The sequence below is a fragment of the Carcharodon carcharias genome, chromosome 33 (assembly GCF_017639515.1).
Source record: "Carcharodon carcharias isolate sCarCar2 chromosome 33, sCarCar2.pri, whole genome shotgun sequence".
NCBI classification, from domain to species: domain Eukaryota; kingdom Metazoa; phylum Chordata; class Chondrichthyes; order Lamniformes; family Lamnidae; genus Carcharodon; species Carcharodon carcharias.
The window spans coordinates 10,182,782-10,254,127 of record NC_054499.1 but is presented as its reverse complement, the minus strand read 5'-3'; the positions used below and the strand labels follow the sequence as shown (position 1 = coordinate 10,254,127).

Genomic DNA, 71,346 nt, shown 5'->3' with positions numbered 1-71,346 from the left:
TAAGTAATAAATCCTAGTCAATGAACCCACAAAGCAGGATGAATAATAATAACTGGAGTTGATTGGTCAGGTGCCCATACAAATACACAAGGACATTACAGCTGCTAGATAAATGCAGGTTGCTGAGCAGTGGGCAGCGCTCTCTCTTGCCTCTGGGTCAGAACGTTGTGAATTCATCATCTCACTTAGAGACTTGAGCACAAAGCTCAGCGCTGACACTCCAGTGCAGTGCTGAGGGAGTACTGCACTGTCACGATGCTGTCAGTCAGGCAAGGTGCTAAATCAAAGCCTTTTCAGCTGGAAGTAAAAGATTCCATGGATTTGAAGAAGAGGACAGAAGTTATCCTTGGTATATGGTGTTTATTTATCCCTCAACTAACATCACAAAAATAGATTGTCTGGTCAATATCACAATATCACAAACACAGACTGACACAAATACAAGGAGAGATACACACAAACAGACTGACACAAATACACAGACAGACTCACACAAACACAGACTGACACAAATACACAGAGAGACACACACAAACACAAACTCACAAATACACAGAGAGAGACACATAGACACAAACTGACACAAATACACAGAAAGACACACAAACACAGACTCACAAATACACAGAGAGACTCACACAAACACAAACTCACACAAATACACAAAGACTCACAAACACCCGACTCACACAAATACACAGAGACACACATAAACACAGACTGACACAAATACACAGAGACACACACAAACACAAACTGACACAAATACACAGAGACACACACAAACACAAACTCACAAATACAGAGACACATATGAATACAGACTCACAGAAATACACAGAGAGACACATACAAACACAAACTGACACAAATAAACAGAGAGACACACACAAACACCTGACTCACACAAATACAGAGACAAATACGAATACAGACTCACACGAATACACAGAGAGACACACACAAACACAAACTGACACAAATACACAGAGACACACACAAATACAAACTGACACAAATACACAGAGACTCACACAAACACAAACTCACAAATACACAGAGACACATACAAACACAGACTCACACAAATACACAGCAAGACACACACAAACACAAACTGACACAAATGCACAGAGAGACTCACACAAACACAAACTCACAAATACACAGAGAGACTCACACAAACACAGACTCAAACAAATACACAGAGACACACAAACACAAACTCACACAAATACACAGAGAGACTCACACAAACACAAACTCACACAAATACACAGAGAGACTCACACAAACACAAACTCACACAAATATACAGAGAGACTCACACAAACACAAACTCACACAAATATACAGAGAGACACACACAAACACAAACTCACACAAATACACAGAGTGACTCACACAAACACAGACTCACACAAATATACAGAGAGACACACACAAACACAAACTCACACAAATATACAGAGAGACTCACACAAACACAAACTCACACAAATACACAGAGAGACTCACACAAACACAAACTCACACAAATACACAGAGAGACTCACACAAACACAAACTCACACAAATACACAGCAAGACACACACAAACACAAACTCACACAAATATACAGAGAGACACACACAAACACAAACTCACACAAATACACAGCGAGACACACACAAACACAAACTCACACAAATATACAGAGAGACACACACAAACACAAACTCACACAAATACACAGAGAGACTCACACAAACACAAACTCACACAAATATACAGAGAGACTCACACAAACAGAAACTCACACAAATATACAGCGAGACACACACAAACACAAACTCACACAAATACACAGCAAGACACACACAAACACAAACACACAAATATACAGAGAGACTCACACAAACACAGACTCACACAAATATACAGAGAGACACACACAAACACAAACTCACACAAATACACAGAGAGAGACACATAGACACAAACTGACACAAATACACAGCGAGACACACACAAACACAAACTCACACAAATATACAGAGAGATACACACAAACGCAGACTGACACAAATGCACAGTGACTTTAAACATGCTACATCAATGCAAGTTGTTGTAAGTATTGCTGTATCAGTTTGCATGTATCTTTTTGTGATGTTTCCGCTACAGGTGTCTGGCAATTTGCTTCCCTTAGCCCTAATAAGCAACATTTGTTTGATTTGTCGCAGGTCACCTGTATTGCTGCTAGTCATGATGCCTGCATCCTGTGCCATTCACCTGAAGCAACCTTCCGGAGAATTCTCTTCCCCTAACCACCCTCTGCATTATCCCACTAACAGCAGTGAGACCTGGGACATCTCAGCACCGCAAGGCTACATTGTCAAAATTTACATCCCTTACTTCGACATCGAAAGATCAGAGGGATGTCAAACAAGCCACTTAGAGGTAAAGGCAAAATACTGCGGACGCTGGAAATCTGAAACAAAAACAAAAATCGCTGGAAAAACTCAGCAGGTCTGACAGCATCTGTAGAGAGAGAGATAGAGTTAACGTTTCAAGTCCATATGCCCCTTCCTCAGAGCCACATAGAGGTATTGGGAGCGCAGGGGCACTGGAGGACATGCAAGAAAGATTTGCAAGGGTGGGTCCAAGAACTGAGAGGTTATACAGATCAGAAAAGACCTTGAGAAGAGAAGGTTAAGGCGGGGGGTGGTGGTGACCTGATAGAGGTAATTATGATTGAGAAGAGGTTTGATAGGGTGGATGTGCAGAAGGTGCTTCCACTTGTAGAGGTGGATTAAAACTAGGGAGCCATCAATATTAGATGGACGCTAAGAAATCTACCTGGGGACTCAGGAGAAACTATCTCACCCAGAGAGTGGTGAGAACGTGGGACTCGCTACCATGGGGTTGAGTAGTGTAGATTCATGAAAAGGCTAACTGGATAAATTCATGAGGAAGAAAGGAATAGAAGGATATAGTGTCATTACAGCACAGAAGGAGGCTATTCAGCCCATCAATTCCTTCTGGCCCTCTATAGAGCCCCCAGTCTAACCCCACATCCCTGCAAGTTTATTTCCCTCAAGTGTCACCCAATTCTCTACTGAAATCATTCATCCCCTCCACTTCCACCCCCTTCATGGGCAGCAAGTTCCAGGTCATTACCGCTCGCTGCGTTAAAATAAACACCTTCTGCACGTCCCCCCAGAACATCTTGCCCAAAAACCATCTGTGTCCCTTGGTTCTTGCCCCATCAGGTATTGGGAACAGCTTTTCTGTGTCTACCTTAGCCAAAACCTTTCATAATCTTGCATACCTTTGTCAAGTCTCCCCAAAATCATTGTTAATGGTCCGGCAAAGTGAGGCGGGTAGAGGCTGGTGTGGAGCGTCAACACCAGCATAGATCAGTTGGGCTGAATGGCCTGCTATAGTTCTACAAAGAGTAACCCTATGCACTGTCACGACCTCTGCTGTCGATCTAAGGATCTTGCTTGGGGGCGTGTTACTCTTCCAGAGAGGTATGACTTGCAGCTCAGGGAGCAGATTACAAACGAACTGCAGACCAGAAACACAGGCCAAATGTCCTCAGTGGGCAATACCCTCGGCTCAGAGCCGGTGGGCTTGTGGGTTCGCAAGTCCCACCTCCGAGACCTGAGCATGAAAGGCCAGACCAGTATTGAGGGGGTGCTGCCCTGCCGGAGGTGCCGTGTTTCAGAAGAGAGAAACCAAAACCCCGAGGCCCCTCTCAGGCAGACGTAAGCAACCCTGTGGCCCCTACTTTGTGGTGAATTACTCCCCGCAGAGTTCCCGGCCTCTGGCCTGCCCTCGCGATGGTTACTATTAACACTCCGACTTTAACTGCAGATCTTTTCAGAGGGAAAGCAGTTGGCTAAACTGTGCGGGAGATGGGAAGATGATGGAGGTGACCCAGGACTCCACGAATATTATTCCACCCGGGACTCACTGAGGGTTTCATTCACGTCAAATGGTTTCGAAACCAAGCCGTTCACAGGCTTCCTGGCGCTATATTCCCACGTTGGTAAGTCCCATAGTGAAGTGGTTTCCGCAGGGACATATTGTCCTTGTCAGATTGCAAGGCTGGGTTGTAAATTCTCCGCAAACAGAGCTTTTGCATTCCTTGTCCAGTAGGACCCTATTTCACAGCCAAAGTGATTTGGCACCCGGGAAGGTATTTAGGTTTTCAAGCCTCAGAACCAGGGTGACTTATTTGGAATATTTTTTTACAGATTTTGGGTGTCCCTGAACGGGTCTGCATTTATTGTCCATCCCTAATTGACTGTGAGAAGGTCCAAGTGACATGTCACCTCAAACCTCCGCAGCCCATGTGGTGAAGTTGCTGTCAGAGGGTGAGTTCCGGGATTTCAACCCAGGAACAGGCTAGGTCAGAGGCTGGGAATCCTGCGGCGAGTAACTCATCTCCTGACTCCCCAAAGCCTGTCCACCATCTACAAGGCACAAGTCAGGAGTGTGATGGGAATACTCCCCACTTGCCTGGATGAGTGCAGCTCCCACAACACTCAAGAAGCTCAACACCGTCCAGGACAAAGCAGCCCCGCTTGATTGGCACCCCATCCACAAACATTCACTCCCTCCACCACCGATGCACAGTAGCAGCAGTGTGTGTACCATCTACAAGATGCACTGCAGCGACTCACCAAGCCTCCTCAGACAGCACCTTCCAAACCCACAACCTCTATCATCTAGAAGGACAAGGACAGCAGATAGATGGGAACACCACCACCTGGAAGTTCCCCTCCAAGTCACTCACTATCCTGACTTGAAAATATGTCGGCCGTTCCTTCACTGTCGCTGGGTCAAAATCCTGGAACCCCCTCTCTAACAGCACTGTGGGTGTACCTACACCACATGGACTGCAGCTGTTCAAGAGGATGGTTCATCACCAGCTTCTCAAGGGGCAATTACGATGGGCAGTAAACATCAACCTTGCCAGCGATACCCACATCCTGAAGATAATGTAACAATTGTTCAGAAGGCTTCTCTCACTAAACACAAGGGTAAGAATGCAGTTACAATTTATTTATTTGGTAGTCCAGAACTTGAGTATTGCTAAAAAAGAGACATGTCGAAGGATTTCATCTTGCACTCACGAGGACACTTCACAAGAGCAACAGTACAAGGGGAAACAACAACTCATATTGTATGTGAAGATGGTGCTGATTAATTGGCAAGTGGACTCTGATCGGTAGAGGTGTTGCTATGGAGAATGCACCAGTGTTGATGACTGACCATTATCTTCTATTTTCATCTAGAAACACATATGCAAGAAAGAAATTGAATATAATAATAGAATGAGATGAATTCATGCCTGACAAATTTATTAGGATTCTTTGAGGAGGTAACAAGCAGGATAGACAAAGGGGAACCAATAGATGTAATTTATTTGGATTTTCAAAAGGTGTTTGATAAGGTACCGCACATAAGGCTACTTAATAAGATAAGAGCCCATAGTGTTAGGGGTAGTATATTAGCATGGTTAGAGGATTGGCTAACTAATAGAAGACAGAGAGTTGGGATAAGGGGGGCATTTTTCAGGATGACAACCTGTAACTAGTGGAGTGCCACAGGGATCAGTGCTGGGGCCACAATTATTTATAATTATATATTAATGACTTAGATGAGGAAAGTGAATGTACTTTCGCCAAGTTTGCAGATAACACAAAAATAGGAGGGAAGACAAGTGGTGTGGATGACACAAAGAGTCTACAGAGGGATAGAGACAGGTTAAGTGAGTGGGCAAAAACTTGGCAGATGGAATATAATGTGGGAAAATGTGAAGTTATGCACTTTGGCAGGAAGAATAGAGGAGCTGAATATTATTTAAATGGAAAAAGACTGTGGAAGGCTGCAGCACAGAGGGATTTGGGGGTCCTCGTGCATGAGTCACAAAAAGCTAACATACAAGTTCAGCAGGTAATAGGGAAGGCAAATGGAATGCTGACTTTTATTTCAAAGGGAATGTAGCATAAAAATAGGGAAGTCTTGTTAAAACTATACAAGATGTTAATTAGACCACACCTAGAATACTGTGAACAGTTTTGGTCCCCTTATCAAAGGAAAGATAGTCTGGCATTGGAAGCAGTCCAGAGAAGGTTCACCAGGTTGATCCTGTCATGGGGAGATGTTAATGCCTATAATGTTATTGGAACTTATTTTTAAATTGGACTTGTAGTAGGGTTAGTGTCTATGTGTGTGCGTGAGTGTGCCTTAATTGGATTAAAGCCAGCCAGACTGGGTGCTTTGATGCATAGCAGTTTGAGATGTTAACTAGGTAAACAGTAAGTAAGGATAGAAGGTAAAGAGTATAGTTGCATTTGTTGCATAAACCATTCAAATGAAGGGAGTAAAATCTTACATCTAACTAGGAGACAGCAATGTGTTTATATTACTAATAAAATTGGTGCCATGAACGAGGTTTTATTGTTAGGAGAGATAAAATTAAAAAGTCTAGGATACAATGGAAAATTTACATTCATAGGAAAGTATAAACAGAGAGGAATTTGTTTGTGTAGATCAGAGGCATTTAAGATCTAAGCAGCCTGTAAACCTACAACTGTATCTGCAAAGGAACCAAATTGCATTTTGAATTTGTAAGGTCAAATGTGCTTTGCCCGGTGTCTGTTTAAAGTCTATGGGTTATTGTTGCCTGGGTGAAGATTTACCTGGGAGTGATTAATTTGACGATTTGTTTAAAAGTTATTATGATAGTAATTTGTAGACATGTGCATGTGTTTAATTTGTTGTTAAATTAATAAATGTTCAATTTAGTTTTATATATAAGAATCTCTTGAGGCTCAGTGGTCTTATTCCTGAATTCAGAGCTGCATCTCAAACATACCAATTGAAAATATAGGTTATGACAGTTGTTCAAGTTTCCCTCTGAGTTTGAAACAACTCAGCCTTTACCAACTGCTGTGTCACAACAACCTTGGGTATGGAAGGATTTTCTTATGAGCAGAGGTTGAGTAGGTTAGTCCTGAACTCATTCGGGTTTAGAAGAATGAGAGGTGACCTTATTGAAACATATAAGATTCTTAGGGGGCTTGACAGGGCAGGTGCTGAGTGGTTGTTTCCCCTTGTGGGAGAGTCTAGGACCAGAGGGCATAATCTCAGAGTGAGAGGCCGTCCATTTAAGACAGACATGAGAAATTTCTTCTCTCAGAGGGTAGTCAATCTGTGGAATTCTTTACCGCAGGGAGCTGTAGAGGCTGAGCTATTAAATGCATTCAAGGCTGAGATAGATAGACTTCTAGTCAGTAAGGGAATCAAGGGTTATGGGGAAAAGGCAGGAAAGTGGAGTTGAGGATTATCAGATCAGCCATGATCTCATTGAATGGTGGAGCTTTCAAGGGGCCGAATGGCGCACTTCTACTCCTACGCCTTATGGCCTTATAAGGTGGGAGGAGACTGGCGTGGGGCATAAACACCTGCACAAACCAAATGGGCCAAATGGCCTAGTTCTGTGCTGTAAAACGTTATGTGGTGCTGGGTTACAATTCACTCCTGTGGCGACATGCACTTTTTGACATGCGTGTTGTAGGCTGGAGATATGGGCGATGACAGATAGAGACTCCAATGTCTTTTTCCATCACACGGCTGACCAGGAATCTCTCTCACTCTTACCGCCTGCCATTGGAGTGTGTTGGAAGGATTTGCAGATTGAGAATCAACCTGTTTGGTCGCATTATAAACATACGTTCCTTGACCATCAACACCTGGAGTGGGACTGGATCCCAGAGCTTCTGTTTCAGAGACGCGCTGCACCGCAATACTGCCCCACCACCCCCCCCTCAATGGTTTCACGTAAATCTGCGTAATCAGCAGACCCCCAGCTTTACCTCACCACCAACTCCTCGACTGTTGCTAAGTTATCAGACTGCGTTTCCAACACCCAGCGCTGGATGAGCAGAAATTTCCTCCAATTAACTGTTGCGAAAATTGAAGCCATTGTTTAGGACCGGCGCTCCAAGCTCAGTTCCCTAGCTACGGACTCCCCGGCAACAGTCTGAAATTAAACCAGTGCCTTTGTAAACTTGGTGTCATATTTGATCATGAGGTAAACTCCTGGCCTCATATTTTCACCATGACTAGGAAAGATTGTCTCCGTCTACCTCTGTCACATCACCCACCTTCGCTCCTCTCTCAGCTCATCTGCTAATGAAATCCTTATTCGTGCCTCACTGTCTCTGGACTTGACAGTTCCAACACTCTCCTGGCTGATCTCCCACATTCTCCCCTCCATGACCTTGAGGTCATCCAAAACTCGGCTGCTTTGACTCACAGCGAGACACCCCCCACCCCCCTCCCGTTGCTCGCTGACCTACACGTGCTCCCGGTCAAGCAACGTCTTGATCTTAAAATTCTCATCCTTGTTTTCAAAACGCTCCCCTCTCCCCTCCCCATCTCTCTAAACTCCTCCAGCCCCTACCAACCCTCCGAGGCCTCTGCACTCCTCTAATTTTGGCCTCTTGTTGCATTCCCAACCATGATCGCTCCACCATTGGCAGCCATGCCTTCAGATGCCTGGACCCCAAGCTCTGGAATTCCACCCCCCCTCCCCCCACTCCCCTCAACCTCTCCACCTCTCTACCTCACTATCCTCCTTTAAGGTGCTCCTTAAAAGCAAACTTCTTGACCAAACGTCTGGTCCCCCCGACCTAATACCTCCTCATGTGGCTCTGTGTCCAGCTTTGTCTTGTTACATGAAGGGCGCTATATACATATAGAGCTGTTGTTGTAATCTGGACCTCTGCCCCTCCCCCCCCTACCCCACCGCCTCACTCGGAAGTCGAGCTGATTTTCTCTTCTCTCTTCTCTGTCCAATTTGAATGACCTTCGGCCCAGATGTCAACGAGTGTGAGCTGGATGGACATGGCTGTAGTCATTTCTGTGGGAATACAGTCGGCGGGTATCACTGCTACTGCCCATCTGAGTTCACGATCGAGAGTGACCAGCGGAGCTGCAAAAGTGAGTACTTTTAAGCGTACTTTCTTTATTGGGCTGCCAAACCAAACCGACAACGGTGGCCTGCTTCTAGCTGGTGGGGTCATGTCAAGCGGAGAGCCTTTTGTCACTGCAGGCAGTGCCCGCTGATGGGGTGGCGTTTGAGAGGGATTGCGATATTTGCTGCCTCCTCGCTCCTTCCGAGCTCTGCCCCCAGTCACCCGTTCGCGGACCCCCCCACCCCACCACCCCCCCCCACCCCCCGCCATTGCTGCTGGGGTGAGCTAAGATGGGTGTCAGTTTGAATCACTCCCTGCCTAAGTCGTTCAACAGGAGGAGCCAAAATAAGCCACGTGATAGCGGAGCAATGCCGGTTAGAAGGTCGCAGCAGGTGACAGAGCATTCCTAGCCCAGAAGAGGGCCACTCGGCCCATCTACTCCATGCTGGTGTTGATACCCTGCACCAGACTCCTCCCACCGACACCCTTCTCCCCACCCCCCCACCCCCCTGACCCCTTCATCTCACCCCATCAGCATATCCTCCTATTCCTGTCTCCCTCATGTGTTTGGCCCGCTCCCCCCTTAATTCCCCGAGGCTTTAGACCTCCCCGGGCTGGTGAGTTCCGCTTTCTCGCCCCTCTCCGGGTGAGGAGGTTCCTGCCGACTGAGATTACCGGGGAGGTTGCTAGATATCGGGGTTTAAGGAAGCGGGGGGGTTGTCTTTTCCCACCCCCTATGCCAAGAGCACTCCGGCCACTTCTAACCCCGGCCGCCGAACCGGAAATTAGCCAGCCCATCCTTCCATTGGCTTTTTGACTTTACCCAGGGATCCAGGTCCCTTCCCTTCCCTCCATCCCAGCCCTATCTTGTAGAGTTTGACTGCGGGCAATCGCTATTGTTCCCCTGCACGAAATAGGGTCACGGCGCAGGGCAAGGCCATTCGGCCCACCGACCCGGTACTGCCCCTTCTCTGTAGAGCAATCCAGTCAGGCCCATTCCCCCACACCCCCCGCTCTACACACCACCACCCACGCCCCCCCCCCAACCCCCGCATCCCTGCATCATTTCCCTCGAGCGCCCCTCCACCTTCCTTTCGGAATCATCTGGAACTATCGCACCGCGCTCTGGAAGTTGACGATCCCGGTGATATTATTCTTCCGGCAAAGACTACCCCCCCCCCGCTGTGAATTCCGAGCTGTGTGCGTTCAGGCTCCAATTTCCGCTTCCCGTTAAGCGGCCTTGGCAACAGCAGCAGCCTGGCTTCCCAACATGAACGGGTCGAATTGCTTTAGCCGTTGCTGACGGTGCCTTTTGCCCGCAGGAGTGGAAACGTTTTGCCCCAAGCGCAGCTTGCCGAACAGCCTCCTGGAGCCCTCCTGGCCGAGGTTCAACTTTAGAGACTCGGTAAAGGTGACCTGCGAACGAGGGTACGAAATAGTTCAGGTGAGCACGTCGCTTCGCCCGTTTCCCGGTGGTATGAGGTGCCCCTCGTGGGCTCAGTCCGATCCGAAAGGCGTTTCACGTGAACCCCACGATAGGGCACCAGCCCTGACCTTCGAACTCAATCCTTTCCCATTACACGGGCCAATCAACATGGCCGGTGCCCAATTCTAGACTCCAAAATTTTAGGAAAGGGCGTGGAGGCTTCAGAGAGGGCGCAGAAAAGATTCGCAAGGGCGGTCCCAGTAATAAGGGACTTCGATTAGACAGAACGACTGGAGAGGCTGCGGCTGTTCCCCTTGGAGGCCACGAGGTTAAGGGGAGGTTTGACCGAGGTGTTCAAAAGCGTGAGGGAGTAGACAGGGAGAAACTGTTCCCATTGTTGGGAGGACCAAGAGCCAGAGGACACCGATTTCAATTGATTGGCAAAGGAGCCAACGTTTTTTTTTAAAGATTAGTTTTTACGCAGCGGGTGGTTAGGGTCCGGAATGCACCGCCTGAGAGTGAGGTGGAGGGCAGGTCCAACGGAGACTTCGAAAAGAGAATTGGGGTAATTGTTGTGAGGGAGGAAATTTGGCAGAGCAATGGGAGAGAGTGGTGGAGCGGGACCAGCTGGTCTGCTGTTGTAGATGGTTGGTACAGACCCGATGGGCCAAATGGCCTCATTCTGTGCTGTAACCAGTCCATGATCCTATGATCCCAGGTCACATGGGTTACCAGATCAGACAGAGTACTGTTTCTGTACAATGTGAAATGAGTTATTACAATTCAGATAAAGGATAGGTTCTGGTATGCATAGCACTGTCAACCATGGCCAGGCAGGTACAACATGGGCTGGGCACAGAGTTTAACTCCAATTAATTCCATACTGCACTTCACTTTTTCACGGTGTGTAGGCGTCGCTGGCAAGGCCAGCGTTTGTTGCCCATCCCTAATTGCCCTGGGACTGAGTGACTTGCTCGGCCATTTCAGAGAGGCAGTTTGGAGTCAACCTCGTCGCTGTGTGGGTCTGGAGTCACGTGTGGGCCCAGACCAGGTAAGGACATCAGATTAAAAGGGGCATTAGTGAACCAGCTGTGGTTTTTGGGGCAACCGCTGATGGTTTCATGGTCACCGTGACTGAGACTAGCTACCAACTCCAGATTTATTAACTGAAGCTAAATTCCACCAGCAGCTGTGGTGGGATTTGAACCCCTGTTTCTCCCGCCAAGCATTAGTCTCAGCCTTTGGATTGCTGGTCCAGTGACATCACCACTAAGCCACCATCACCTCAAAGCCTCCCTTATTTTCCTGTGAAGTGTTGCCTTTCTGTTCCTACTGCCGTGCGCTATCTTTCCTTCTTCATTATCATTCCACGTTCCCCCTTTTTCTCTCCGTTTCTGCTTTTCACGTTACTTTCTTCCCTCCTTCACGCTGTTAATCCTGTCATTCATCCCACCGCCTCGCAAGCTTGGGAAAATCCACCAAGGAAACCCTCAGCGACAAACAAGACCAAAGGACCTCAATCGCAGAGCAGAGAACTTACTAAAGACAAAACTAAGAGAGCGGCAAATATGCTTGTCCCACTCAACAACTCGAACAAACCGCCTCATCACAATTCTGAAAGGTTAATTAGGTTCTGATCGGAAGCTGACGGTAACAGCAAACTGCATTTATATAGCAGATTGAATGTGGCAAAGCCATCCCAAGGCGCTTCCCAGGAGCCCTTGTCAGACAGGATTTGACACCGAGTCCTACGTACCGACATGAGGGCGGGTTCTCAGTCGAAGGAGCGCCTTGAAGTTGGTGGGGTGGGGGCGGGGAGAGAGAAAGGTGGAGAAGTTTAGGGAGGGATTTCCGAAGCTTAGGGCCCAGACAGCTGAAGGTGCGGCTGCCGACAGTGGAGCGACGATGATCAGTAACGTGCAAGAGGCTGGAGTCCCAGGAATGCAGAGATCTCAGAGGGATAAGGGCCTGGTGGAGGGTAAAGAGAGAGGGAGGGGGCATGGGGGGGTTTGGGGGGGGGGTGGGGTGGCTGGAGGGATTTTTCTTTCATTCGCTTATGGGGTGAGGGGGCATCACTAGGTCATCCAGCATTTATCCCTCATCCCCCATTTCCCTTGACAACTGATTGGGCCTGCTGGGCCACTTAAGAGTAAACCCCAGGCCTGGAGTCACATGTAGGCCAGACCAGGTAAGGACAGCAGATTTCCTTCCCTAAAGGAACATTAACGAACCAGTTGGAACAATCTAACAAGAGCTTCATGGTCTTTATTAGACTTCCAACAGCAATTTTTTTTAAACTGCCCAGTCCCCAGAGCATTACCTTGGGTTCCTGGAGTATTAGTCCAGTAACGATACCACCGCACCAACACCTCCCCAAGCAAAGATGCCGTCTAAGTTAATCACTAACACTGTGACTGATTTGTGAAGACGGTTCTAGTGAAAAAAAAACTAACGCTTTTGTTGGAACGTTCCTCTTAGGGCTTTAAGACGATCCCCAATTTTTTTGTGGAATGTCAACAGGATGGGACTTGGAACACTCCCGGGTACAGCTGTCAGCGTAAGTGGTATTCTGCGTGTTTTGGAATTATCTTCTGGATTAATCTACTGAGGTTGGATTACACGTAGCAGGCGCTGGTCTGTGTAAGATCGTCATGGCGTACATCTCACCTTAGTAAGGACGATCATGAAAATATCAGATTGGCGCGAAAACCCTTCTGGTTCACTCATACCCCTTTAGGGAAAACCCCATCTGGTTCACTCATACCCCTTTAGGGAAAAACCCCATCTGGTTCACTCATACCCCTTTAGGGAAAAACCCCATCTGGTTCACTCACTGGGTGGGTTAATTGCAGACCAATTCGTTTAAAGGGATATTTTGAGCCAGGTCACTTGGCAAGATACTAATGGCGCTATCTGAAATAGCAGTTCCACTCCCCAATGACAACTTGCATTCATATAAAAGCAAAATACCGCAGATGCTGGAAATCTGAAATTTTTTTTGAAAAATTGCATTTATATGACTTCTTTGACTCCCCCAGGGCACTTCACGGGAATGTTATTAAAACAAAACCCGAGTCTTGAAGGAGCGAAGGGGATCGGAGAGATTTAGGGAGAGAATTCCCAGAGCTTGGGGCCCAGGCAGCTAAAGGCATGCCCGCCAACGACAGAGCGCTTAAAATCGGTGGGGGGGGGAAAAGAGCGCGAGGTCAGAGCCGGAGGGTGGTGGGGCTGGAGGAGGTTACAGAGATAGGGATGAGGCCAGGCCATGGCGGGATTAGAGCGTTTTTAAAATTCGGGATGGACCAGGAGCCAGTGTAGTTCAGCAAGCCCCAGTGGGGGGGAGGTGACAGTAGATGGAACTCTGTTGAAACATGACCTGCAGTGCCGGATAGCTAACCCGATTGCGAGATGACTCTGTTAATTTTGTGTGCTCTTCTTTAGCTGTAGATTGCTCGTTTCCACCTTTGATTGAGAATGGGCGGATTGCATTTATTACCGAGACCAATGTCACCACCTATAGATCCACAATTCGGTACCAGTGCAATGAACCTTATTACCAACTAGAATCAGACCGTAACCGTAAGTAGGTTATATTAAAGCACAATATATTTTCGGAAGGGAAGCAATATCCTGAATGCCAGAAGGCCATTGGACATCATATTCACTTGTGGTTATTTTGATGTTAGATGTTGCTAAACATTATTATTGCTGCTGAAGAAAGAGAAAGGTCAAAGCTTTTCATCTTGCACTCATCAGGACACTTTACAAGAATACCAGTATAAGGGGGAAAACAACAATTTATACTCTACGTGAAGACAGTGCTGATTGGCTGGCAAGCGGGCTCTGATTGGTAGAGGCGCTGCCATGGAGAATGCACTGGTGATGGTGACTGACAGTTAACTGCCAAGCATTGTTTGAAATTTACGTACAGTCTTGGCCCCAGAGAGAATACGCCAAGTAGTGCCATGGGATCTTTTGTGTCAACATGGGAGAGGGCAGACAGGACCTCGGTTAAACAGCTCAACTGAAAGATAGCTCTTGCAGCCTAGATTTTGGTGTTCAGGGCCTGCAGGGGGACTTGAACCCATGACCTTCTGACTCGGAGGAGAGATATGACATGTAGTTTGAGCATGCGGACTGCACGAAAGTTAAAAAACAAAGTTCCTTTTATTCCACCGGCATCCAAACTGTATAAACTGCCAAGGGAAAGCGTAACTCCAAGAAACAACTGTTTACAGAGAACATTCACCGCTGGTGCTCCAAATCTCTGTCCTAGTTTGGCAAAGCACAGCACAGCACTCATCAGACATCTTCAGACCTGCAGCTCCTGGCTGGAGGCCTCTTCCCCCTTTCTCTCCAAGAGGCTTCTCAGACTCAGGGGTGCGATCGGTCAGTCTGACTGGGTCCCACTTCCTCTTCTTGGCTCTCCAGCCGCCTTGCAAGCTCCCTTCGGCACACCTGCCCCACAGCAGCTCACAGGCCCTGGCTTTGTCCTGGCTGCTTCCTCCCTCGCCTCGCGGCATCTGGCTCCACCCCGCAACTTGTCAAGGACATCCCCACAAGAGCCGACCAGTTCCTCTGCCCGGCGCTCTCTCCCACCAAGGCCACCTGCTGCCTGAGGCCTCGCTACAGTCAGCGTGACCAACTTAGCCACCAGGCAACGCAAACATGTCACAGCCTTGGAACTAAAGCTAAGGGCTGTCAAATTCGGGCAGGAGGCGGGGGACCAGAGTGGGGACGGGGGGGGGGGTTGTAGTGGGGAGGCAACTAAAACTCACAGAACATTACCGGATGTAGTACCCCTCCCCCCACCCCCCCACCTTAGCCTTGTCCCCGCTCAACTGAGAAGTCAGCCATCAGCCTGTCCACCTGAAAGCTGGCTGCCCCGAGATGACATCACGCTGGGAGCAGCCATAATTGTTGGAGAGTTGGGACTTCAGCCATCCGCTCCCCCCCCCCCCACCCCCTCACACCCAAATCTGGGAGGAAGTCCTGCCCCTTGGCAGCCCTGTCACCCCAACAGCGCCAGGATCCAAGTAGTGGCCACAGCTGGGATTGCGGGCAGCGCCCCCCCCCCCCCCCCCCCCCCCCCCCCCACCCCCCACCCCCCCACCCAGAGGAAGGAAGTGCCATGGATCCCCAGATGTAAAGGTGAGTCCGTGACTTTGGACAAGCTGGCAGAGCTCAGCGAGGGTGTGCAGGGGGGGTGGTGGGACAAGCGTACTGGGGGGGGGGGGAGTTGAGGAGAGATCCATAGCTTCTGGTTGAGGTGGCATCTGTTATTTGGTATCAGAGTGAGGTGTGTCTGACCACAGGGTGCCTATTGGTACATGGGTTATGCACTTACTGTGTACATTAGAGTATAAGGTAGCTTTAGTAACTTGTGTTATCCTTCCAAATCTGTATATATCTGTAAAGGTACAGTTGTGGGTGAAGGAGTATTGTAATATAGTTCATCTTTTCTTGTTGAATAAATATTTTATTCTTTTGTTCAAAGGTTATTAGCTGACTCCAGTGAATCTGTTCAGTAGCCGCTCTCTACGTATCTAAACAAACAAATAAAAGTTAGGATCTATCAAGCTGGGTTCCACTCTGGGATCTGGCTTGTCCAGGGGTAACCTCAGCTGGGGACCCTAACAGAAGGTGGTGGGGAGGCCACCCATTTTATTTTACAAACCCCAACACACATCCCCACCCCCCACCCCCCACAAACTCCAGAGGGTTGGGGGGGGGACAGATGTGTAAAATCCTGTCCATGCGCATTATCACATCCAAGGATATTAATTATTGACATCTCCGGATAACCTATTGAACTCTCCTGAAGGCTGTTTAACTCTCTCTTGCTCTAGTCTTTGGCACAATGGACATGACATATAATCAGTTACAGAGGACAGAAATTAGACAGATCTCCAACATTACTGAAATATGTAATAAAAAACAACTGCAAGCCAATAGGCAAAGGGCAGTGAACTGGGACCAACTGGGTGGATCTTTCAGAGACATCACACACACAGTGGGCCAAATGGCCTCCTTTTGTGCTGCATTGTGTTATAGCACAGCCAATGGTAAAGGCGGAGTTGCTCCAATCCCAGAAGGGAAACATGAAACAACTTGTTTTGCAATTTGTATAAATTTCGAGATGCATGCCTTGAATTCGGTAGTAATAAGACCACCGAGTCTTATAGGTTTTTACAAAACTCGACTAAACATTTATTAATAAGAGAAATGATTTTAAGCACATACGTATGTCTCTGAATCACAACTATAATAATTTTTAAATCACCTATTAAATCTGACGCCCAGTCATACTTTCGTTAAGGCAACAGTAAGACACATAGATTATAAAAGACCCAGGCAAAGAAACATGACATCCTGAACCAGTTGAATTCAAAATGAGCTCCCTTAACTTCAGTTCTTTGAAAACAGCAGCTTGAGGCATAAATGCTGAAGACTTTTCACACTTGTTAAACCTTAACAATGTTTACCCTTACACACAGCCTTCACTCCTTTATACATACTTTCCCCTTTGAATTCCCATTGTTTCACTGTGTCTTTGGACTTTACCTTTCTGATAATAAAATCCTTTCATAGTACTAAGTTTATCAGTAATCTTCAGGAAGAATAAACACATTGTTTCTAAACTTCACCTGGCTAGATGACATATTTCACTCCCTCTTTTGAAAACAATCTAGTTTTGTTTATTTAAGAATGCAAATATCCTTTTACACCTTACATTTTAAACTTCTCTCATATATACCATGTTTACATAAAAGCCTTCAGACCAGCTGCCTTTAATCCAATTAGGTCTAACACGCACAAACACACACACACACACACACACACACACACACACACACACACACACACACACACACACACACACACACAGCCAAACACATACACAGACATAGGTACTATTGTTTTACAATAAATTCCACTAACATTATGAGAATTATTATATCTTCTTGACTATCTTGTTCTATGATCTCATGACTAATAAGCCACAGACCTTCCTTTAACAGCACCTCCCAAACCCATGTCCCCTACCGGCTAGACAATAAGGGCAGCAGATACATGGAAGCACTATCACCTACAAATTCCCCTCAAAGCCACTCACCATCCTGACTTGGAAATATATCGGCCGTTCCTTCACTGTCGCTGGGTCAAAATCCTGGAACTCCCTCCCTAACAGCACTGTGGGTGTACCTACACCACTTGGGCTGCAGCCGTTCAAGAAGGTGACTCACCACCACCTTCTCAAGACGCACTTAGGGATGGGCAATAAATGCTGTCCTGGCCAGCGACGCCCATATCCTGAAAACAAATATTTTTGTATAAAGGGACACCCCGTATGAAGTCTTGTAAATGACTCGTAAGATATATTGAATAAGAGTGAAAGTAAAACCAAAAATGGCAGAAATAGTGGACCCTGGTCCTGGGTCAGTCAGCAAGTAGATAGGGAAGGCTTTGCGGGAGAGATGATCAAGGTTGAAATGAGTGCGAGACAGGAAGGAGTTTAACACGGTCACTGGAACAGTCCAAGGGAAAAAAATCCTGGGTTGGAATTTTGAATGTTGACACGTCAGAGCACAGATTAAACTGAATTGGTTTTATGATTGAGTGAATGCCTCTATTGACAAATGTACTGTGTTCTCTTGACAGAAGAATTTGTCTGCACTGCTGATGCAACATGGGAGAATAATGGGACAGGACAAGTCCTGCCAAAGTGCACTCCAGGTATACGTAGTAATGGTTATTGACAAAATGCAGTCATTATTAATAACCGTTGCTTCATAGCACAGAACTTGAATCTTGCTGGAAAGTGAGTCATGTTGCCGAATCTTTTAGTCTCACACTCACCGGGACAAATGCAAGAATGCCAAATTTCAAACAATCACTGCAATTTATGCTACAGGAGAAAAGTGTGCTGACTGGTTGGCAAGTCTCTGATGAGCCAAGGTAGTGCCATGGAGGAAGGGAGCAGGAGCTAAAAGGTTCCCCAAGCTCCTGGCTAGTTCAAAAAAGGCACAAAGCTTGAACATATTCTTTTTGTTTGCAGAGAACAGGTCCTTGCATGTGAATGCACGTTGCTTCTAGCAAGCATAAATGAGCCACGTTATGAACTCAACTGATTATCACAAATTGGTTGTTTGTGTAGCTATTAAAGCACTCGGGATTGTTCAACAAGTGCTGCCCCAATCACAAAAATCACATCTAACAGTAGAGATTTTGTGTTGGCCGAACTTGTAATGTGGCTCCCGTTAAGCTTTGCACAGTTTTTTTTTTTAATTACCGGGGAGCTTGAGGACCCTACAGCTCCCTATTATTTTCTCCATGGCAACGCCTCAGCCAATCAAAGTTGACTTGGCAGGCAATCAGCAGCCATTGCTCCTGCAGTTTATACTCAATGCAGTTGTGCTCATTGGAAATTTGGCATTCTTGCACTTGTCCTGATGAGTGTAAGAGGAAAAGTTTCTCTCCTTTCAGCAATTAAGAGCACACTGATTAATAAAAAAAGTGTCGGGACCGGAAGCAAGTATGTTTTTTTTTAAAAGCTGCTTAGATGGGGTAATTTTAATCAACCAGCCAACAATGATGTAACCCAATGCTTTAAGCGGTGCCCAATTTTATTCTCCAAGTTACCCCCTCCCTCAACACCCACCCCCACCTCCCCCCCCACCCCACCCCCTCACCACAACCATTTCCCACCAGGCCATGGGAGTGCATATTCACCCCAATTTCCAGAGGGCCAGGCAGGTCTTATCATTGTTGAGTAAACACCCGTGACAAAGGCCGAGTCGCGAGTCGTCCTCCAGTGAGGCGCTTGAGTTATTCTCCCCGTTCACACTGGGAGCGGAGAGACAGGGAGAAGCAACCGCTCTTGCCGCAGGTTCATGCCCTTTCCATCCAGCCATTTTTTTAACGGAGGTGGGGGGTGGGGGGAGTGGGATGAGTGCCCTGCAGCCAATTTTGCCAATGACCAAACTCATGCATGGCAGGGTGTAGGAATTTGTCTTGGAGTTGGAGTTAGGGAGTGCCTACATTATTCAGCTTCACCACCCTGATGCTGGTTCAGCTCATATAAATGCCCCTGCTCACCGTGGATGGGCCTGTCAGTCTTTTATGCAATTTTGATTACACCCAAAGTAGCAAAGCATCAAGTGGGGCATAAACCAGCATGGACATGATGGGCTGAATAACCCCCTCCTATGCTAATGGAATGTTGTCTCCTGTTATGAGAGGAATTGAACCAAAAATTAAGGATGTTATACATCACATTGGTGAGGCCACACCTCGAATACTGTGTGCAGTTTTGATCTCCTTATATAAGGAAGGATGTAAATACATTGGAGGCGGTTCAGAGAGGGTTTACTAGATTGATACCTGGAATGAGTGGGTTGTCTTACAAGGAAAGGTCGGACAGACTGGGTTTGTTTCCACTGGAGTTTAGAAGAGTGAGGGGTGATTTGTAGAGTTTAGAAGAGTGAGGGGTGATCTGATTGAAGTTCACAAGATCCTAAACGTCCTTGACAAGGTGGATGTGGAAAGGATGTTTCCTCTTGTGGGTGAGTCCGGGACGAGGGGGCACTGGTTTAAAATTAGGGGTTGCCCTTTTAGGACAGAGATGAGGAGAATTTTTCTCTCTCAGAGGGTTGTGCAACTTTGGAAGTCTCTGCCTCAGAAGGCGGTGGGGGCAGGGTCACTGAATATTTTTAAGGCGGAGGTAGATAGATTCTTGTTAGGCAAGGGGGTAGATGGGAACATGAAACTCAAAACACAAACAGATGAGCCGTGGCCTCATTGAATGGCGGAGCAGGCTTGAGGGGCTGAATGGCCTCCTCCTGCACCCGTTTCATACGTCTGTAACCATTCTATGTCTCTGTTGGCTGTAACTCAAGTTAGAATTCATGCTTCAGCTAGACCAAGCCCTGGTTAGACCACGTCTGGAGTTCCTGTGAGCAGTTCTGGGTACCACACCTTAGGAAGGACATATTGGCCTTGAGTGCAGTGTAGAGGTCCCGGAATGATACCTGGACTCTAGCGGTTATTAGCTATGGGAGGAGATTAAAAGCACAATCGTTCAGTAGCACAGGCCTTGCTGAATATGCTGCAAAGGAAGAAAAGCTGCTGAAACTTTAAGCCTTACACTCATCAGGTAAAACACAAGAATATTGCTCAGAAAGCAGACATTTTCTTTTATTGGATCTTGGGATGTGGGCATTGCTGTTGAGGCCTGTATTTATTACCCTTCTTCAGAGGGCATTTACTTTAAAGAGTCAAACAAGTTGCTGAGGGTCTGGAATCACATGTAGACCAGCAGATTTCCTTCCCCAAAGGGCATTAGTGAACCAGAGGAGCTTTTAATGACAACCAACAATGGTTAGACAGATCATTAGACTTTTAACTCCAGGTTTTGGCTGAATTCAAATTCCACCGTCTGCCATGGTGGGATTTGAACCCAGGCCCCCCAAACTCTGGGTCACTAGATTACTGGCCCAGTGACAATACCACCATGTCACCACCTTTTGTCAAAGATTTCACAGAATCACAGGATTGTTATGGTGCAGGAGGCCATTCGGCCCATCCTGTCTGCACCGGCTCTCTGAGCATTTTAACTTAGTGCCGATCTCCTGCCTTTTCCCCGTAACCCAGCACATTGTTTCTATTTAAATGATCATCTAATGCCCTCTTCAATGCCCCAATTGAACCTGCCCCCACCACACTCCCAGGCAGCGTATTCCAAATCCTAACCACTCACTGTGTGAAAAAGTTTTTCTCACCTCGCATTTGCTCCTTTTGCAAAATGCTTTAAAGCTCTGCCCTCTGGTTCTCGATCCATTTACGAAGGGGAACAGTTTCTCCCTGTCTACTCTATGCAGACCCTCATGGTTTTGAATACTTCTATCAAGTCTCCTCTCAGCCTTCTTCTCTCCAGAGAAACAGCCCCAACTTCCCCAATCTTTCCTCATAGCTGAAGTTTCTCATCCCTGGAACCATTCTTGTAAACCACTTCTGCTCTCTCTCCAGTGTGTTCACATCCTTCCTATAGTGTGGTGCCCAGAACACTCCAGCTGAGGTCTAACCAGTGTCTTATATAAATTCAGCATAACCTCCCTGCTCTTGTACTCTATGCCCCTATTAATGAAGCCTAGAATACTGTGTACTTTAGAAACAGTTCTCTCTACCTGTCCTACCACCTTTAATGGCTTATATACATATACACCCAGGTCTCTCTGCTCCTGCACACGCTTTAGAATAGTATCCTTTATTTTATACTGTCTCTCCTTGTTCTTTGTGCCAAAGTGTATCACTTCACCCTTCCCCGCATTGAACTTCATCTGCCAAAACATCATCTTCCTGTCTTGCGCTCATCAGGACAATTCGCAAGAATGCCAAACAGAACAACAATTTACACTGCATGAGAAGAGAGTGCTGAATGGTTGACAAGCGGACTCTGATTGGTAGAGGTGTTGCCATGGAGAATGCACTATTTGGTATTTTTACGCATTGTCCCAGTGAGTGCCAGATGAAAAATCTCCTTTCAGCAACGCTCCAATTCTGCACAACCAAACGAGGACTTACACGCAAGAATGCCAAATTTCAAATGACTGCAACAATTTGTACCACAGGAGAACAGAGTGCTGACTGGCTGGCAAGTCGACTCTGATTGGTAGAGGCGTGGCCATGCAGAAAGCAGCAGGGAACTATAGGCTCCCGGGTATTCAAGAAAGCCGAAAGGCTCAAACATAGTCAGTTTGTTTGCAGAGAAAGGGTATTCCAGCGTATGAGAACCTCCCACAGCATCTCGCTTTTCAGCAGTGTTGAAGAAGCTATGTTTGTACAGCCTGGAATTCAGGAGTTTAAGGGGCAAATCGATGGAGGCCTCCAAGACATCGAGGGGAACAGAGATAGTTGGACAGGGAGAAAGTATTTTTGCCTAAAAATTCAACCGGGCCTTTCAGAAACGAAGTTGGGAAACACTTCCACACACAAAGGATGATAGAAAGTTTGGAACCCGCTTTCGCAAATGGCCAATGACATGAGATCAATTGTTCATTTTGAAACTGAGATCGCTATCGTTAGCCAAAGGTATTGAAGGATATGGGGCACAGGCTGGTGTATGGAGTTAGTTCACAGATCATGTTGAACGTAGGCGGAACAGGTTCGAGAAGCTGAACGGCCTCCTCCTTTCAGACGTTCTTAGGTAACTGATTTACTCAGTGTCTATAACTGAGCAGCACGCTCTGTCGGGCGTGTTTAGGGTAGGAGACCTGTACCACATTTAGACACTCACCCACTGATTTAGAGCACAATGTGCATTCCATTTCAGAGGGAATTCCTGTGACGTGTTACAGGGTAGGCATGGATTCTCGACTAACAAGGGGGAGAAAGGGTATCCTTCAGGTCAGCCATGACCATATTGAATGGCGGGGCAGGCTCGAGGGGCCGAGTGGCCTACTCCTGCCCCTAACTCATATAGTCATAGGCACTAGTTCTTGATTGTGGCACAGTGCAGGGTCACTCGGTGAAGAGTAACGCTAAGTATGGATGGGAGAAGAAAATCCTGATGGAGTTGAATGTCAGAACAGGTCCGACAGCCTGAATGGCCTCCCAGCGTTCTTCTGTCTCTAGTGAATGGGGACATCAATCTGCATTTGGACATAAGGGATGGAACAGCTTTTTGGAGTCCTATCAGGCACAGAATAACAGAAATGCTACAGCACAGAAGGAGGCCATTCAGCCCATCGTGTCCACACTGTCTCTCCGAAGGAGCAATTCACCCAGCGCCATCCCCCCGCCTTCTCCCTGTAATCCTGCGCACTCTTCCTTTTCAGATAATAATCCAACTCCCCCTCGATGGAACCTGCCTCCACCTCAACCCTCAGGCAGCGCGTCCCAGACCCCAACCACTCGCTGCGTGATAAAGCTTTTCCTCATGTCTCCTTGGCTTCTTTTACCAATGTGCCCTGGCATTCTCAGCTCTCCCACCAATGGGAACTGTTTCTCCCGCTCTGCACTGTCCAGACCCCCTCATGTCTTTGAACACCTCCCATCAAATCCCCTCTCAACCTGCTCTTCTCTGAGGAGGTTTTAAAGGAAGTGGCTGCAGGGATAGTGGAGGCATTGGACTCCAGGAGGGTCCCAGCGAATTGGAACCATTAATGTAACGCCCTTGTCCAAGAAGGGAGGGAGACAAAAAGCATGAAACTATAGGCCAGTCAGCGTAACATCTGTCATTGGGAAAATGCTAGAGTCCATTATGAAGGAAGAAATAGCAGGACATTTAAAAAAGCTTAACACAATCAAACAGAGTCAACATGGTTTTCTGTAAGGGAGATCATGTTTGACAAATTTGCCTGAGTTCTTTGAGGATATAACAAGCAGGGCTGATAAAGGGGAACCAGTAGATGTAGTCTATTTGGATTTCCAGAAGGCATTCGATAGGGCGCCACATAGAAGGTTATTGCACAAGATAGGAGCTCATGGTATTGGGGGTAATGTATTAGCATGGGTTGAGGATTGGTTAACACACAGAAGACAGAGAGTTGGGATTAATGGATCTTCCTCAGGTTGGAAAGATGTAACTAGTGGAGTGCCACAAGGATCAGTCCCAGGGCCTCAATTATTTACTATCGATATTAATGGCTTGGAGGAAGGGGCAGAGTGTAATGTATCCAAATTCACTGACAATACAAAAATAGGTGGGAGAGCATGTTGTGATGAGGACATAAGGAATCTGCAAAGGGATATAGATAGGTTGAGTGAGTGGGCGAGCGAAAACTGGCAGATGGAGTTTAATGTAGGCAAGTGTGAGGTCATGCACTTTGGTAGGAAGAATCAAAAGGCAGACTATTATTTAAATGGAGAGAGACTCCAAAAGAGTGCAGCACAGAGGGATCTGGGTGCTCTTGTGCATGAAACACAAAAAGTTAGCATGGAGGTGCAGCAAGTCATTAAGGCAAATGAAATTTTGGCCTGTATTGCTAGAGGACTGGAGTTTAAAAATAGGGAAGTCTGGTTACAACTGTAACTGGTGTTGGTGAGGCCGTACCTGGAGTACTGTGTGCAGTTTTGGTCCCTGTATTTAAGAAAGGATATACTGGCACTGGAGGCAATTCAAATGAGATTCACTAGGCTGATTCCTGGGATGAAGGGGTTGAATTATCAAGAATGGCTAAATTTATTCATTAGAGGTTAGAAGAATGAGGGGTGATCTTACTGAAACGTACAAGATTCTGAGGGGGGATTGTCAGGGTAGATGTTGAGAAGGTGTTTCCACTAGTGGGGGAATCTCGAACTAGGGGACAAAGTTACAGGATAAGGGGTCACTCATTCAAAACTGAGATGCGAAGGAATTTCTTCTCTCAGAGGGTAATGAATCTCTGGAATTCTCTACCCCAGAGAGATGTGGAGGCTCGATCACTGAAAGTATTTATAGGGGTGGTAGGTTGATTTTTGAAATATCGGGGAGTTGAGGGCTGTGAGGAGTTGGTACAAAAGAGGAGTTGAGGCCTGGGGCCGATCAGCCATGATCTTATTGAATGGGATGGGGGAAAGGGCTGGCAGACTTGAGGGGCCGAATGGCCTACCCTTGCTCCAATTTCTGATGAAAGCAGTCCCAATTTCTCCAGCCTATCCTATCCAATCTCGTCCGTGGACAAACAGGGCAAGTGGCTAGCCTTAGGGTGGGGGGTGGGGTGCAGTCGATGGATGGAGGAGATGGTTGGCAAAGGCTCTAAGCTTTCCCCTTGGGTGTGTTACAGTGTGCGGCAAGCCGAGTAACCCTATCATCTTCCGCGAGAGGGTCCTCAAGGGGTCGGTGGCAAAGAGGGGCAACTTTCCCTGGCAGGTCCTCATCCAGCAGCCAAGTGGTGCCGGGGCGCTTATTTCAGACCAGTGGGTCCTCACTGCAGCCCACGTGGTTCACGAGGTGTCCAGCTTGCCCATGGTAGCGGGGATCACGAATTCGAAGGACCTGAGGCACGGGACCCGGCTCCACCACGACAAAATCTTCATCCACCCCGGTTACGAGCAGCCCACAGGTGAAGGCTACAACTACGACAACGACATCGCCCTGGTTCGGCTCAGGTCCAAGGTCCAGCTGGGCCCCGACCTCTCGCCCGTGTGCCTCCCGGCCAGGGACCCGCAGCACGCGGTGCCCGTCACCAAGGTGGGGCTGGTCTCCGGCTGGGGGATCACCGAGAACCACACGCTGCCCAGCGACCTGATGTTTGCGCGGCTGCCCGTGAAGGACCTGGAGGAGTGCCGCAACCAAACCTCGGGCCACCAGGTCACCATCACCGGCAACATGATCTGTGCTGGCGACGACAGAGGCTCAGACAGTTGCCAGGGCGACAGCGGGGGGGCTTTTGTGTTTGCCCTCCCCAGGCCCAGGCAGAACCAGTTTTTTGTTGGTGGCATTGTCTCCTGGGGTATTAGATGTGGCACTGTCGGCTTCTACACAAAAGTGGTCAACTATCTGGACTGGATTGGGGAAATCATGAGAAATAATTAACCTTCTTGAAAATGCCGAACGCCACCGATTTGGAAAATCTGGATGCTTGCGCGCATGTTTCCAATGAATTAAAACTGAAGCGTTGTTCCCGTGAAATGTATTGTCTCTTGCTGAAATCTAGCAGCGATTTGCACATTCTCCCCTGTCTGCGCACCAACAAAGCCGCTGCGCGGTAGAGCGTTGCTGAAATAAAAAGGCACAGGCTTGAGTCTTGGGCTCGGAGAGTGGCAGAGCGCGGCCGGGAAAGCGACTGGCCGACCACCGTCAGCCCTCGGCCGCAATTCCACCCTGGCTTGGACCACGAGAAATTGGAGGGAGCTGTGCCCGGCTTAATTTCCCTCTTAACTTGGCGGTGGGCGCGCTTCCGAATCTTGCGCGCTGTGCCCGCTGGCCGACATTTCGCACGAGGGCTGGACAACATCGGGACGCTCGCCCGATATCCCGTCACCCGATTTTTGCCCCCCACCAGGTCGGGTGTGCACCCCGCTCCCCCCTGCCGGCGGGATGTAAAATTCTGCCTGTGCTGTCGAAGCCTTTGGTCTGGCAACGATCCGGACAAGTGCAAGAATGCCAAATTTCAAAGGGTCACAACAATTCATACTGATAGGTTGGCAAGTCAATTCTGATTGGTCGGGGCTTGGCCATGCAGAATGTACCAGGGAATGTTTGTCCCCCCCACACTTCTGCCTCATTCAATAAAGGCTCAATGCCTGGGACATGCTCCTTTTGCCAGCAGAGGACAGGTCCCGACATGTGAATAGACGAAGCTTCGAGCAAGGGTAAGTGAGCCGTTTTGTGAAGGAGGGGGAGGGGGCATTGTGAAGGAGGGTGGGGGGAGGAGGGGGCATTGTGAAGGAGGGGGAGGGGAGGAGGGGGCATTGTGAAGGAGGGGGAGGGGAGGAGGGGGCATTGTGAAGGAGGGGGAGGGGAGGAGGGGGCATTGTGAAGGAGGGGGAGGGGAGGAGGGGGCATTGTGAAGGAGGGGGAGGGGAGGAGGGGGCATTGTGAAGGAGGGTGGGGGAAGGAGGGGGCATTGTGAAGGAGGGGGAGGGGAGGAGGGGGCATTGTGAAGGAGGGGGAGGGAGGAGGGGGCATTGTGAAGGAGGGGGAGGGGAGGAGGGGGCATTGTGAAGGATGGGGAGGGGAGGAGGGGGCATTGTGAAGGAGGGGGAGGGGAGGAGGGGGCATTGTGAAGGAGGGGGAGGGGAGGAGGGGGCATTGTGAAGGAGGGGGAGGGGAGGAGGGGGCATTGTGAAGGAGGGGGAGGGGAGGAGGGGGCATTGTGAAGGAGGGGGAGGGGAGGAGGGGGCATTGTGAAGGAGGGGGAGGGGAGGAGGGGGCATTGTGAAGGAGGGGGAGGGGAGGAGGGGGCATTGTGAAGGATGGGGAGGGGAGGAGGGGGCATTGTGAAGGATGGGGAGGGGAGGAGGGGGCATTGTGAAGGAGGGGGAGGGGAGGAGGGGGCATTGTGAAGGAGGCGGAGTGGAGGAGGGGGCATTGTGAAGGAGGTGGAGGGGAGGGGGGGGCATTGTGAAGGAGGGGGAGGGGAGGAGGGGGCATTGTGAAGGAGGGGGAGGGAGGAGGGGGCATTGTGAAGGAGGGGGAGGGGAGGAGGGGGCATTGTGAAGGATGGGGAGGGGAGGAGGGGGCATTGTGAAGGAGGGGGAGGGGAGGAGGGGGCATTGTGAAGGAGGGGAGGGGAGGAGGGGGCATTGTGAAGGAGGGGGAGGGGAGGAGGGGGCATTGTGAAGGAGGGGGAGGGGAGGAGGGGGCATTGTGAAGGAGGGGGAGGGGAGGAGGGGGCATTGTGAAGGAGGGGGAGGGGAGGAGGGGGCATTGTGAAGGAGGCGGAGGGGGCATTGTGAAGGAGGCGGAGGGGAGGAGGGGGCATTGTGAAGGAGGGGGAGGGGAGGAGGGGGCATTGTGAAGGAGGTGGAGGGGAGGAGGGGGCATTGTGAAGGAGGGGGAGGGGAGGAGGGGGCATTGTGAAGGAGGTGGAGGGGAGGAGGGGGCATTGTGAAGGAGGGGGAGGGGAGGAGGGGGCATTGTGAAGGAGGGGGAGGGGAGGAGGGGGCATTGTGAAGGAGGGGGAGGGGAGGAGGGGGCATTGTGAAGGAGGGGAGGGGGGGGCATTGTGAAGGAGGGGAGGGGAGGAGGGGGCATTGTGAAGGAGGGGGAGGGGAGGAGGGGGCATTGTGAAGGAGGGGGAGGGGAGGAGGGGGCATTGTGAAGGAGGGGGAGGGGAGGAGGGGGCATTGTGAAGGATGGGGAGGGGAGGAGGGGGCATTGTGAAGGAGGTGGAGGGGAGGAGGGGGCATTGTGAAGGAGGGGGAGGGGAGGAGGGGGCATTGTGAAGGAGGGGGAGGGGGCACCTTCGGGCTTGTCCATGGTTATGAAACACAAGGCCAGCTCCTTGGAACAGTTCACCGTGCCGGCCTGGTCTCCAGTGAGGAAGCGGGATGAGAGCGGCTGCCTCTCCTGACGTTGAAGAGGCCCGGCCTGCGCGCTCGAAGGCAGCCTGAGCAGCGGGTACTCCCATCTCCGGCCCAACCCTGCAGGAAAGTGAGGGTGGGGAGGGGGGGGGTGGGGGGGTGGGAGGGTGGTGTGGTCCAGGCGAATGAGCTGGGCCGTACGGAGTTGGCCTGCGGAGATGGAGGGCAGCATTGAGCCGAGGCAAGGCCCAGTGGGGTCGGTCACGGGGGTTACAGCAACAGTCAGAGCAACGGACCAACGGCCGGTTAGGGACCTGCAACCAGCAGCCACTGATCTCTCAGGCCACCGACAAGAAGCGGGAGTGTGATCCCACGGCCCTGGAGCCCACGACCATGGCGATGGAAGACCCAGCCGCCAACTGCTCGCAACACGCTGGGCCCGAGCGGGTTCCGGCTGCCCACAGCATCCAGAACGAGGGAGGAGTCGGGCCAAGTAAGCCGATGGTCAGGCGCCTCTCACTCACCTGCTGCGGCTGGCACGGGAATTCCGGCAGGGGCAACCGTGGGGATGTACGCAGAGGTGGGCAATGCCATAGGTTACACGATGGAACTGGCACTCGACGCCATCGTGGAGGCAGGAGCTCACCGAGGCTCCTCCGACGGCCTCACCACCCCGGCCACCTAGAGGGGCAAGAGCAGCAGACACATGGGGAACACCACCTCCTGTAAAGACCCCCCCCACCCCCTCCGAACTGCTCAGCCATCCTGACTTGGAACTAGATCGCCATTCGGCCCATCGTGTGCATGCTGGCTCTGTTCAAGCTGGTCCCACTCCCCTGCCTTTTCTCCGTGGTCCCTGCAAACGTTTTCCCTTCAGATAACGATCCAATTCCCTTTTGAAAGCCGCGATTGAATCTCCCTCCACTACGCTCTCCGGCAGCGCATTCCAGATCCTGAGCGCTCGCTGGGTGAAAAAGATGTTCCTCATGTCGCTGTTGCTTTGCTTGTTAATCACCTTAACCCTGTGTGATTATGACAGGTTCAGATAAGGTCAGTGAGGAAAAGCTGTTCCTATTCGCCGATGGTACAAGGAATAGGAGACACAGGTTTAAGGTCTTGAGCAAGGGGTTCGATGAAGGGGGGGGATATGAGGAAGAACATTTTTTTATGCAGCGAGCAGTAATGACCCAGAACTCGTTGCCCACAATGGGGCAGGGTGGGACGCGGAGACGATGAATGATTTCAAAAGGAAATTGGGTGGGGGCTCCAGGGAAGCGATCTCGCAAAGGGATAGAGAGGGGGGGGGGTGCTTGGCAGGGGAGGAGGATATGGAATGGGGCTGACTGGATTGCTCTACAGAGGGCCGGCATTGACTCGATGGGCCAAAGGGCCTCGTCCTGTTGCTGTTGAGTGACTCTGTGAAGCGATTGGCCTGAATTTGTAAAATGTCGGGCGATTTATTTGAAAACCGCTTCAATCTCCCTGAGGCAGCGCCGTGCCGCCGGGATACCGAAGCACTCTTCCGCTCACATGCGCAAAAGAGCACTCGCCCCCCCCGACTCTCCCCTCACCCCCCCCCCCGCCCACACAGGTGGCGCCGAGCACTGCCGCTCGCAGCTTACACTGGGCCCACCCGCGTAAAATGGCGGCGCGCAGCCAATCACAGGCAGCGTTCAGCTCCGCGTCCGGCCCCCTTCCCCTCACTCCCGCCAAGCCCGCCGGCCCACTGAAACATCCAGGCCCATGACCACAATCCAGTGGCTGGAGGAGTGAACAGCAGAGCCTCTCGTACGCGGTTACGTGCAAGAGATGCAGAGCCAGAGGCCGCCTGCAGTTACTTGGCGCAGCGAGTTGCCATGTGGAGCAAGTGTTACACTGGCAATCCCCCCACGGCGTCAGATTAAAAGTAGCCGCTTGCTTTCCATTCCTGATCGGCACCTAACGCTCCCTGTTACCTCGTACCTCAGAGAATATTGAAAAACAGGCGGCTTTCAAATGCCCGCTATCTCTGCTCCAACTTTGAACGCCAAGGCTCTGAGCTCCAGGGGAGTAATGTTAACAGAGTGATCGCAGTAAAGGGGTACAATCTACTTACCTCAGCGGAGGGGCCAGAAACCTGAGGAGGTCGGGGAGGGGTGGGGGGGCACAGGTTTAAAGCGATTAGTGGAAGGGTCAGAGGGGAGATGAGGTGCCGATTTTTACACCCAACAGGTGGCACGGACCTTGAGGCTCACGGCCTGAATGGGTGACCAAGGCTGAAACTCGCTCGTTTCAACAAGCACTTGAATGTCTGTTTGAAGAGATGCGTGACCTGTGACCTGCAGATTGACAGGCCCTGTGCAGGCGAGTGGGGGGAGGGTTAGGCTGGGTCGCTCTTCGTTGAGCGGCACAGACGCGACAGGCTGAGTGGCCTCTTTTCCCCGTCACAGGTTTCCTCCGATTATCGTCACGTTTAAATGATTTCAGAGTCACGGGGGGTGGGTCCGGGATTTAACACGTGGCGTGAGCGGGCAGAGAAGGGAGGGGGGGTGGTTGGGGGGGGAGGTTGCGATCGGCTCTGCACCGCGATTTCACACTGGCCGGTCAATCGAGGCCTGTCCTGCATGGATCGCGAGCGGCAGCGCTGAGCGCTTACCTGGACGGGCGGTGGGGGGGTTGGGGGGGTGGGGGGTGGGGGGTAGGTATGAGGGAGAGTGGAGACCAGTGCGCCAACGAGTGCTTCAATCTCCCAGAGGCACACAGCCGCTTCAGGGAGTCTGAAGCGCTATTTTTTTTAAAAAATAAATAACTGAAGGCAATAAAAATTGAACAAAACGTGTTCCCTCGCGAGACTGTTGTCCCACGAGATGGGGCAGTTTCTATTTTCAAAGGAAAGCTTTTATTCAATTTGTAAAATTTTCGGGGGAAACCTCGCCCCCCGCCTGGTGGGATGAGGTTTCCTAAAAAAAAACACGGCAACGGCCGCTTGGCCTTCTCGCTAGGCCAGACAGGCAGCCTAAGTTTGGAGTTAACTCGCACGTTCGGGGCCTGGTGATGGGCCTCTCCATTGCCAGAGGGAGCGCGGCCACCGAACGAGCGACATATCGCCCGAGTTGGCGATGATGTAGGTAGGGACCCGCGGCCCACGTCATCACCCGCCATTTTACATCCCGGCGTGTCGGGCACCGAGTGTAAAATTCTGCCCGAAAGCATTGAAGGGCAGAAGGAGGCCGTTCAGCCCTTTCTGCCCGTGCCAGCTCTTTGATGGAGCTAAGGGAGACACCCTTCCCGCCCCCCCCCTGCTCTCTCCCCACGGCCCTGCGCTTTGGTTGACTCTCCAAGTAGCTGGCAAACACCATCTGTAAACGTACCGCTCAACCCCCAGCTCGTGCCTCCTTCTCTCGGAGCCGGGTATTCCACCTCATACCGATTGAGGCTGTTTGTCAAATCTCTACATGGCGTTCTTCTTTTTCCTACTCGTCTGTTGATTTAATTGAGGAGACCAATAGGAGGGGCTCTGAATAAAGACGTGTGCAATCCAGGTGGATCCTGTTTTGCTGACCCTGGTTGAACATTAAACCCAGGTCTTCAACTCTGTTCCATCAGCCAGAGTGAGCTGCCCTTATGCTCTGACTGACAGCCGCTCCTCAGGACAAGCTATTCCAACGCCATGGGTGTGGGATTGTTGTCCGTGCGGTGAGTACGATGCTGGGCGTTGACAGGGGTGAGATAATTTCCCGGGGTGAAGATGAAACTGTTCCTTTTGGGAAGCGCGTTGACCTCACTTTGAGGTGAGCCTTTGATCACCTCTAAGCTCCCTTGCTGGGAAAGAATGGATTGCCTAATGTTGCTGTCCACATTGAGGTCCCAGGGTTCTGGCCGTGCTGTTATTGTGAGTCGGCTACGTCGAGGGTGTAATAATTAACTTGGGCATCCCCATGGCAAGGTTGTTGTCAGATCTGTCACGTCTCACTGGGGATAATGTGCTGTAATATCAGCCCCACTGTCCCTAGAACAGTGACAAAAAGTTTGACCAAGTCACCAGGTTACCCCAATTCTCCCCAACTGTTTAATTCAGGTTAACAAGATAGGAGCACCAGGTAAACTTACTAAGTAATAGCGAACAAACTGCTGATAACTAGTGGCAAAAGAAAGAAATATGAACTGCTAACTACTAACACTATAACTTAAACCCTTTGCCCTTCTTAAATCCCTACACACACACACACACAAAACCTGGATTTTAAGGGTGGGATAAAACAGTTCAATAGCACCAATTCCGGAGTATAGGGTTCGATGAGTTGATTTTGATCGATGTCTCCCAAATTTCTTTCAGTCCTTTGTTGATGACACGAGGTGGGCTTTCAGCATTTTCAGCATTTAGTCCACTGGTTGAGAACTTGCCTCTCAATGTCTCTAACAGTAATTTTCCCCCTTTTACTTTTACAGGGGTTTCCTTAGAGAGAGGGAGCAGGTCATAGAAATATGAGGAAAAGAGATTTTAGATGTTTTCTCTTTGCAGGCCAGGAGATTTCAGTCTCTGCTACCATTCAAAACCCTGGTCACCTGGACAACAACCTGCTGTTGTCAGGCATCTCCCTTGGTCCAGGGCTCCTTTCCGGCACCATCCTGTCTTTCATGGCACACTCTGTTCCAGGACAGCAACGCTGTTTATATCTCTCATCCCATTACCCAGTCATTCCTGTTGAAAACTGCCCTGTATGGTTTTAATTGTATCCCTTGCCAAATGGCGACACCAATTATTTTCTTGACGTTTGGTTTATTTACAGAATGCAGCATTACATAAGTCTGTCTTCCAGCTGCTAACCCCAGTTGTCAGGAAGATATAACAATGTCCACAATATTATTGGAATTTATTGAGAAGCAACGTGTCTACATGTGTCAATGTGTCTATGTGGGCAGAATATTAAGTACAGTGGGAGAGCATGGGTCTAACCAGGCTGAACATAAAATCACACGTGCTGACATTGGGCGAGCGTCCCTACATCAACGTGTAGTCCCGCGATATTTCATTCAGCGGGTGTACTGCTGACTCAAGCTGACAATTAAAAGGTCATTAAAAAGTTAATTAAATTCAAATTTATGCTGCCCGTCCATCCTAAAGGGTTGGTGGGGCAGGCGAAAAGGACAAGCTGCCTTTGCACTTTTTTAAGAAACCTCATCCTCGGGGGTGGGGGGGTGCGGGGGGACGAAGTTTCCTAAAGCAAATAAAGATGAAATTGAAATTCCACACTTCGATTACAAAACATGTCCCTGCTCATGTGACAGAGTCACACGAGGGCACATGTTTTGTGACATTTTTATCCAGTTCATTATTTTTTTTTTTAAACAGCGTTTCATCTCCTTGAGGCAGCTCTGTGCCTCAGGAAGTTCGAAGCACTCTTGCGCACCCATGCATGATGTTCACATTAGGCCCACATGTAGTGTCCACCCCACCCCCGACCCCCGCACCCCCCCACCCCCCCACCGCCCCCCCCCCCCCCCCCCGCCCCCCTGCCCGCACAGGTACTGCCACACCTCTGCCCTGTATGTGTGTGTGTGTGTGTGTGTGTGTGTTTGTGTGTGTGAGTGTGTGTGTGTGTTTGTGTGTGAGAGAGAGAGACTTAATTGAATTAGAGGCAGCTAGCCTGGCTTCTTTGATGTAAGAAGGGGGCTTAGGTTTGAATTGTTAATTAGGTAAACAGGGCAAGTTTTAGAATGTGAAATGCAAAGGGGGAAATTTGTATTTTTAAATAAATCAGGCTCGATTGTTTTCAGAGGAGGAGGGAAATGTGTCATCTAGCCAGGTTAAGTTAAGAAACCGTGAGTTTATTTTTCCCAAAGGTTACTGGTCAAACTTAGTGCTATAACAGGTTTTTATTATCAGAGAGATAAAGTCCAAAGGCACAGTGAAATAATGGGAATTTGCAGTGAAAGGGGAAAACATATATAAAGGAGTGAAGGCTGTGTGTAAGAATAGGCACTTTTAAGGTCTAACAAGGGTGAAACAGCTTCAGCCTGTATGTACCAAACTGCTGCCCCTAGGGACTGAAGTTAAGGGAACTCACTTTGAATTCGACTGTTCAGGGCATCGTTTACTCTGCCTGAATATTGAGCAGGCAATATTCTTTTAAAATCTATGACCAGAACTTTTCGGAGAGCAGGCGCATGCCTGAACCACTCGAGCGTAAAATGACACGCGGCATCTTGGTCAGCGGGCGCAGGCGGGAGCTGGCAGTGCGCCCGCCAACAATTACCAGGCCTCCGCGCTCGCCCTCCTCCCACTCCCACCCCGGCAGCACTGAGCGCTGCAGCGCCTGATTTGTGCTGGCCGGCCGTTAATCGGTAAAAGCCCTGCCCTATGCGTCTTACCGTTGCCCGAGTGAAAGTGTAACCGGGAGTTAAATTAAAGGCACTGTGGGCACACCCGCACCGCATGGACTGCAGCGGTTCAACAAGGCCGCTCACCACCACCTTCTCAAGGGGCAACTAGGGATGGGCAATAAATGCTGGCCTAGCCAGCGAAGCCCACATCCTGTGAATAAATTAAAATAAGTGTTACCCCTCCTAACAATAACCTTTTCATTCCGTCAATTTTATTAGTAATATAAACACGATGCATGATGTCTCCTAGCTAGGTGCAAGATTTTACCCATTCTTTTTAATTGTTTATTCAACAAATGCAAACTTACACTATACCTTCTCCTCCTTACATTTACCTAACTAACATCTCAAAACTACTATACACGGAAGCACCCAGACTAGCTGGCTTCAATCCAATTAAGACACACACACTCACACACATAGACACATATCCCACTTTAAAAATAATTTCAAATAACATTATAGACATTAATATCTCTTCATGGCACGGTCCCAGGCAATGACCATCTCTAGCAAGACACCTCCCCTTGATGCTCGACTGCATCGTCACTCCCCATCATCAACGTCCTGGGGGTTGCCACTGACCAGAGACTTAGTTGGACCATACTGGCCGGATACATGCTATGTTGACATGAGCAGGTCAGAGGCTGGGAATCCTGCGGAGGGTAAGTCACCTGCTGACTCCCCAAAGCCTGTCCACCATCTACAAGTCAGGAGTGTGATGGAATACTCCCCACTTGCCTGGGTGAGTGCAGCTCCCACAACACTCAAAGGACTTAACACCACCCAGGACAAAGCAGCCCACTGGAATGGCAACCCATCCACCACCTTAAACATTCACTCCCTCCACCACCGACGCACAGTAGCAGCAGTGTGTGTACCATCTACAAGATGCACTGCAGCAACTCACCAAGGCTCCTTTGTCAGCACCTTGCAAACCCGTTATCAAAATAATCTGATATTGGAGGGAAAGGAGCCGGAGACAAGGGAGAGTTTTTGGGGTGGGAATTTCAGTCGCTGGCTATGGAGATGTGGGAGTTTTAAAATCGGAAGATCAGAAAAGTGAGTACGGCAAGAAATACACAGCAAATCCGATATCAAGCAATTGACACCGGCTCCAGGAATGGTCTTTAACCTCTCGGGCTGTGCTGAAAGGTCAGCATTCTCCGCCTGAATTATTGTGATGTTAATTCAATCACTTTTTCCCTTGTCCTGTCTAGGGCTCTGCTTGTATTATGGGGCTTAATTGCCAGCGCAGTGACTGAATCAACCCATGCTGCTTTATTCGGTGAGATCTACTTGACTAACTACCACCACAGGAAAACCCATAGCTGGGATATCACTGTTCCTCGGGGATTTGCTCTGAAACTCCATTTCCGGCATTTTGATTCCCTGGCGTCTTCGGCCTGTCTGCAGCAGTATGTGGAGGTATCCTTACGTTCTGTTTTATTGAGACTGAAAGCCAGTGCCTGCGGACTCGTAGCCTTTGTGGGGGTCGGGGTTGGGGGGGGCTCCAGTCCGAGATGAGCTCCTGACCACATACCCTGCTCCGCCATTCAGACCGCTGACCCCCACCTACGTAGCTCTGCCCCTGCTTCAGCTCTTCGGCTGCTGAAACCCTCATCCACATCCTCCTTACCTCCAGACCTGGACTATTCCAACGCACTCCTACGAACATCAAACCGGCAAAATGGGAGCAGGAGTGAGGCCATTCAGCCCCTTCAGCCTGCTCCGCCATTCAATAAGATCATGGCCGATCTGACTGTGTTTGGAGTACCACATTCCCATCTACCCCCAATAACCTTTGACCCCCTTGCCTAACAAGAATCGCCCTCCACCTCAAAAATATCCAGTGACCCCGCTCTCCACCACCTTCTGAGGCAGAGAATTCCAAAGTCGCACAACCCTCTGAGAGAAAAAAAATTCTCCTCATCTCTGTCCTAAAAGGGCGACCCCTAATTTTAACAGTCCTGGACTCACCCACAAGAGGAAACATCCTTTCCACATCCACCTTGTCAAGGACGTTCAGGCTCTTGTAAACTTCAATCAAATCCCCCCTCACTCTTCTAAACTCCACTGGGAACAAGCCCAGTCTGTCCGACCTTCCCTCATAAGAGGCTCCTGACTGACCTCCCCACTTTCCACAAACGTCCACGCATCCAAGACTCTGCTGCCCTTATCGTTACCCACCACCCATTGCGCCTGCTGTCTCCCAGTCAAGCAACGCCTCATGCTTGCTTTCAAATCCCTCCACAGCGCTCGTACCTCCCTCACTTTGTAACCTCCTCTGGCCCCACACAACCCTCCGAGATTTCTCTGCTCCTCCACTCTGGACCTCTCCCTCATCCCCGAAGCGGATCACTTCACCATTGGCGGCCGTGCCTTCGGTTGCCTGAACGTCAAGCTCTGGAATCACCTCCCCAGTTCACCCCCCAACAAACATCGAATCATAAAACAGGTTAGAGCACAGAAGGAGGCCATTCAGCCCTTCATTTGTCGGCTGCCTCTCTGCAAGAGCGGCTCAGTTATTCCCACTCCCCCTGCAAAATTTTCTCTTCAGATAATTATCCAATTCCCTTTTGAAAGCCTCAGTTGAGCCTGCCCCCACCATCCTCTCAGGCAGTGCTTTCCAGATCTGAACCACTAACTGCATAAGAGTGATATTCCTCATACCCGCTCTGGTGCTTCTACCCCATCGCCTTAAGTTGGCACCGTCTGGTTTTTGACCCTTCCGCCAATGGGGAACAGTTTCTCTCTAAAGCCGCCCTGTCTGGACCCCCTCGTGATTCTGAACATCCCCGTCAAACCCCCCCTCCGCCCCCCCCACCTCAACCTTCCCTTCTCCGAGTAAACAGTTCCTGCTCCTCCAGTCCAGCCACAGAGCTGAAGTCCCTCATCCCGGGAACCGTTCCCGTGAATCTTTTCCTGCTCCCTCTCTAAAGCCCTCATGTCCCCTCCCTGACGTACGGTGCTCAGGACTGGACGCAGTGCTCCAGCTGAGGTCAAACCGGTTGCTTTAGGAAGCTTGACTGTAAACCCCCCCTTGCTTTTGCGCTCCATAGCCGGAATTTTCTATCCCTTAACGCCGGTGGGATCCTCCAGTCCCGCCGACGCGGACAGAGATTTCCATGGCTTGCCGGCAAACTCCACAGGGGGAAACCCCTGGTGGGCGGAGGGCGGGTGGGGGTTTTGTAGGGGTGGTGGGCGATGGGGTGGGGGGGGGGGGGGGTGCGGTGGGGGGCACCAGCGACGCCCTCGTCCCACAGGAGGTGGGGCGGGGCGGCGGGAAACAGAAACCAGGGCATGTCCGAGGGCTGGCGTAAGTGCCCACTTTCACTCCTCCAGGGGCGGGCTGAAGATTGAGCTGTAGGGTCGATGGTGGGCTGGCTGCTTCATACCCTCCCCCCTTTGCTCAGTTCTGTTCCTTTGCACGTGTTTCACGCCAGGCATTCGCCGAGCGGCAGCGGTTGGGCAAATTTTGCGGCAATAGGACCTCGACCCGAATGCACCACCCAAGCTCCAAGCTAACGGCGTCCGGTAGTCACGTTGTTAAACTGCGTGTGCGCTGCCATTCCTTGGATGAGGAGAGTCGACGGAAATTTTCCCTGTTTTATGAAGCTGTGGGTAAGTTGCTTCCATTGAAGTCACTACTGTCGGGGGTTTTAACATTGCTGTACACCGCCATTCCTTCATTGTGACTGGGTCAGCCCCATAGCCCTTCAGAACGAACGGCGCTGCGCGCGAGCACTTTCACCACAAGGGTGGCGGCGTTCCCGGAAGCAGCCGCCTCGCCCCACACTTCAGGGAGCGCGTGAAGGCGTTGCAGGAAAGATACATGAGAACTGTTCTGGGGGACGCGGGGCTCCAGTTCGTGGAGCGATTGGAGCAGCTGGGGCTGGTCTCCTTGGAGAGGAGAACGTTGAGGGGTCTAGACAGGGCAAATAGGGGAGTGAAGAGCTCCAGGGAAGACTGAGGAAGGAGCATGCAGAATCACGTGCTGTGAAAACATGGATTCCTTTATTTACCCCCCCCCCCCCACCTCTAGACTCCCTCTGCTGGTACATGTGTATGGGAAACTGAAGTGGACGAATTAGCCCAATGCAATTTTGAATACACAACAGGTAGAAACTGTTCCCATTGGCAGATAGGTTGAGAACCCGATGATGCCTGTCAGTTTCAGGGCTGGGAAATCCCGCCCTATGTTTCCAAGATATGTCAATAATATAGCTAAAAGCAAAATACTGAGGAAGCTGGAAATCTGAAACAAAAACAGAAAATGCTGGAAAAACTCAGCAGGTCTAACAGCGTCTGCGGAGCGAGAGAGACAGAGAGACAGAGTTGATGTTTCGAGTCCGTGTAGCTCTGAAGAAGAGTCATCCAGCCTCGAAGTGTTATCTCTGTCTCTCTCTCTCCACCAATGCTGCTAGACCCGCTGAGATTTTCCAGCACCTTCTGTTCTTGTTCCAGAACCTGAGGACGCCGATTTAAGGTGATTGGCAAAAGAACTAGAGGCGGTGTGAAGGGAAACTTTTGAGGCAGCGCGTGTTTAGGATTCTGGAACGCACGGCCTGAGGTTATGGTGGAGGCAGGTTCCATTGTGGTTTTCAGAACGGAAATAAACTGAAGAGAATTTTTTGAAAAATTCTACGGGGAAAGAGGCAGGGGAGCGGGGCTAGCTGAGTGGCTCTTGCAGAGGGCTGGCACAGGCTTGATGGGCTGAATGGCCTCCTTCTGTGCTGCAGCCACTCTATGATTTCCCTCGAAGCTTCTGGAGGACAACGAGGGATGGCTTTGACAATAATGCTCAAATCGGTAGAGATGATTTTTTTTTTAAATAATCACAGCACAAAACACTTGTCCCATTTCATTAACAACCGAGGTAATTTTCCATAACTGCTGTTCTCTAATATTCCACCATCGAATAACAAACTTCAGCCAAAACTCTGGGGTGCCAATGTTCCAAATCCAACGGTCCATGACAATTCAATGTTACCAGTGTAAATTCCCTCACACTGTGTGTGTGGAACACGTGTAACCCAGTTCCTGAAACCTGGGGACAATTATTATTCCTTTTCAATGGTTTTCAGGGGCTCTGAGCTCTGAAAGAAAGTTCCCCCATCCAGGAAATAAGATTCCCAGTTAACCCAGAAAGAGCTGAACAAGTTGTTCAAAACCGTGATGTGGATTTAACAAAGTCAGTGGCGAGTTTAAACTGATTACGCTGGCCCGCGAGTTGGTCTATCGGAGACAGAAATTGAAGGTGATCACTAAAAGAGTCATTACAGCGCAGAGGGAGGCCATTCAGCCCATTGAGTTCATGCCAGCCCTTTGTAGAGCAACCCAGTCAGCCCCATCCTCCCCCGCTCTATCCCCCGTATCCCTTTGAGAGTTTATTTCCCTGGAGCACCCGCCCAATTTCCTTTTGAAATCATTCATCGTCTCCGCATCCACCCCCCTCGTGGACAGCGAGTTCCAAGTCGTTACCGCTCGCTGAGTAAAAAAGTTCTTCCTCACATTGCCCCCCGCTTCCCTTACCCAAAATTTAAATCTGTGTCTCCTTATCCTTTTCCCATCAGCCAATGAGAACAGCTTTTCTTTGTCTACCTTATCTAAACCTGTCATCATCTTGTGCCCATGTATCAGATCCCCCCTCAATCTCCTTCGCCCCAAGGAGAACAATCCCAGCCTCTCCAACCCAACCTCATAGCTAAAACCCCTCAACCCTGGAACCATTCTGGGTAAATCTCCTCTGCACCCTCTCAAGGACCCTCACACCCTCCCCAAAGTGTGGTGACCAGGACTGGACACCTCTAGACTTGGATTATTCTAATGCACTCCTGACTGACCTCCCCCATTGTCCGCCCTCCATGAACTTCAGCACGACTCAAGGCCCTTATCTCCACCCACCGTCCATTGTCCCCCGGTCAAGAAACGTCTCGATTTTAAAATTCTCGTCCTTGCTTTCAAATCCCTCCATGCCCCTCAGACCTCACTAACCCTGTAGCCTCCTCCAGCCCCACAACCCTCCAAGATTTCTGTGCCCCTCCGATTGGGACATCTTCGTCACCCTGGATTTGAATCACTCCACCATTGGCGGCAGTGCCTCCAGCTGCCTGAACGTTAGGGTTAGGGTTGAAGGGTTAGAGGGGAGATGAGGAGAAATCTTTCACCCAGAGGGTGGGTGGGGAACTCACTGCCTGACAGGGTGGGAGAGGCAGAAACCCCCTCTTCACATTTAAAAATGAAACACTTGGGCATGCATTGGAAGGGCTGTAAACTACAGACCAAGAGCTGGGAAGTGAGGATAAGATGGATGGCTCTTTTTCAGCCAGAGCATAAGTGATGGGCCGAATGGCCTTCTGCGCTGTAAATATTTCAATACGTGGGATTTTCCAGCCCCGACACTGGGTGGGTGGGGGGGGGGGTGGGTGGGGGGCAGTGTTGCAGACATACTAAAACATAAACAGAAAATGCTGGAAAGACTCCACAGGTCTGGCAGCCTCTGCAGAGAGTTAACGTTTCGAGTCCATGTGACTCTTCTTAAGAGCCATACCACCATCCCCTCCCCCCACCCCCACCCCCACCCTACCCGGACCATCTGTCACCTGTTCATGTTGCTCTGTCACTTGGTCAAGTTGCTCTTTCCAGAGTGCTTACCCTTGCCCTGCCATTACCACATTCTGCTTTCCAACCCTAATGCTGCCATTAGCACCTCCTTTAGCCAGTGCCACTATCATTAACACCCCCTTTGTCCTCCTGTCCATGACATCTCTGGCAACCTCTCCTTTGCCCCCACCTACCGCTGGCCCTCTATCCAGCTTCACCCGCTCCACCCCTCCTTAAACAGCATCTATTTCAGCACATTTTTTTTACTTCTCTTTAGCTCTGAAGAAGAGTCGTACAGGGCTGGAAACGTTAACTCTGGTTCTCTCTCGCCTCAGGTGCTGCCGGGACCTGCTGAGTTTTCCAGCACTCTCGGCTTTGGTTTCAGTAATTTGGTTAGCTGGTTCCAATTCAGAGCTGCGGCCTAACCGGAGCTTGAGAAAAGTTCAGCCTGACCTCCTTGTGTTTGCACTCGATGCCACTATTTATGAAACACAGGTTCCCCTAGGCTTTGCTATCAGATATTTCAAGGTATCCTGCCATCTTCAAAACATTCATACGCATGAAACCACAGGTCCCTCTCTGAGATAGAAACTCTTTTCTTGGATTACAGAGCCAGTAATACCCGCGGGTATTCTGGTATGAAGAAGACAGAGAGACAATATAAAATAAAGGGCACAATCCTAAAAGGGGGGGTGCAGGAGCAGAGGGACCTAGCTGTATATGCGCCTAGATCATCGAAGGAGGCAGGACAGGTCGAGAGTGCGGATAGTAATTCATACAGCATCTTAGGCTTTATTAATAAGGGCCTGAAGCACACAAGGGCAAGGAGGTTATGTTGAAGAAAAGCAAAATACTGCGGATGCTGGAAATCTGAAGCAAAAACAAAAATGGCTGGAAAAGCTCAGCAGGTCTGACAGCGTCTGTCAGAGAGGAACACAGTTAACGTTTCGAGTTCGTGTGACCCTACACCAGAACAGGTTATGTTGAACGTGTGTAAAACACTGGGTCAGCCTCAGCTGGAGTATTGCACCCAGTTCTGGGAGCCACACTTTAGAAAGGATGGGAAGGCATTAGCGAGGGTGCAGAAAATACTCATGAGAACGGTTTCAGTGATGAGGAACTTCAGTTACACAGATAGATTGAAGAAGTTGGGACTATTGTTCTTGGAGAAGAGAAGGTTGAGTGGGGATTTGGTGGAGGTGTTCAAAACCATGAGGGGTCTGGGCAGAGTAGACAGGGAGAGACCGTTCCCATTGGTGGAAGGGCCGAGAACGAGAGGGCCCAGATCTAATGGGCAAAAGAAGCGATGGAGGCAAGAGGAGAAATTTGTTCAGGCAGTGAGTGGTGGGGACTTGGGATGCAGTGCCTGAGAGCTGGGCGGAGTCGGGTTCAAGCGAGGCTTTCAAGCGAGAACCGGGCTATGATCTGAAAAGGAAAGATGTGCGGAGGTTATGGAGAGAAGGAGTGGGTGTTGGGGGGGAGTGGCACTGGGTGCGCTGGCACAGACGTGATGGGCCAAATAGCCTCATTCTGTGCTGCAACCAGTCAGTAGCTCTGAAATTCGGTGAAATGGATCACTGATGGAGAAATGTGCCTGTCTTTCCCCCTTTTACCAGACATCGACGAATGCGTCCCTCGATTGGAAATGGAGACAGTTTGTGACCATTTTTGTCACAATTATATCGGAGGATATCAGTGCTACTGCCGCAAAGGTTACAGTCTCCAGAGCAACAAGAGGACGTGCAAAGGTACTGGGGGCGAAGGGGAGGGCCCTCCCTTCTATGATGAGGAATTAGCATAAAAAATAAACGTTTTGGGAAGGAACAGGCTAGAGCAGGGTTGGAATAGCCGAGAGGGAGATTCGAACTCTTATTAAAACGGTCATCGCTATAAACCTTCAAATCACAGGGTGAAAGCACTCCCCCCTTGTGGGCTGAGACCTGGCGAATGAGGGCAGGGAGGTTATGCTTGAATTCTGTACCACTCGCACCCCACTGCATTACAGGAAGGATGTGATCGCGCTGGAGAAGGTTCGGAGGAGGTTTATAGGGGCCGATGGCTGGACCGGGGAATCCTAGCGATGAGGGGGAGGCTGGATGGGCTAGGGTGGTTTTCTGTGGAACAGAGGAGGGGAGGTTTAGTTCAGCTTTGTAAAATTACGAGGGGCCTCGACAGAGTGGGTAGGAATGACCCATTCCTCTTAACAGAGACAATAAACCAGGGCGGCAGAGATTTAAACTAAACTGGTTGAAGGATTAAAGGGGACATGGGGAGAATTTTTTTACCCAGAGGGTGCTGGGGGTTTGGGACTCAATGCCTGACGGGGTGGGACAAGCAGAAACCCTTCATCGCATTTAAGTAAGTAACACTTGGATACGCGCTGTAAGGGCTGTAGGCCACAGGGCTACAGGCCAAGGGCTGGGAAATGAGATTGGGTGAGATGGCTCTTTTTGAGCCCAGAACGCGCGTGATGGGCCGAATGGCCTCCTGGCGGGCTGCGGTTGTTTCGATGGGCGGGGTTTTCTGGCCCCCCCACACACCAGAGGGCGTTGCTGCAGATGGGACAGGAACATTGGGAGAGCCAATTTCGGGGGCCGGAAAGCCTCGCCCTGACTATGTCAACAATGTAGTCAGCTGGCTCGAGATGAACACATCGAGGACCAAATACAAACAGAGGGTTCTGGAAAAACTCCGCTGGCCTGACAGCGCCCGTGGAGAGAGAAACAGAGTTAACATTTCAAATCCATTTTTAAAATTCATTCACGGGGATGTGGGTGTCGCTGGCCGGGCCCAGCATTTATTGCCCATCCCTAACTGCCCCTTGAGAAGGTGGTGGTGAGCTGCCTTCTTGAGCCGCTGCAGTCCCTGTGGTGTAGGTACACCCACTGTGCTGTTAGGAAGGGAGTTCCAGGATTTTGACCCAGCGACAGTGAAGGAACGGCCGATATATTTCCAAGTCAGGATGGTGAGTGACTTGGAGGGGAACTTCCAGGTGGTGGTGTTCCCCAAGAGCCCGCTGCCCTTGTCCTTCTAGATGGTAGCGGTCGTGGGTTTGGAAGGTGCTGTCGAAGGAGCCTTGAAAAAGAGTCATTAGGACTCAAAGCATTAACTCTGTTTTCTCTCTCCCCGGACACTGCCAGATCTGCTGAGCTTTTCCAGCATTTTCCGATTTTGTTTCAGGTTTCCAGCACCTGCCACATTTTGCTTTTTAATCATCGAGGACCAATTCCAGCCGGCTTAAGAGCGAGATGGGGCACTGTGAATCTATGGTGCTGCCACTGCCAGCTGGCGCGGTGGACTGGACTGAGGACCATTGGCCAATCTAAGATTTGACTGTTTCCTTTTCCAGTGAAGGACTGTGGCATCCCTGAAGGTCTGGAAAACTGTGGTTATGAGTACGTCACTGCCCAGAATGTGACCCTGCTGGCCTCGGTCATCAAATTCAAATGCGATCAACGCTACTATGTCATGGTGGGGGGCGGAGATGGTGAGTCTCAAGAAAGCAAGACACACTTTGGTAGCTTCTCCTTCAGAGAGAGAGAGGGTCACAGGAGATTTGATGTAGCATCTTTCTTAACCTCAGGACAGCCCATGTGGTCCCACAGCCAAGAGAGTACATTTGAAGTGTTGTAATCTATTATGGCACAGCCGATGGCAAAGGCTGAGTTGTTCAGATCCCAGAAGGGAACCTGAAACAACTGTCATAACCCATTTTCGCCATTTGTATGTTTCGAGATGCAGGCTTTGAATTCAGTAGTAATAAGACCACCGAGTCTCAAGAGGTTATTTTACAAAACTAGATTAAACATTTGTGTCAGCCTGGATTTCTGTGCTTGAGCCTCTGGAGTGGGATTTGAACCCACAACCTTCTGGCTCCAGTGACGAGTGTGCTGCCACAATGATTACTGTTGATTGAAGAAGTTTCCATCCTCGTTAGCTTCTTTGTTCTCATCTTCATTTTCTTCAGGATTGTACACCTGTGAAGCAAACGGTAAATGGATGAACAGCAAAGTTGGGGAAACCCTCCCTTCCTGTGAGCCAGGTAGGTGAACGATATTCTCCTCCGTTCTTTCTCCGCAGGCTAAGGTAATAAAAGCCATGAAACCTGCGATGGGCAGCTGTCTAAAGTGGGGGATCGCCAACTGTGCAATCTTCATTCCCACTGAATGGATAAAAATTGGACCCTGTGTTCCTCACTGTCGCCGGGTCAAAATCCTGGAACCCCCTCCCTAACAGCGTCGTGGGTGTACCTACACCACAGGGACTGCAGCGGCTCAAGAAGGCAGCTCACCACCACCTTCTCAAGGGGGCAACTCGGGATGGGCAATAAATGCCGGCTGTGCCGGCGGGTCCCATGAATGAATTTAAAGGTGCCAACTCATGGCGACCCATCACCCGCCACTGGCAAAAGATGATTCTGCCCCTTTCCGCACCCCCCCCCCCACCCACACCGTTTATCACATCTGATGCCCCTCACCCGCATTTCTCTCTGGTTGGCAGTGTGTGGGAAGCCGGCGGAGCCCCCTTCGTTCAGGCAGCGCATCCTCGGAGGGATCCCGGCGGAGGAGGGGAACTTCCCCTGGCATGTCTACTTCGAGACGACGGTGTGCGGTGGCGCACTCCTGTCGGACCGCTGGGTGCTGACCAGCGCCTCCTGCGTGGAGCGCCAGCGGGCGCTGCGCATGTTCGCCGGCGGGTCGGACCGGAACGCCCTGGGGCGCTGGAGGCTGCTGGAGGCGGAGGAGGTGCTCCCCCACCCGCTCTACGCCCAGCCCCCCAGCCACCGCCCGCCCGCCGATTTCGACAACGACATCGCCCTGATCAAGCTCAAGAGGAAGGTCGGGATGGGGCCCACCATCTCCCCAATCTGCCTGCCGGCCAAGCACCCCAAATACCAGGCCGGGGCGGGGAAGGTGGGCTACGTATCTGGCTTCGGCAGGACCGAGCGCTTTGCCCAGAGCGACGTCTTGATGTACACCTTGATCCCGGTGGTGGGAATGTCGGAGTGCAGGAACGTCTCCGGCCCCGGTCGAGCTGCCTCCTTGACCGAGAACATGCTGTGCGCAGGGAGCACAGGGGTTGACGCTTGCACCGGGGACGGGGGTGGGGCCTTCGTGCTCGAAGACCCCCTGGGGTCCAACACGTATTACGTCGCCGGGATCGTCTCCTGGGGGTTCAGCTGTGGGACCTACGGGGTCTACACCAATGTCATCAACTACCTCGAGTGGATCAAGAGCACCATGGCCGGGGGTATCGCCGCTGGCCCAGCGAAATAAAACCAAGTCTTAACCGGGGTGAGCCTGAATCTCGGGCCCAGGCCAGTTTGCCCATCACAAATTAATAAAATAGGTTTAATGAAAGCGACACCTCCCTCCTTCCTTTCTTGACTTGTCGTGAAGCATGGCTGAGGTGGGAAACAGGCAGCCGGACCGTAATTTTCCACCCGGCATATTAGAAGTTAAAACTGACCATGTAGCATAAAACAACTTCAATAGCTGGGGAATATGTAGCTCTAACCAGGTGCTAGAGCTCTACATAGACAAAACATTCACACTACAGGGTGCAGTAGCATAGTGGTTACACCGTGGAGCTGGGGCCCTCAAATCCGAGAACAGTGGCTCAGTAAAATGTCTGCTCCATGCTCCAGCTCTGGTTTCCAGCTCTTTCCGCCGCCTTGTGTACTTTGCTCTGAGTCCACACCCAGGCTTAACCAATCAAGCACGGTGAGCATCAATAGTAGACAGGCTCGCGCAATCAAACATAGAACAATTGAGCGCGACCCATGGCAGCTAAGGCAAGTTAAATTCAGATGATTAAATAAAACAGTCTCAGTGATGGCGGCCATGAATCTATCAGATTGTCCATCTGGTTCACTGATTCCCTTCAGGGAGGGAAATCTGCCATCCTTACCCGGTCTGGCCTACATGTGACTCCAGACCCACTGCAACGTGGTTGACTCTTAACTGCCCCTCTGAAATGGCCGAGCGAGCCACTCCAATTCCAAAGGTAGGTCATCAACTTGAGGAAGTAACTCTGGGTTCTCTCCCTGCGCACGTTGCTCAATATTTCCGGCACTTGCCGCTTTTATTTCAAACGTCTGCCCTGTTTTGCCTTTGGTGTCATCTTGCCAAGCTGCCCCCACCCCCCCCACCCCCCCCGCAGTGGTATTTGAGAAGGCAGCTCACCACCACCTTCTCAAGGGGCAGTGAGGGGGGCAGGCAATAAACGCTGACTTCGGCAGTGACCCCCACTTGGTATCAGTGAACAAAATGCAAACAGGTCCGTGCTCCACATGAGCCCCCATCTTGTCTACTCCCCTTCTCCCTTATACGTTTAACCGGCGCTTCCTTAACCCCCCCTAGTTATGTGTCATCTTGGCCGCTCCCTGTGGTTGCAAGTCCCTCGTTCTCGCCGCTCTCCAGGTGAAGAAGCTGTTACCGAAGGCACTATTTGAATCATTAGCAACTACCTGGCTTCTATGGCCGCTGGCTCTGGCCAAGGGGGGGGTCTTGTGGTGCAATGGTTAGTTCCCTGGCTCACAACTTGAGCTCCCGCTTTGAGTCCCACCCAAGGAAGCTGTGTCCAAGCAGGTTGAGTGTCAACTTGTAGAGTATCCAGATTGGCACACACGCCAATGGCAGGTGGTTAAGAGCGAGAGAGACCGTTGGAGCCTAGACCATCCCTATTCACACATTAAAACCTACACTGTATAAGAGTATCTTTCCATAGCAACTTAGACTGCTTTCGGGAGTTGGGGAGATGGGTGCAGTTGGCTGAATGTGAGTCAGATTGGCACCAACAGCAGGGGGTCCGATCCCCATTCCGGCTGGGGTGGATTCGGCTCCCCCCCCCCCACCCCCCCTTCCTCCCCCGCCCGGCGTTGGAGGTCACACCGAGGAGTCAAAAAGAAGGACGAGGGAGCTCAGGTCTCCCGTGAGTGGAAACCCCTTCTCTCCACATCGACCCTATCAAACTCTTCCATGGTGGGAAAGACCTCCATCAGATTTTGGAAAGATTGGTTCCTCCTCTCTTGTCACTCTTTTCAAAATCTTAAGATCGCCAAAAATTGGGAGGGGGCAGAAAGTGTTGACACGTGAATCATGTGACCAGGGCACAGGTGGGGGGTAACTACAAAATGCGTATGAGGGAATAGGCAAGTAGATTTACAACATTGAGATAATCACTTCACAAAGAGCATTGCTCCTTTTTGTGACACCCAATTTATAGCCAATGACATACAACTGTAGTCACTGTTGCACTATCGGAAATGTGGCAGCCATTCTGCGCACAGCAAGCTCCCACAAACAGTAAATTTACTTATGACCAGTTAACCATTTTATCGTGACGTTGACTGAGGGGTAACACAAGGTAGAAGTCGCCCTGGCCGTCTTCGAATAATGCTATTTCAGATCCCTCAGGTCTACCTGAGAGGGCAGCAAGGTAATACGCATGACGGCCCTTCAGGCAGTGCAGCACTCCCTCGGAAACCCTCCATCTGCGCTGCTTCGATCCACGATTCGATTCTACATGAGGATTGTGGTGGAGGGAGGAAATGGGAGGCCAGGAAGTGAGGAGGTGCAGGTGTTAGAGAGAGCAAAGTGGGTGTGCTGAGGAGCATGAGGGGATTAGGGTTCACAGGTCAGAGCGAGAGGGCGTGCACTGCCTGCCAACCTTTCCTGACCTAGTCAGGCCATTGAATCCTGGATCCAAGTCTTCACAGTCACGCCCTTGCTGCTCACCTCTGTCACCATCGCCACCCAGGCCTTCAGCAGGGTTTTCCTTTCGTTCACTGCTCCCTCCCAGCCCCTGCAGAAGCTCCAGGGAAGCAGCTGTGGACCTGGGGTGGGTGGTGCGTAAGGAGCTGCCTCAGCTTCTCCTTGCACTAGGCCAGGACATAGCAGGTGAATAGAGAGGTCGCGGCCTGGGACTTACTTTCCTTCATGGGATGTGGGCATCACTGACTAGGCCGAGCTAGTATTTATTGCTCATCTCTAACTGCCCTTGTTCAGAGGGCATTTAAGAGTCAGCTAGGGTCACGCGTAAGGAGAGGTTTCGGGAGGGAATTGCACACCCCAAGCAGCTGGAGGAAGGGCCGTCAATGTGATTAAAATTGGGGGTGCTCAGGAGACCAGAATACCAGATGGGTTTTCACAACAATTGACAAAAGTTTCATGGTTGTCCTGTGCCTTTTAATTCCGGATATTTATTGAATTTCCATCTGCCATGGTGGGATTTGAACCCAGGTCCACAGAGCGTCGCCCTGGGTCATCAGTCCAGCGATGGTACCACAAGGTCACAGCCTGCCCGCTTGAACCAGGGGAACAAGGCCTCAGGTCTCTATCCCCCACTCCGTGAGGGAGGGTCTGAGGCCGAACCAGATCATTCAGAACCTTTGGCTCCTATTGGTCCATCAGATGAGCTTCCGACCGCAAACCTGCTCCTTCAGCAAGGTCACCTATTCCCGCCTCCGTTATCGTTCCGTCTCTCCCCTACCTCAGCCGGTCTGCCGGCTGCTCCAGTGCTTTTATGCCCCCCCCCCCACCACCACCCCCAACCCACCCCCGGCAGCCACCCTGCGCCTTCTGGAAGCTTCTGCTTACTGAAGCAACCCGTTGCCTCGTGCTGTCACTCTCACACCGAGCCCCTACCCGCCCATCCCTCCCTGCGCTCGCTGACCTACATTGCCCCCCCCCCACCACTGTCCTCGATTTTAAAACTCACAAACTTGTTCTCAAATCCTTTCATAATGTCCACCTACCCCAAAGACAACCACGCCCCCCCCCCAACACCCCTGACCACCGCCCCTACGCCCCCACCCCATCGCTGTAATCTCCCCCAACCCCACAACCCGCCGGGATCTCTGCTCTCCTCCCATTCTAGTCTCCCCAGCATCCACAATTTTAATCAGCCCTCCACTGGTGGCCTGGGCTGTGCAATTCCCTCCCGAAACCTCTTCACCGCTCTCTCCTCCTTTAAGCCGTACTTTAGGCAGCTGGTCTGGAGGCTTTGATGCATCAAAAGATGAGGCAGGTTTGAAATATTAAGCAAACATGGAGGATGTTTAGAATGTAAGGTGTAAAAGGACATTTGCATTTTTAAATAAACCAAACTACACCGTTTTCAAAGGAGGGGTGAAATGTGTCACCTAGCCAGGTGAAGTTCAGAAACAGTGTGTTTATTTTTCCCAAAGATTACTGGTAAAATTGGCGCTATGATAACTTTTTATGATCGGGGAGGTAAAGTGCAAAGACATAGTGAAACAATGGGAATTGGTGTTCAAAGGGGAAAGTATGTAAAAAGGAGAGAAGGCTGTGTGTAAAGCAGGCATTTTAAGATCGAACAAGTGGGAAACATCTTCAGCATCTAAGCCTTAAGTTGCTGTCCGCAAAAAACTGAAGTTAAGGAAGCTCAATTTGAATTGAATTTTTCAAGGTATCATGCTTCTTTGCCTGGGCCTTTTAAAATCTGTTTTTCACCATTGCCTGAATGGAGGTGTAACTGGGAGTCAGATTAATTAGGGGATTTAGAGGTTATTATAGTAGTAGTTTGTAGACATATATATGTGCTTAAAACCATTTCTCTTATTAATAAATGTTTCATCTAGTTTTGTAAAAACCTATAAGGCTCGGTGGCCTTATTCCTACTGAATTCAAAGCCCGCATCTCGAAACATACCAATTGCAATAATGGTTGTGGCAATTGTCTCAAGTTCCCCTCTGGGAATTCAAGAGCTCAGCATTTACCATCAGCTGTGCCATAACACCAGTGATGAGCACCTTGCTGTTTGTAGGATCTTGCTATAACACAGATAGGTTGCCCTGCTTCCTACATTACAACAGTGACTGCACTTCATGGGCTGTAAAGCATTTTGAGATGTGCTAAGTCGGTGAGGTGAAAAGCTCTATAGGAATGAAAATGTTATCTTTTACAGAGGGGCAATAAATGTGGCCTTGCCAACACTGCCCACATCCCACAAGCAAATAACAATTCAAGAGATGCAAACTCATAGGAACTCCCAGTTGCTGAGACTTTGACCGTCAGTCCTGGGCTGTTTCTTCCTTCAGGAACCTCCTCTCCTCTTTTCACAGGGGAATTCCTGGATGTAAACAGACCAAGGTCCATCTGGTTCACCGTCTGCTGTCCTGCCATTGGTGTTGTACAAGGAGCTGTCGACCAATCGACCGCTGTCGATTCATCTACAACAGAGCTCAGGCTTGAGGTGAGGAAAAGCCTCAGTGGTGAAGAGCTTTGGGAACCATTGGTCCAAACTCACCTGTTCCTCTCAAACTCGCTACACATCCCCCCCCCCCAACCTTCCCACTGTGCCAGGCAGCACTCACAATGTGCCACATTGCCAGATGCACCTTGGCAAAGGAGGAAACATATAAAGGACCTGACTGAATGCCCTGAACCTCGTAATCTTTCCTTGATATCTGAGAGATTATCAGAGAACAGTTTGTCCCTCTTCATTGTGTTCTTAGGCCCTTGATCTGTGATGTTATAATGGCTGGGATGAATATTTGTTGGGATAAGTGTAGATAAGGGAGGAGCGGGCACGCCAACTGCTGAGGTGGCGCATCCTTGAAGAAGGAAATCAAACCGGGAAATCAAATCTGGGACTCGAAGCAAACGATTTGTCGTTTAACAATATCAAATTGAAAAGGGACGACGTCTCCAAAAGGACAGAACTTACTTGGAGCGAGAGGAGAAAGGCTGGGGTAAAGGTGACTGGCGCGTTGAGCCTGTCTGACCCGGAGCAGCTATGGTGCCCAACACATTACTGCACTCAAGCATTCCCCCATCCCAGCCCACACCGGACTCGCAACCCCCTGGGAGAATGAGGGGAAACAGAAAGGACTGTAATCCCCATTGAGGAAAGCACTTTGCAAAAGAACGTGCAGCGTTGAGGGAATTTTATTCGGGATCTGATTGTGAGCTGGAGGGAAGGGGAGGATTCCTGGGACAAGAGTGGGAATGAGAGAAGACGTGACGGCAAAATGGACTCGGATTTTTCGTGGTCTGTCCAGCCTTGCGGCTGGTGGACAGGTGAATCGGCCAGCCGGACTTTGCCTTTTTTATCATGAAACCTCATCCGAGAGCGCGATGAGGTTTCCATTATTAAATCAAATTTTAAGAAAATCTACGGACAACATTTTTAATCACTTAAATGTTCAGGTGCCTGATGGCGATGCCTGGATGTTTTATTCCTGATTTTCAGAACTTTATTTCATGGTTCTCCATGTGCCCCTCAAGGGGCTTTATCTCAGCGCTTGCCCACACCCGTGGAAACATCATCGCCCGGCCTTTACCTGCCCCCCAACCCCCCTGGCACTGAGCGTTTCAGCGCACCTTTCCTGCTGGCGAGCATGCAGTCCGGGGCTGGGCATGGTCAGTAGTCCGTACCCCCCCCCACCCCCACTACCGGGCCTGTCCATTGAACCTACCCACCAGGCTGGAGATTCAGGTCATTGTCTGGGGAGAGAAGGAGGAAGTGAAATACAATCTAAAATGTTCCAGCAGGAGACCTCTCAGAGGGAGACTGAGAGACACCAGTCAGTGTCCAGATATCTCCCTAAGAGAGAGAGAGACTGAGAGACACCAGTCAGTGTCCAGATATCTCCCTAAGAGAGAGAGAGACTGAGAGACACCAGTCAGTGTACAGATATATCCCTGAGAGAGAGAGGGGACTGAGAGACACCAGTCAGTGTACAGATATCTCCCTGAGAGAGAGGGACTGAGAGACACCAGTCAGTGTACAGATATCTCCCTGAGAGAGAGAGGGGACTGAGAGACACCAGTCAGTGTCCAGATATCTCCCTGAGAGAGAGGAGACTGAGAGACACCAGTCAGTGTACAGATATCTCCCTGAGAGAGAGAGGGGACTGAGAGACACCAGTCAGTGTACAGATATCTCCCTGAGAGAGAGGAGACTGAGAGACACCAGTCAGTGTGCAGATATCTCCCTGAGAGAGAGAGGGGGCTGAGAGACACCAGTCAGTGTACAGATATCTCCCTGAGAGAGAAGGACCAAGAGACACCAGTCAGTGTACAGATATCTCTCTGAGAGAGAGGGACCAAGAGACACCAGTCAGTGTACAGATATCTCCCTGAGAGAGAGGGACCAAGAGACACCAGTCAGTGTACAGATATCTCTCTGAGAGAGAGGGACCAAGAGACACCAGTCAGTGTACAGATATCTCCCTGAGAGAGAGGGACCAAGAGACACCAGTCAGTGTACAGATATCTCTCTGAGAGAGAGGGACCAAGAGACACCAGTCAGTGTACAGATATCTCCCTGAGTGAGAGGGGGGACTGAGAGACACCAGTCAGTGTCCAGATATCTCCCTAAGAGAGAGGGACTGTGAGACACCAGTCAGTGTACAGATATCTCCCTGAGAGAGAGGGACCAAGAGACACCAGTCAGTGTACAGATATCTCCCTGAGAGAGTGGGGAATCAGAGACACCAGTCAGTGTCCAGATATCTCCATGAGAGAGAGGGGACTGAGAGACACCAGGCAGTGTACAGATATCTCCCTGAGAGAGAGGGACCAAGAGACACCAGTCAGTGTACAGATATCTCCCTGAGAGAGTGGGGAATCAGAGACACCAGTCAGTGTCCAGATATCTCCATGAGAGAGAGGGGACTGAGAGACACCAGGCAGTGTACAGATATCTCCCTGAGAGAGAGGGGACTGAGAGACACCAGGCAGTGTACAGATATCTCCCTGAGAGAGAGAGGGGACTGAGACACACCAGTCAGTGTACAGATATCTCCCTGAGAGAGAGAGGGGACTGAGACACACCAGTCAGTGTACAGATATCTCCCTGCGAGAGAGGGGACTGAGAGACACCAGTCAGTGTCCAGATATCTCCCTGAGAGAGAGAGGGACTGAGAGACACCAGTCAGTGTACAGATATCTCCCTGAGAGAGAGGGACTGAGAGACACCAGTCAGTGTCCAGATATCTCCCTAAGAGAGAAGGTATTGAGAGACAGCAGTGTATAGATATCTCCCTGAGAGAAAGGGGTCTGAGAGGCTGGTCAAAAAAAGTATATGAACTCAGAGACCTCACTGCATGAAACACCTCTCGTAGAGGCTAACAGCTCACCGCACCATGAAGTACCTGGGCCTGCTACTCCTTTTTGTCCTGATGGCAGGGGTCACGGCAGCTAGGGGGCGATGTGCTGTCCCACTCACTCATTGATGTTAGACAGTTTTTGGCTTTTGAGGGAAGGTTGAGCAGGTTGGGCCTACTCTCATTGGGGTCTAGAAGAATGAGAATATAGGTTTATAAGAGGGCACAGTTTCAGAATAAGGGGTCTCTCGTTGAAGTCGGAGATGAGGGGGAGTTTCTTCTCTTAGACAGTCATGAGCATTTGGAATTCTCTTCCCCAGTGAGCAGTGGAGACTGGGTCACTAAATATATTCAAGGCTGAGTTGGGCAGAATTTTTGTTCTACTCGTGAGTCAAGGGTTATAGAGGGACAGGCTGGAAAATGGAGTGGAGTCCACAATCAGATCAGCCACGATCTTACTGAATGACAGAACAAGCTTGAGGGGCTGAATGGCCTTCCTCCTCTTCCTATTAGGACCTTATGGTCTCGCGCATAGATATCTCCCTGAGGGAGAGAGGAACTGAGAGACACCAGTCAGCAGCTAGAGACCACCCAAAGAGAAAAGGATGAAGAGACCCCGGTCAGTGTACAGATACCTCCCTGAAATGGGTTAAAAGGCACAAGGTTTATTGATTTCTCCCTCTCAATTCCAGTGAACATAGAAATCCTAATGGAGAAAGCCTTACGGCCAATTGGAATCTGTTGATTTTGGGAGGTGAGTTTTTTTACTGCCCCATCACAATTTGGTTGGTAAAGTGCCCCCACATGTAAACGATGTTCTGTCAAATTCCTGACCTACCCCCATGACTGCCAAGACCCACCTTTCTCTGCTCCTCACACAACAGAATCGGACCCTCTGTTGTTTCCAGTCTTACACGGGAGCCTCGGTTCAATACATCCCGGGATTCTGATTGGTCGGACAGGGCATGGTGGACGCTGGGGAAGTGAACACAGTTCCTCAGGGCTGCGATTAATGCCTTATGTTTTGGCTGACATTTCAGCACTTGTCGATTGACTCTTGGTCACGCTTCTCAGGAAGTCTGATTCACGGTGAGAACAGAGTGTGACCTGCTCAAGACAAGAGCCAAAAGCTGTTCAGGTGGGTCCGAGAGGCTGGCCAAAAAAAGTCTATAAACCCAGAGTCTGCACTGTACAAAACACCTCACCTAGAGGCTAAGAGCTCACCGCAACGGTGAAGTACCTGTGTCTGCTTCTCCTTTTCAGCCTGTGGCAGGTAGGGAGAGACGTGCTGTCCCACTCACTCACTGATGTTAGACAGTCTTTATTTTAATAGGGTCATTCCTGCTGCATCACCCTCTGGACTGAGCTCTGAGTGTCCAGTGTTGATCATAGCCTCTGGATGGAGCTCTGTCACTTAAGTAAAGGCGTCAGGCGCTTGGGAGGGTGCTCAATGTAAAGGCGTTGGTGATGAACAGAGACTAGAAAAACTGAGATGTTACTTCCTCAGAGGAAATAGGGGATTTAATCTAGATCTGCAGAATTATAGGAGTTTGATTGGTTAATAGGAGAATCTACTCAACCACAATCTCATGGCCCAGCATATTCCCCCACTCTACCATTACCACCAGGCCAGGGGACCCACCCATGGTTCAGTGAAGAGTGCAGGAGGACATGTCAGGAGCAGCACCAGGCACACCCAAAAATGAGGTGTCAACCTGGTGAAGCTAGAAGCCAGGACTACTTGTGTGCTAAACAGCATAAGCAGCAAGTGATCGACACAGCTAAGTGATTCTGCAACTAATGGATCAGATCTAAGCTCTGTAGTCTTGCCACATTCAGTCGTGAATGGTGGTGGACAATTAAACAACTCACTGATGTCTCCACAAATATCCCCGTCCTCAATGATGGAGGAGCCCAGCACATCTGTACAAAAGATAAGGCTGAAGCATTCGCAACAATCTTCAGCCAGAAGTGCAGATTGGATGATCCATCTCGGCATCCTCCGGAGGTCCCCAGCAACACAGATGCCAGACTTCAGCACAAAGGAAGATGGTTGTGGTAGTTGGAGGTCAGTCAACTCAGCTCCAGGACATCACTGCAGGAGTTCCTCAGGGTAGTGTCCTCGGCCCAACCATCTTCAGCTGCTTCATCAATGACCTTCCTCCCATCATAAGGTCAGAAGTTGGGATGTTCATTGACGATTGCACAATGTTCAGCACCATTCATGACCTCAGCTTCCAATTAGGCACTTTACAGCCTTCCGGACTTAACATTGAGTTCAACAACTTCAGACCCTGAACTCTGTCCACCATCCCCACCCCCTTTTGTTATATTTATTTTTTACCCACTTATTTTCATTGTTATTGTTTTATCCCCTTTTTGATCCCTTTTTCTATCCTTTTCCTCACCCTGAAAATGGCCATCTGTTATTAGTTCCATGTTCTTTCAGAGTGCTGACCCTTGTTCTGCTATTATCACATTCTGCTTTCTTACCTTTATGCCACTATCTGTACCTCCTTTAGTCTTTACCACCACCATTAACATTCTCTTTGTCTTTTCATCCATGACGTCTTTCTCAATCTCTCCTTAACCCCCACCTGTTGCTGGCCTTCTATCCAGCTCCACCTGTCCCACCCCCCCTTACACGGTATAAATTTCATCACATTTCTACCTCTCTTCATCTCTGAAGGAGGGTCATACGGATTCGAAACGTTAACTCGTGTTTGTCTCTCCACAGATACTGTCAGACCTGCTGAATTTACCACCATTTACTATTTTTATACCACCACCTGAAAGTTCCCCTCCGAGCCACTCACCAACCTGACTTGGAAATATATCACCATTCCTTCACTGTCGCTGGGTCAAAATCCTGGAACTCCCTCCCTAACAGCACGGTGGGTGTACCTACACCACAGGGGCTGCAGCGGCTCAAGAAGGCGGCTCACCCACCACCTTCTCAAGGGGCGATTAAGGATGGGCAATAAATGCTGGGCCCAGCCAGTGAAGCCCACATCTCCACAAATTTTTAAAAATGATTTAATTAACTGGATCGAAACTCCCCCAGATGCTGTGGTGGGATTTCAACTCCTGTTTTCTCAATCTTAGTCCCGGCCTCTGGATTACTAGCCCAGTAACAGAGCTACCACGCTATTATATTTGCTTTCATGACAATCCCTACTTAAAAAACAGCGACTGCAATCTCTTTATCCAATTGGCCTCTTTAAAAACATTACTAGCAAGCTCGATAAAAGCAAAATACTGTAGATGCTGGAACATCTGAGACGAAACCAGAAAATGCGGGAAAAGCTCAGCAGGTCTGACAGTGTCTGTGGAGAGAGAGAAACAGAGTTAACGTTTCGAGTCCGTGTGCCCCTTGTTCGGGGCTACCAAGCTGGACTTGTGTCTAACACGTGCATGTTGACTGTTCCAGGATAACTTCTGCCTTTCTATTTTTCTCACCGCATTTTTAACTATATGAGTTTGCCAACAACTGCAGTTAGGCTAATTAATCTCTAGTTTGCTGATTTGCCCCTCTGGGCTCTTATATATCAACCTCTCCAGACCCACGAGATAACTTGGAAGTGAAGGAAGGTTGGGAACTTCATAGGAACAGGCTCCTACTTGGCAGAGCTCGCTCTCTCTCATTCTGCCCCATTCACCTCTGACCACGTTTTCTCAATTTCTTTTCAGTCCTGCCTCAATGTCCAATAATCTTTATCATTGCTGTTACATAGAAACACAGAAACTAGGAGCAGGAGAAGGCCCTTCGAGCCTGCTCTGTCATTCATTATGATCATGGCTGATCATCCAACTCAATAGCCTGCTCCTGCTTTCTCCCCATACCCTTTGATCCCTTTCACCCCAAGAGCTATATCTAACTCCTTCTTGAAAACATACAATGTTTTGGTCTCAACTACTTTCTGTGGTAGCCAATTCCACAGACGCATCACTCTCTGGGTGAAGAAATTTCTCCTCATCTCAGTCCTAAATGGTCTCCCCGTACCCTCAGACTGTGACCCCTGGTTCTGGACTCCCCCATCATCAGGAACATCCTTCCTGCATCTACCCTGTCTAGTCCTGTTAGAATTTTACAGGTTTCTAGAATTTTATAGATCCCCCCTCATTCTCCTGAACTCCAGTGAATATAATTCTATTCGACTCAATCTCTCCTCATATGTCAGTCCAACCATCCCAGGAATCAGTCTGGTAAACCTTCGCTGCACTCCCTCTATAGCAAGAACATCCTTCCTCAGATAAGGAGACCAGAACTGCACACAATATTCCAGGTGTGGTCTCACCAAGGCCCTGTACAATTGCAGCAAGACATCCCTGCTCCTGTACTCAAGAAAGAAGCGGCTGGGTTTTCAGGTAGGAGCAGAATGGCAAGCCGACTCTGATCACCCCTCCGCAGGAGTGCAAGCTCATTTATGTGCAATTTTTGAGAATTTAGGCTAATTTGTCTTGCCTTAACAACGTTGGGTGCTTCTGCAAACACAACACTGACCATTGCTGCCCTCTGTTGTGTTACCATGGAAATGCAGGCACGACAAGTGGTAGCTACTTTCCTTCCCGGTGTTCGGCTGTGGGGGGGGGGAGTGAATATTTTTAAGGATTGTGCATCACAAGGTAAATTATTTATTTCGTAATATAAATAAGAAAGATATAGCTAATTACACGACCGCTGGATGTCTTGAAGCATTTACAGGCAAAGAATTGCTTTGCAAAGTTGTAATGTGGGAGGATTTGGGAACGTGGGAGCCAATTGGCGTACAGCAAGATCCCACGCACAGCAACATGGCAGTGTCTAGCTCAGCTGCTTTAGTTTTTTTTTAAAAAAGCGAGAGGGAGGGACCAAAAGAAATCAGTATTACTAGGGAGATGGTGTTGGAAGAATTGATGGGATTGATGGACAATAAATCCTGCGGGCCTGATAATCTACATCCCAGAGTACTTAAGGAAGTGGCCCGAGAAATTGTAGATGCATTGGTGGTCATCTTCCGAGATTCTATAGACTCTGGAACAGTTCCTACAGATTAGAGGGTAGCTAATGTAACCCCATATTTAAAAAGGGAGGCAGAGAGAAAGCAGGGAATTATAGACCAGTCAGCCTGACGTTGGTAGTGGGGAAAATTCTAGAGTCCATTATAAAAGATTTAATAGCAGAGTACGTTGAAAACAGTGGCAGAATCGGACAGAGGCAGCATGGATTTACGAAAGGGAAATCATGCTTGACAAATCTACTGGAATTTTTTCAAGGATGTAACGAGGGGGATGATGAGGGGGGTGCCAGTGGATGTGGTTTATTTGGACTTTCAGAAGGCTTTCGACAAAGTCCCACATAAGAGGTTGGCGCGTAAAATTAAAGCGCATGGGATTGGGGGTAGTGTATTGAGATGGATAGAAAACTGGTTGGCAGACAGGAAACAAAGAGTAGGAATAAACGGGCCTTTTTCCAAATGGCAGGCAGTGACTAGTGGGGTACCGCAGGGATCGGTGCTGGGACCCCAGTTATTCACAATATATATTAATGATTTAGATGAGAGAATTAAATGTATTATCTCCAAATTTGCAGATGACACAAAGCTGGGTTGGAGGGTGAGCTGTGAGGAGGATGCAGAGATGCTTCAGTGTGATTTGGACAAGCTGAGTGAGTGGGCAAATGTATGGGAGATGCAGTATAATGTGGATAAATGTGAGGTTATCCATTTTGGTAGCAAAAACAGGAAGGCAGATTATTATCTGAATGGCTATAAATTGAGAGAGGGGAATGTGCAACAAGACCTGTGTGTTCTTGTACACCAGTCACTGAAGGTAAGCATGCAGGTGCAGCAGGCGGTAAAGAAGGCAAATGGTATGTTGACCTTCATAGCGAGAGGATTTGAGTACAGGAACAGGGATGTCTTGCTGCAATTGTACAGGGCCTTGGTGAGGCCACACCTCGAACATTGTGTGCAGTTTTGGTCTCCTTATCTGAGGAAGGATGTTCTTGCTATAGAGGGAATGCAGCGAAGGTTTACCCGACTGATTCCTGGAATGGCGGGACTGACATATGAGGAGAGATTGAGTTGATAAGGATTATATTCACTGGAGTTCAGAAGAATGAGGAGGGATCTCACAGAAACCTGTAAAATTCTAACAGGACTAGACAGGGTAGATGCAGGGAGGATGTTCCCGATGGTGGGGGAGTCCAGAACCAGGGCTCACAGTCTGAGGATATGGGGTAGACCAATTAGGACTGAGATGAGGAGAAATGTCTTCACCCAGAGAGTGATGAGCCTGTGGAATTCGTCACCACAGAAAGTAGTTGAGACCAAAGTATTGTATGTTTTCAAGAAGGAGTTAGATATGGTTCTTGGGGTGAAAGGGATCAAAGGGTATGGGGAGAAAGCAGGAGCAGGCTATTGAGTTGGATGATCAGCCATGATCATAATGAATGACGGAGCAGGCTCGAAGGGCTGAATGGCCTCCTCCTGCTCCTAGTTTCTATGTTTCTCTAATGTGGATTGAGGGGGAAATGTTGTCCAGGACACTGGGGATAACCTCTCTGCTCTTCTTCAAGGGCAGGAAACTGGGAAGTCGGTTTAACGTCTAACCTGAAAAGCGGCACCTCAAGACAATGCAGTACTCCCTCAGCACTGCACCATGAGCGCCAGCTGTGATTTTTGCACTCAGCCTGGAAGCGGGTCTTGAACCCAGAACCTTGAGGCTCAGAGGCAATTGAGCTACGACTAACACTCAGTGAGTGAGGAAGGCAGCAGTAGCCCAGACCGTTGGTTGGTTACAACCCACTACAATTTGCATTTATGTAGTGCCTTTAGCATGGTAGAACGCCCCCAAGATTAACGAGAATCAGACAAAATTTGACGGAAACCTGCTGTCTTAACCTGCTCTCCAGCCTCTGTGGGACAGTGGTTGACACTTAAATGGACTCGAATTGGTCCACAAAGCCCATCAGTTGTATACAGGCAACTAGCAATGGGCAATGAATGCCACCCTTGCCGGAGATGCCCAGCGACAGAGACTTTCAAAAAGCAATGAGCACATCCTGAATATCATATCCAGCTTTGAACGGTGAGACTTCCATTGTCCTTGGACAGGAGGAAATTGTGGACAGATTTGGGGTTGGGGGGGGGTGGGGCGGTGAATATTCACCTTCGTCACTTGGACGGTAACATGGCAGAGTGGACCCCTCTCACCCATTATAAAGCCATCCCGGAGCTTTATTCCGGTGAATTCCATGGGATGGATTCCAAGGGCCTAAAACGAACACACGGGTGCAGCCGAGAGAAATTTACGACCCCCGCCCCTCAACCCCAGGGCTTCCCCCCACCTTGAAAGGGGATCTCAGAGGTTTTGCAGGCTAGCTGGGGAACATAGAAAAAGCCCAGGAAACCAGACCAAGGTGAACGAGGACAGTGTGAGGGCCCAACCAAGGCAAACATGGGAGAGGTTTCCACTCCCTGCTCAGGGCCAGCGGTAAAGACCCCTCCTGATTTTCACTGACAGTGAAGACAATGGGCCTCACGATCCGGAGGCTTCTGCAATGGGTACCTGAACTACGCCCCCTGTACTCGTCCAGGCTGCAAGTGGGATTATCGAGGCCCAACTCCACACAATGGAAGCTGTTACTAATGAAGAGAGTTCAGCTTTCAACATAATGTTGTTAGTTAATGTGCTACCGAAGCATATTTATATAGGGAGCGTTGACGTAGGGACATATGATCAGGAGGAGGACTCTCAGCCCCTCGAGCCTTCTTCCCCATCAATTTGATCATGGAGAGCTCTCTAACAATCAGCCCCCTTTACATCCCCTGCCTAACAAAAACCCTATCAACCGGTTTCAACATTTTAATTGGCCCCCACCACCCCCCCAACCACAACAGCTTTCTGGGGAATAGAATTCCAGATTTCTCCTCCCCACTGTGTGAAGAAGTGCTTCCTGACATAGCCTTGAATAACCTGGTTCTAATATTAAGATTATTCCCCCTTGTTCTGGACTCCAGACCCACCCCCCTCCCCCCGACACCCCAACCAGCCAGAGGAGATAGGGTCAACAGAGAGAAACTATCAGACCTTTTGATCACCGCTCAGAGCAGAAGGATTAATGGCTGATCTGGAATGTGGACTGGCATTCTAAGCAACCCTTCCTCATAAGACAACCCACTCATTCCAGGTATCAATGTAGTAAACCTCCTCTGAACCTCCTCCAATGCATTTATATCCTTCCTTAAATAAGGAGATCCAAACTGCACACAGTATTCGAGGTGTGATCTCACCAATGCCCTGTATAACTGAAGCATAACATCCTTACTTTTATGTTCAATTCCTCTCATAATAAAGGATAGCATTCCATTAACCTTCTTAATTACTTGCTGTACCTGCATTCTAACTTCTTGTGACTCATGCACTGGAACACCCAGATCACTCTGCACCTCAGAATTATGCAGTCGTTCTCCATTTAAGTAATCCTCTGCTTTTTTGTTCTTCTTGCCAAAGTGAACATCACATTTTCCCCACATTAAACTCCATTTGCCAGATCTTTGTCCACTCACTCAACCTATCCATATCCATCTGCAACCTCATGTCCTCTTCACAATATACTTTCTTACCTATCTTTGTCTCATCTGCAAATTTATCTGCCATGAACTGATAGTTTTGATTATAATTGTGTTTTGTTATTTTCCTTCATCATACTTTATTCACAACAAACTGCATTTGCCTCACATCCACCCGAGTCCTTGTTTCTCGGCCAGTTGATGTTAAACAATGAAGCACGACGATATTTCTTCCCCGCTTTTTCGGAGACACTTTCAGGATTGGATCCCTAACAGACATGACTGTCGATTCTGCTCATTCTCCACCTCACGTGCAATCAGTAGATGCTCAAAAAGGGACATCTCTTCACCCTTGGATCAGCAGAGGCTCCGGTAACAACCGCAACCCACCACATTGGACCAGCCGTTTGTTGGTGAACGTTGTAAGAACCACAAATGATGCCTCCCCTCGGGAGAGAGGTCTTCCTGGTTCTCTGACTGGAGATCCTTGGAGAATGATTATCCATCAAGCAACGTCATTATCTGGAGATGTGCCCTCCACGATTAGTGCATTGGTTAAAATATATTTAGATAAAAACTGAGATGATCTCTTCCAGCCATAATTAGCTGGGGTATGATTAGTGTTGCGTTGCCCCTCACACATCTCAAGATTTTGTAGTGATTTTGGAGTGACCGGCCCTGATTTTTCAAACAAACCATCTTGAAATCATTTACCGAGAGAATATTAGCGCCCGTTGGAAAATAATCATCTTTGTGCGACAGGAAGAAACTAACACAGTGAAAGAAACCGTGAGGGGGGTGGGGGGGGGGGGGGGGGGGGGGGGGGACCTCCCGGTGTGAAGGGTTGAGGACGTTCTTGGGATTAGAGTCAAAGCTGTGATTTGAGTTCAGATCAGTTGTGTTTCCATGGGATGAGTTGTGTTGAATTCCAAGGCTGTCGGTTGGGTTGGGTTGAGTGAAGCTGGACTCCAGTTGGTTGCTGTACCAACGGGGGCGACAATGTACTTGCACCTTGCTAGCTCAATAAAAGATTCAGGCATCACCAGTGACTTGTCGATGATTCTTGTTGAGTATCACGTGGACAATCATGTTTCACAGTCCTCAATCTCGAACGCTGCTGCAAACCGAGCGGCAACACCGAACCGGATCGGTTAACGAACGTGTTCCCTACAACACAGCCGTGACCACGCTTCATAAAACAAAGCGTTCCCTCGGCTGGGAAAGCGCCTTGGGAAGTCCTGAGGGTGCGAAAGGTGCTAGAGGAATGCAAGTTTCGCATCATCTTCAGGGAAAAGAACGAGGGGCGTCAATTTGCAGTGAATGCACCAGTTTAATAATAAATGCATTGAATTTCAAACATTTCTCAGAGGACATATTAAACATTGATAGGAATACAATATTAACTTCACCCTGATTGCAATGCCCAAGAATACCCTGAAAACACAATATCGATGTTGGCAAAAGACAAAAGGCAAACCATTCGTTCATTATGAAGCTCAAATTATACATATAAACACATCTCCGCAAACAAACTCTTCGAAGAGGTCACCCCCTGATAAGAACGAATTGTTTACCTGGCAATAACTTCACAATGTGGCTTCAACCACAGCTTGTTCGGCATCACTCGCAGCCTGAGTCGCTCCCACTGCCAACCACCCCCAGACAGGTGTCGTTCACCCATACACTGACAAATTTAACTCCACCCGGCCCCTCATCCCAGTTTCCCCCATCCCCCACCCCGTTTCCGCCCCCCCCCCCGAAACATGCCCACTCTCACTCTGCAGTTGCTCCAATCCACACCCCATCCAACCCCCACCCACCCCCCCCAATTACGTTGGGCATTCTTGCCACCCTCGCTCCCTACCCCCATCCCCACTGCCCCCAGCTTTGAACCGTCTGGATCCTACTCTCTGGTTTCCCCCTCCCTAACTCTCCTCTTTGCTCCCCTTCTCACCTTCTGACATCTCCCTTCCCTTCCCAACCACACCCCCCCCACCCCCTCTCTCTCTCTCTCTCTCTCTCTCTCTTGCTCTCCTTGCAATTTTTGTAAAACAAGGGGCCTTTGCACTGGTTAGCGATCAAAAAATGCAGCCGTCACAAGTCAGTGCGACTGAAGCTCTTGTGCGAGCGAGCTTCTACTTGGCCTCAGTTCCCATGATGGGCGTCAACTCTGTGGAGATGGTGCGCCCGCTCCCTAGTCATCCAGAGCCTCCCACAGCGAGGAGGCTGAACGGGTCTAACACACGGCAAAATCAGAACACTTCTGTTGCCCCCCCCTCTCTCTCTCTCTCTCTCTCTCTCTCAATTTGCCCTCACCAACTTTGCACCTATTGCATGAGAGAGGAGGTCATTTCCCATTCAAGCCCCAACCGGGCAAGGTCAACACCCATCGGGAGGAGGGCTAGGTTCCCGGAGTTTCGGCCCTCTGCAGCTGTCGATGGAGGGGGGGGGGCAAGGTAAAACCGAGGTTGGGGGGGGGGGCAGGGGTGGAGGTTTTAACCAGCTCGGGAGCCGCACCCCACAGCCCCGCCTTCATAATCGTGGAGTCGACCGGAGTCATACTGCCGGCTGTGTCGCCCGCGGTGGTGGTGGTGGGGGTTGGGGGGAGGGGTGGAGATCCAGCCCACACGGAGAGGTGGGCGTTTGGGTCAGGCGAGGAATGGGGTTCGTTTTTGAAATGGGGGGTGGGTGGGGGGTGGAGAGTTGGCGTGTGGAATTAAAGAAGAGAATTCATTTGGGAATCGCTCCGACCTTTCCCCTGACATAAATCGATGGGGCAAATTCCAAAACAGGCGAGTGTCCTGGATAAGCACCAGGGAAAGTTGCTCCTTACAGTGGAGCAGGGGAGGGGGGTGGGGCATTTAAACGGTGGTGGGGGGGAGGGGGGGTGTTTTCTAAAAAAAGCAGCAGCAATCAGACCCCCTCTCCGGATTGAAATGACTTGCGCGCAGTCTGAGCTCCACTGCTGCCTCGGACCCCACCACCCCTCCCCCTCCTCCCTCCCTCCCTCCCTCCCTCCCCCCACCCCCACCCTCACCCCCACCCCCACCCCCACCGATCCTTCCGGTTTTACGATGTGCAAGTTAAACTTGACCCAAAGTTCCAGCCTCGTCATTCTCGGTCCTGCTCCCCAAAACCCTCGCTCCACCCACCCCCACCCCCACCCCGCTCTCCTTTTAAGGTTACGCGGCTGTGAAATCGGCTGTGGAGGTTTGGCACTGAAAGGGTTAAGTGGCTACCATTTAACTGTTTCTTTTGAAACGCACCCCACCCCCACCCCCTCCCCCTCCCCCACCCCCTCCCCCACCCCCACCCCCTACCCCTCCCCCTCCCCCTCCCATGTCACTTCTCCCACAGAAAAGCTCCCGTGTCCATCAGCTCTGCAAAAAAAAAAACATCAGCGTAGACATTTTGACAAGGGTCAGGGAGGGTGATCGGGGGAAGAAACGTGGTCGGCTTATTTATAAATGGCACAAGAACAAATACTTACACCAGGGTTTACGCTACAACTCCTAGCCCAGGCTACAGGGAAAGCAGGGGCAGGACAGTGGGGTTAGGAGTGAGGACGGACGGATTGGGGGGGTGGGGGGGGTGGGGGTGGTGAGGGTGTGGAAAGAGGAGAGAGTGAGGGACAAACCTCCGGGAAAAGCTAGAGTGGGAGAAGCACCGGACAATCGCACAAATACCGGGAGGAAAAAAACTCCACGCGTTCAGTCGTCTCACACACACACACACACACACACACACTCTCACTCGCACACACGCATGCACACACATGCACACACACACACTCTCACTCGCACACACGCATGCACACACATGCACACACACACACGCTCACTCACACACACACGCACACATACGCACACAACACACTCACTCGCATACACATGCACACACACACACGCTCACTCACACACACACGCACACATACGCACACAACACACTCACTCGCATACACACACACACACACACACTCTCACTCGCACACACGCATGCACACACATGCACACACACACACACGCTCACTCACACACACACGCACACATACGCACACAACACACTCACTCGCATACACATGCACACAACACACGCTCGCTCGCACACGCACACACATGCACACATGCACGCACACGCATGCACACAACACACTCACTCGCATACACATGTATGCACACACACAACACACGCTCGCTCGCATACACATGCATGCACACACAACACACGCTTGCACACACGCACACACATGCATGCACACAACACACACTCGCTCGCACGCACGCACACACATGCATGCACACAACACACACTCGCATACACATGCACACACACAACACACGCTCGCTCGCGCACACACGCACATAAACAGACGTACTCACACACACAACACAACACACACGTGTGCACAACGCATGCATGCACTCGCTCGCACGTACAGGCGCACACACACACACGCGTGCGCGCGCACACAGTTCATTTCATCAAATCGGCTGCAATGCAGAGACTCGTGCTCCTCCCACCAACCTCCCCCTCCCCTTGGAGGCCGAACTTTGCAACCAGAGGTGAGGTAGCATCTTCCCCTGAAGGGAGCACAGAGCCAGTTTAAACGAGCGTTAAACTAACCAACACTTACCACCTCCCCCTCCCCCTCCCCCTCCCCAAGCCAGGCTCCAGGAGCGGCCGCCACTCGCCACAGTCCGGCTCAGGACCTGCCCAGCTGCCCGATTCCGGCCGGGCACCGCGGTCCAGCTGCCGGAAACATCGCCTCCCCACCCCCCCCCACCCTCCCCCAGCCGACCCGGACATTCGAAACCGCTCCTGATTGCTGGTCGCGGCGGGGAGCAAAGTTCCAAGGGGAGGAGAGCAACCCACCATCGACAGGGCGGGGCTCCCCCACTCTGCGCTCGCTCGCACTCCCAGGACACTGCCCAGAGGCTGGGGTGGCAGACGCCCTGCCCTCTTCGAGGGGGCAACGGTGGGTGGGAGAGGGTGGGAGACGGTCCACACGCTTGGGATTTGCGGACCAGGCCCAACTCTGCGTCTCCCAGGCGCCGCCTACCGATGGCTCCAAAGGGGGTGGGGGGGAGAAACGTTTCGGCCAAAGCTACAACTTTTATCCTGGGCCCAAAACCAAAGTCCTGCTCTGTCATATCCCTTCCCCTCCGCGTCTGTGGAACGTGCTAACGGGAAGGAGGCCAAGGAGGGTGACAATACCCTCATTCCCCTCAATCTGGCCCCCCTCCTCCCCACCGACAACTCCCCGCGACAGTCTCTCTCTCTCTCTCTCTCTCTCCCTTCCTACCCAATCACATGGGGAACCGTTTCCATGGCCACAGGCACAGAACTAGGCCCCAGGCCTAGGCCCAAAGGCTTCACGACAAAAAATGTTGCTTTTTTTTTTTTTAGTTTTAAATACAGATTATTTATATTTACACAAACTATACAGCACAAATCACTCTCAAGTTAGAACGACTTCCAACCTTCCCGTTTTTAAAAGGAAACTTTACAGCGGGAAACTTTTGACAAGACGTTTTGAAAGTTTAAAGAGATTTTAAGGAACGTGTCACTAAACCAGGCTTATCCCCGAATGCCATCACTCTCAGGCACCAGCCCCCCTCCACTCCCCCCCACCCCCACCCTCCAGTCGCACACTCGCCATCCGGATTTGGAAATGGATCGGCCTTTTCTTCACCGTGTCAAAGATCCTGGAACCCCCCTCCCTAACAGCGCCGCGGGTGCACCGGCGGCACTGGGACTGCAGCGCCTCCCCGAGGGGACAGTTGGGGACGGGCCACCAACGCTGGCCTCGCCAGCGACGCTCGCCCTCTGACATGAGCTAACTTTGAGGGACGTTCAAAGGGAAGGGGAAAGGCCCCAGGGGTTCCAGACGTGGCAACATCTCGGTGGGTGGGGGGGGGAGGGGGGGGCCATTCCTGCCCCCTTTCTCTCAGGCCTTATAAAGCGGGCTCCGACGAAGAGTCGAGTAGCTTTCACGGAGGTTAGGTTATCTTTGGGTGGGCGAAAGGGAGGCAAAGGGAGCTTCTCCTCAGATCTTCCACAAAGAAATGGTCCCACTAACGAGCTTAGAAATGTGTGTGCGTGTTTGTGTGTGTGTGTGTGTGTGGTTTATTTTTTTGGCTAGGCACTTTGCCAATTGCAAATCGTATAAGGCCGCACTCTTATTCCCCCCCCTAACCCCTCGGCCCGGTTTAGATCAGGCGTTTCATCGTCACTTCTTCCCAAGCAAACAGCTGAACGCAGCAGAGGACAAAATGGAGGCAGGAAGCGAGGCCTGAGGAATGGCCAAGGAGGGAGGGAGGGAGGGAGGGCTGTTGCGGGGAGGAGGGGGGGTGGGGGGCGGTGGGAGGAAGCTGCGGTGAAGTGGGGACCAGGAGGGGGCTTACCCAGTGCCAGTCGTGGTTCAGACGGTAGCCACCCTGTCTCCCAGTCAGAAGGTAGCAGGGTTCGAGCCCTCCCACGGGGAGTTTTGGGCCCACGAGGGGGTGGGGTCACGCTGTCCGAAGAGGCGCCGTCTTTCAGGAGAAACATTAAACTGAGCCCCCACACACACACCCCACCACCGCCCCCCCACCCCTCCCAACCCCCCTTTGTCCCTCGCGGGACGAACGGACAATGCTGGGCGGTCACCACCCGCGGCCCAACTAACACCCATTCTTGGCCAGCGCACGAAGGGCATCGCAGTCCCCTGACGTGGCGGCCGCGTCTACCCGTCCGCAGGATGCACAGCCTTCGGTTCAGGCAGGGGCCAGGGGCCAGGGGCGGGGGGAGGGAGAAAGAGCCCACACACGAGAGGGCAGCAGGTGCAGGATGGAGAACGAACGCGCAGGGTCCTGACCCAACGCCTTCAGGAGCTCAGACAGACGCTGAGCGGTCGAAAGGACCAATTCTAAAGGCGGGACGAGGCTCACAGACATCTCCTGGAACAAGGGAGAGAGAAGGAGAGAGAGAGAGAGAGAGAGACGACCACGTAGACAAGGGACACTCCTGCTTCTGAGTCCGCCCGGTGCCCGCGATTCTCGGTTTCCACCAGCAGGTGAGCTTAAAAGGTTAATTGGGGGGGGGGCAAAGACGGGGTGAAGAGCAGCGTCCAAATCCTCAGAGGGGGGAAAAAGGCCGGCATCTTTGTGTCGTTCTGAGAACTCCCCTCTCTCTCTTTCTCTCCTCTCTCTCCTCCGCACCAGGCCTCAGGGGTCTGGGCACCTCGCCAACCTGCCTAAAACCCCGGCCAGCGCCACCATCACACATGGTGGCAGCGGCATCGACCGCAAAAGGTTTCGCGCAATCGGCCTGTCACCCTCCCGCGGCCCCCTTTCCCAGTCCCAAAAAGTCAACCGGGACCGGTCCAGAGGAAGGGCCTGACCCCCAACGCGCGCCGGGGAGACTCAGCGTTCGCCTCTCCCCCTCCCCACCTCCCACAGCTCCTGCCCTCAAGCCCGTACTCCTTCACCCAAACGGACCAGACCGGGGGTGGGGGGGACATCCAGCCGACTGTCGTTTGGGTGCGGACAATGGTTTGAGGAGGGTAGGGGAGGGGAGGGATTTAATTTTTTTCCTAACAATTACACAGGAAGACAATAAACGCAGCAAGTTCGATGAACGATTACCAGACAGCAGACACATGTTCCTTTTTGACAAGAGAGAGAGAAAAAAGAAATTACAATATTTGGTTATCGGACAAAAAAAAAGAGAAAAAACAAAATGGCAATATTATATACTCTCACAAGACACCGAACTTCGGACTTGAAAAGGAGTGCATGTAAAACGGATCCTTAATTCAGCGTTAGTCTAGAAATATTCTAAAAGTGACATCTCCCCACACAGACGGGAAAAGGATGAGTTCCTGTCGTTAAGTTTTCGAGTGGCAGGCCACTGCCTTTGTATGGTGCACTCGCTCGCAGGTCTCCCTCACGTTAAGCTGCCGACGTGCGTGCCTGGGGCTTTTCGTTCTTGGTTTCTTTTCCTCCCTCTTCCCTGCTTGCCCCTTCTCTCTTGCTCTTTCTCTCTCTCTCTCTCTCTCTCTCTTTTTCCCCCCCCCTCCCTTTTCCCTCCCGTGGTTCCACTCTAACAAAAATGGTCATCATCGTCCTTCTCATCCTTCAGTCCCTTCAGCCGCAGGCGGGCAAAGTCTTCGAACACGATGTCGTCGTCTTGGCAAAAACTGGAGTCAGACAGAAGGGAGACACACAAAACGGGAAGTTAAAAACGCCGGGAAATTCCAGGGGGGGATTGGGGGGGGTGGTGGGGGTGGGATGGGTCCCGATCGGGTGAACCGAGCGTTCCGTCCGCCCTCCGGTTGGCTGCTCCGGCGGGGGCTGACCCGTCAGCCGGCCAATGGCGCAGGGGGCGGTGGGGGGTGGGGGGGGGTGCTGTTTGGA

General features: G+C 50.4%; 3 protein-coding genes across 5 annotated transcripts in view; 2 read left to right on the top strand and 1 right to left on the bottom strand.

Moving 5' to 3' along the window:
• The first annotated feature begins 12,307 nt into the window (after positions 1-12,307).
• Positions 12,308-32,791, top strand: LOC121272239 (complement C1s subcomponent-like). The gene is made up of 5 exons (XM_041178767.1): positions 12,308-12,380; positions 13,844-13,981; positions 25,168-25,895; positions 30,917-30,997; positions 32,780-32,791. Exons 1-5 carry the CDS (start codon positions 12,308-12,310, stop codon positions 32,789-32,791), a joined length of 1,032 nt encoding a protein of 343 aa, XP_041034701.1.
• Positions 32,792-32,815: 24 nt separating this feature from the next.
• On the top strand, positions 32,816-46,596 carry LOC121272238 (complement C1s subcomponent-like). Its single transcript, XM_041178765.1, has 7 exons — positions 32,816-32,916; positions 35,935-36,142; positions 38,161-38,338; positions 42,937-43,068; positions 44,670-44,807; positions 45,288-45,362; positions 45,821-46,596. The coding sequence occupies exons 1-7, from the start codon at positions 32,816-32,818 to the stop codon at positions 46,594-46,596; spliced, it is 1,608 nt and encodes a 535-aa protein (XP_041034699.1).
• Positions 46,597-70,359: 23,763 nt separating this feature from the next.
• The window catches only part of LOC121272389 (arrestin red cell), a 141,577-nt gene continuing 140,590 nt past the window's right edge, over positions 70,360-71,346 (bottom strand). For all 3 annotated transcript variants that reach the window (XM_041179059.1, XM_041179057.1, XM_041179056.1), the window contains one exon: positions 70,360-71,129. In XM_041179059.1, coding sequence (XP_041034993.1) covers positions 71,033-71,129 — 97 coding nt within the window. In that variant the 3' untranslated portion in view covers positions 70,360-71,032. The remainder of the gene's footprint in view (positions 71,130-71,346) is intronic.

Excerpts from the sequence above, each read along its gene's own strand:
- LOC121272239 (XM_041178767.1), top strand. The coding sequence starts at position 12,308 with ATGATCAGTAACGTGCAAGAGGCTGGAGTCCCAGGAATGCAGAGATCT. Across the intron at positions 12,381-13,843 it reads GGATAAGGGCCTGGTGGAGG|CTGTAGATTGCTCGTTTCCA; the intron begins GTAAAGAGAGAG and ends GCTCTTCTTTAG. Across the intron at positions 25,896-30,916 it reads TCAACTATCTGGACTGGATT|CGATTTCACACTGGCCGGTC; the intron begins GGGGAAATCATG and ends GGCTCTGCACCG.
- LOC121272238 (XM_041178765.1), top strand. The coding sequence starts at position 32,816 with ATGAGGAAAAGAGATTTTAGATGTTTTCTCTTTGCAGGCCAGGAGATT. Across the intron at positions 32,917-35,934 it reads CTGGACAACAACCTGCTGTT|GGCTCTGCTTGTATTATGGG; the intron begins GTCAGGCATCTC and ends TGTCCTGTCTAG. Across the intron at positions 38,339-42,936 it reads CCTGTTTTATGAAGCTGTGG|ACATCGACGAATGCGTCCCT; the intron begins GTAAGTTGCTTC and ends CCCTTTTACCAG.